Source organism: Triturus cristatus, chromosome 6 (genome assembly GCF_964204655.1).
Source record: "Triturus cristatus chromosome 6, aTriCri1.1, whole genome shotgun sequence".
Taxonomy (NCBI): domain Eukaryota; kingdom Metazoa; phylum Chordata; class Amphibia; order Caudata; family Salamandridae; genus Triturus; species Triturus cristatus.
In genome coordinates this window covers 1746498982-1746571070 of record NC_140589.1, presented here as the reverse complement: position 1 = coordinate 1746571070, position 72089 = coordinate 1746498982, and positions in this window count along the sequence as shown.

The following is a 72089-nucleotide window of genomic DNA, read 5'->3' as shown; positions in this document are numbered from 1 at the left end:
TATTTGGCTACCTACATGAGGCCCTTAGTGTCTGTGGAGAGTGTTGGAGGTGTTTGGAGTTGTGTGCTGGTGTTGTTGTGGAAGAGAGTGGTCTTGTGCCCTGTGTACTATCCCTAGTGTCTCTGTTAAGTCCTGTGTCTTAGTCTTTATGTGTTTTTGCTTGTTGTTGATTATCTTGTCGGATGTCTGCCCAAGGGGTATATTTGTGTTTCTTAGGGTTTTTGGGTAATTTTCTGGGGTTTTACGTTTCTGTAGTGGGGTCAGGTGTGTGTATGGAGATGTTGCGTGTGGGTCGGGAGGGCAGGATGTCAAAAGGAGGGGGCATTGGGGGGCTTCCTCTGGCATGTAAAGTTTTTACTTCCACTGGTGGAGAGTGGGGGATGGGTCCTGCAGGGCTATGGTGTCTGGGTCCGGAAGGTGAGGTGGGAGCACATACGCAACCACATGATGCGGATCTTCGGGGTGGACAGGGCTTTCCACCATTGGAAACACAGATGCACATAAGTTTTGTATCACATTTCAATGTGTGCTGTGCAGTGCAGCATATAAAGATAGTGGTTAAGGAAATTTGTGTGTGAGAACTCGCAATGTGCATGAAGTGCCCATGTGAGCTGCACAATGCAGCACACATGGCAAAACACACAACCTGATGGACTAACTTATCTATCCCCGTTGTGCAAGGGTCTAAGCATTTGTTAACAGTTCCCAATGTAGGCGGTGGATCACATGTATGCCACACTTTTAAATCTGCTCCATTGCAATATGACATGGGTGTTGTTGTGTAATGTCCATCACCAAACCCATTACCATTGGAACACTTGCCACAGTGTTCTGTGTGTAGGACTGCCACATTGATCAGACCCCATCAATTGTCTGAACACACCCTTGTGAAATATGCTAAGCACATTTTGACTACCCAACGTCTTGAAAATTACGTTGTGGCTGGAAACGGGGCCTTATGACTGTGTCACTCAAATAGTGTGTGCAAAATGATCACGTACACCTGCAGGATTGTCTTGTAGTCTACAGAGATGCAATGGTCATGTATTGTGTGTTAGACAGGCAAAGCAGATCCCTTCATGTATGCACCATGAACAGGGACAGAACTGTTACAGGCCATCCAATTGAATGTAGATGACTTTGATAATGAACATGACGCATGGGAAGTCATGTCTGATACAAATCCATGTTTTTTACATGACTCACAGCTGGGAGACCATTGATAACTGAGGTTGATGTAGATGCCTTCATGGACCCACATGTCTCTGGTGAGTGCCTTCCTCATATATGTTGATTATTGTGGGATGTGAAGATTTAAGGGAAATGCTCCTGTGTGTAGTTGAATACAGTCTGGGTGTGTATTACATGGACCTCACCTCTAGTGTGATGAGGCAGCCGTAAATTAAGATATATGCACATATTTATGATGTTGTGATGGAACACAGCATTTGACCTCTTGACTTCAGGTTTCACATCCCCAGTGTGTCCAGTTCATCACTGCACCATCTTAGCAAATATCCTGCTTATCCCTGGCTTTCGCCCTGTCATTGAGGAACTTTCACAGCATCCCAAACATGTTGGCACTCTGCCACAAATGTGCAAGGGGCCTGCTTTTGTGTTAGCCATAGCAAATGGACACTGTTGTGAATGCAAATTAGTGGTGGCATGTTATCATGGCACCTTGTATGGCAACATGCATTAGCAACATGCCAGATTTGAATTTCTAAAATGTTGATATGTCAATACACTACAACATCCATTTCATAGGGTGACCATCTTAAATATATTTCATCAGATGTTTGATCCTATGGTATCTATTGTGTCCAAATTTTCTTTTTCTTTGGCTGCTGTGGCTGTGAGTGCTCATGCCAAGATAAATGCTGTGTACAACTGTCACACAATGTGCCAGCAATTTGCTTAATATCGTGATATCAGGTGTGACATCATGTCCAATTCACTACGTGTAGATGCCTTTTTGATATTGCATCATGTGTACATGGCAGGTTAGGCTCATGTGCATGGCTACTGCTAAATGACATAATATTGTCAGTCTATTCTGACTAATTTAGTCATTTAAGCCTGTGAAGTTACACTAACACTTTCACTGAGGCCAGAACATTAGAAGAGGTATGTCACTCCAGCCGATGCATGTGAATTCCACAGTGTACATACAGGAGAAGAGACATGTGAGAGATGTTGGTGATGGGTATAACCAGACTTGGAATCCGTGTACACCCTGGACTGAGATAGCTGTCACTGTTGATCAGTTCATTGGAGCACCAGTTGTCAGTGACAGGTAGTAGTCAAAGAGTCAGTCTCATACACAAGATAAGAGCTGGTGTACATGAGAAATTCGGATGAGTAGCATGACCCAGAGTCAGACCTTCTTTGGATGAGTCGATATCACTGTAAGACATAGTTAGGTGCCTACATTCGATTCAAAACTATAGTCACTGTCTTGCTTCCAATCTAGTGTATCTTTGACATGTTGGTGCATATTAAGCCTGGGCGTAGTGGGGCTACATGGAGCAGCGCGTAGTGTGCCCAAATCTACGGACACACTCGTACGCTCCGCGTAGCCCCACTACGCGCCGCCCACCCTCCTTTTAAAATAATGTAAACTATGATAAAAACATTAAATATAATGCCTTACCTGCAGCGCGGCGTCTCCGGGGCTCCCTCTTCCTAGTTGACAACTTCTTTTCACAAATGCGCATGCGGGGACGCCGGCGCATGCGCATTTCTTGCGAGAAGTGCGCATGCACGGGCGTCCGCGCATGCGCATTTGTAAAAAGAAGTTGTCAACTAGGAAGAGGGAGATGCCGCGCTGCAGGTAAGGCATTATTATTTAATTTTTCTATTATAGTTTACATCATTTTAAAAGGAGGGCGGTCGGGAGGCGGGTGGCGGGCGGCAGGCAGCTCTGCTTCGCCCTGGTGTGTGCGTAGCGCTGCCTGCTACGCCTACTTCGAAAACTGCGAAGCAGACAGCTACATACACTCCGTGGGCGAAGCGGAGTTCTACGCCCGGGGTTAGTGCATATTACATGGACACCTTTGCCACCGCAACGTTACTTGGCACAACATTGTGGTACCAAGACTGGCTTAGCCTTAGTCACAAGGTGGCGTTAAGCCACCTACCTCTGATTAACACACAATTGTGCTTTAGACCCCCTTTTCACACCATATTTTGAGTGAAAGTGGTGTGCAATGTCACCCTGCAAAGCCAAAAAATGTGGCCCCTATCTACAAGCCCAGCGTGAATATATGGTGGAGTGCTTAATATGTAAGACCCTGGCAAAAATGTATTTGAACTTTTGTAAATATGAGGATGGTTTATTATCTCATCATCTCTGCCATTTCCATGTGTCCTGCGTCGTGCGGCACACATGGAAACGGCAAAAGGCCATTGATCGTTTATGAGCAGGAAAGTGTCCCTTCCTGCACATGAACAATCTTCCCCTCACTGCAGACACCCTTGCACCATGGTGCAAGGGGGCCTGTGTTGGTGCTAGGCTGCTAAATTTAGCACCAGCACAGGGGGAAACACAGGGCTGAAACGCAGGGCTGAAGCTCAGGGCTGCACCATACTGTTGTAACTATGGTGCAGACCTGCGTTTCAGAAATGGCGGAGCGTGGCGTTGAAACTAACGCCACGCTCTGACACTTCATTGTAAATATGCTCCTATGTGTTTTTATGAATGACGTGGCCGGGCTCTGCAATGGGCCTGTCAAGCTGTCTCCTTGAGGTCATTTCCCTGGTAGACTCAGTCGGAGTATGTCCGCACCATCATTTAACTCTGCAAATGTTGTGACTACTCTGCCCTTGCTCTGTTCCATGCCATACATTGACATGTCGGTATCACTATCAGGTTGAAATTGGTCCTTTCATTCACATTGCATTGTTCAAGTCATGTTGGAAGTACCAAACATTTGATGAGAGTGTAGAGTCCAGGTTTTCATGCGCTTGTCATTCTGAATTACATAGTAAACATTGTCATTTATCTTGGATCTCATTTATTGTCATATGTATTATTTTTCAGACAACATGTCGCCTGAGGAGGGTCGAGAATTTCAACTTAGAAAGGAACGGTACCTACATATCCGTCGTGTGGCCAAGGGGTACAATGACATTGCTAGGAGGTACTGAGAGGAGAGGGCAGCCGGACGTTTGAAATCACTTCCTGAATTTGCACAGAAAAGTGGAGAGAGGCATGCTGCCGTGCCTGCGTCTGCAACTAATCAACAGTACACTGAAGCAATGCCAGGCCCTTCAGGCGTCAGACATGGGTCCAAACATCATCGCCAAGCTGCTCACAGACAAACACCAGAGGTCCATCCTGCCGCGCCTGCCTCAGGTCCAGAACCAGGTGCCCCTCACAACCTGGACCCCACTGCACTGCATCGCTGCCATCTGCACCACCCACACAGGTAGTTGGGTACACCAACAGGGACCGACGATATCTGTTGAATCTCAATGTCAGAATGGCTCACGTTGAAAGATACATTTCGGAGATGAACACCAACCTCTAGGCCATAAAGGGTGCCATGGGGCTCCCCTTCAGAGCCCTAAACTTTATGATTCTTCCCCATTGTACAGTCCCCCTATTCATTTTTGCATACTCTTCATTCACTTACTGTAGGATTTTAGGTGTTCTTAAGTGTATTTTTAAAGTAGCTATAAGTGAGTGTTAGGCGTAGGTAGGGATTTAGATATTTGATTCAGTTTATATAGTGTAATGGGCTAAGTTTTCTTTTCCTTTGGGTGGGGGGTTGATGTATTTTTTATTTGTTGTGATACAAAAATATATGTATATTTGTTTAGAATTTATGTATAGTAAGTTAAGTTCATGTTTAGGTTAAGCTATCCTTGTCCCGTCTACAGATGTGCCTTAAGGGGGAAGTGGGTTAATGTCTCATATGTGTTAAGTGTGTAGTATTAGGTAAGGTAGTTCGCTTAGTGTACAATTTTATTAGGATAAGTTAGCTTGGAGTAGGTTAGGATAGGTCATTAGTAGTAGTTTCAGTTTAGGTTGAAGTTTTTGAATGAATACATTGTTATTGGTTTGTGATTTGTGGTGTCACTTATGTTTGAAGTGATTTGATGAACTGGTGATTTGGAAATTGGACACAACAGAATAATTCCCAAATAAATCTTTTGAATGTCGAAGTATGGTCATGATATCATCTTCTAGGGAAAGTTTACCCTCAAACTGCTGTTGTATTTTAATAAGAAAACGCATGATATTTAGGCTAGCAAAGTTGACTTCAGACCTTTCATAGGGATAGTCTGCTGATTTCTCTTGCATCTTATGAGGAACTGACAGAGTTGTAAAAACATTATGTTTCATCTTCTTTATGAATATGGTGAGGGATCTATCTTGAAATGTGGCATACCATGACATCCATCACAACAACCATTGTCCACACCATTGACTATGTGTATATCTGGCAAGTATGACTTGTTAGCAATGCAAGCTAAAGACACATCTTGTGGCATAACACTGACTTGAATATTGAACCAAATCCCTATCCCCATCCTGAACGTAGGGAACTGTGAACTTCTGCAAAAATGTTGTCTGTGAGATTTGAAGGATTGACTGATTCACAGATATCCTGTCATCTCACTGCTTATCAGGGACACAGACTCAGCAGAACCCCTTTTTCAAATGGCCCTTTGGATTAGTTGTGCTGCATAAACAGCTCATGCATTTTTGACACGTCAGAACTTGAATGCTCACAGGCAACACACATCATAGTAACTTTAGTGCTTCTAATACAAGTGATTATCAGGAGTTAACAGACTCTCCCAGTTCTTTGGACAACAACCCACACGTTGTGTACATGGCCGGTGGGGGGAACATGTCCTGAGGCATGTTGAGGAATAAGAAAACGTCAGTCAGGAGGCTGATTATAGTGTCATTGAGGATCAATGGCCACATTGGCAGTCCTTTAAAAGCCCAAGGTGAATTTAGCAGAGTCAATCTGAGGACTGTGACAGATGATGTTCCTAGGCATGATGGTATGCACAAGGCTAAGCAGAAACTATCCATTTGACACAGATGAATCCTACCGCTGTCTTCTTCTTATGAATCTTGTTTCATCCACATCTTCCTCCCCTGATGTGTAATGTGCCTCCCGTGAGGGTGATGGTGGATTGGCGGCAGCATTGGGAGGCAGAGACACATCCGGGGCGGAACAAGTGGACGGTGTAGGTGCAGCAGCATTTATCTGTGCCAAAAGATGAGGCATCACTGCAGTGATGGTGAGCTGCAGGGCTTGTAAGACTCCAGCACCATCTCTGTGGTAGGCAGCCATAGCAGCCAAATGGGACTCCTGCTTCTGCCCCATGTTCTCCATGATCTTGCGCATTTCCTCCAACTGTTTGGCAACATCGCTGGTGCCACTTGGACAGGACAGTTGTTGTCTCTGAGTGAGAACACCAGCAATGTCACCCATAGAAAGCTTGAGGGCCGCATGGAGCGGACTGTGGGTGCCTCTGATGGCTTGTAGGCAGTCCCTAATGGGACTGAGGTACCCATGGATCCCATCCAGTTTGAGCACCCTGCTGTCCAACCCACCCCCACCTGATCAGCCATCTCACGCTGGACTTCAATCGCATTACTTTGGAAATGTAACAGTGGGTCCTCAGACTCCCAGTTGATAACTGTGGTGCTAGATGGTGCCTGCTGTATGTTTTGCACTGCAGGTGGAGAGGCCATAGTGCTGTTTGATCTCTCCGCGTCCGTAGATGGGCTGCCTATGAAGCCGAGCAGCTCTCGGATGGTGTCTTGGTCGATGGTTGTGGGCTCTTCTTCAGCTTCATCATTGAAGAGTGGGACAGGCTCCTGTGTCAGGCGCTGAGCCTAGGCGCCTACCAGAACGTTGGGAGAAGAACTACAACTCCCAGACACCCTACCGTTGGATGGGCGGGGCCTTCTCGTCATCACCCGGCAACGTGAGTTGTCAGCGCGTGTAATTCTGGCCGTTCGGAGTTGCCGTGAGGACTCACGTCTTCCTGGTTCTTTGTTTGGTGGATTGTTTTCAAGCACCTCCGGTGGTTCGTGAGGCAGTCTCCTCGCTGATCTGCGAGTTCCTGTGACCATGCTGATGAAAGCGATCCTGCTGCTGGAAGCCCATTCCAAGGCATCGCGCTGAGGTAAGCGCTGCCGTCTCTGTGGGAACCCTGGCACCTTGACTCTTTTCGGGGAATCTGAATATCATTCCCGTGACCGTGCTGATGAAAGCACTTCTGCTGCTGGGCGCCTGTTCCGAGGTATCGCGCTGAGGTAAGTGGTGCCGTCTCTGGGGGTCTCCTGGCTCTTTGGTTCTGTTCGGGGCATTTGGATGGCGCTGACGTAAGCGCTATCTCGGCCGGTCTTCCTCGTTCCACCCCTCTATAGGAACAAGGACGTTGGTCTTTGACTAATCAGGATTGTGCTTTCCGCTCTGTTGCTTCCAGGGAATGCTGACTCCTATTTACTCGGGCTCGAGTAACTTGTACAAGGATTGGGGAGATTAGACCTCGTACTGGTTTTTTTTCCGGAACTTCATTAATTGCTTTAGTTCAGGTCCTCCAATGCATATGGAACAGTTCTTCATGTGACCTTTTCCGCAAACTTGGGAGACTCTTCTTTTGGATTACCTCGTTTTCTTTGCTCCTTTGTTCTAGACTATTTGAACAGCTGATTGGGGATGTATCAGTGGACTTCTCTATTTTTGTATATCTTCTGAGCGAGAAAGGAATAGCTTTGGGTATGTATGAGTCAGGGTGTTCGCGTTTTGGCTGCTAGCATGAATGATGGGGTTTTGACTTATCTTTGCTTTCTTGTTGTTGGTATGCAGCAATATTACTGGAGAGAAGTATCTCTATGTTGATGCACTGGAATACAGCATCATTAACTAGCAGGTCCACAGGTAATAGGCAGTTGTAGAGAGATCATATGAGTGTAGCAGAAGTATATAGGCTTTGTGTTCTTTTGTTACAGGTATCCTCATCCCCGCTGTTCCTAACCTAATTCCTTTCTCTCACCTGATTGCCTTAATTCTCTGTGTTGCATTATTCAGAGTTAGGGACGTCGGGAGGTGGACCCCTTTGTGCATCGCCCGGATCCTAAGGAGTCACAGTGAATCTTACATGCTGACCAAGAGGTGATGTTGCTTCCTCTGCAATGTAAAGGGCAGATACTGTAGTATGTGTTTGTCCACTTTGGTCAAGCATTTAAACAGTTGACAATGGGAGTGTATGACACTTTCCATTCTCTATTTTTGCATGCTACACCTATTACACACAGCTTTGTAAATCATTGTACAACGTCACTAAGGTACCATTTAGGTTGATCATAGTTTTGGACAGTTTCCTTGTATGCCAAAAGTGTGGGGCATTTTTCTAGGCCCCTGCTGCACCTGTCACATCATCTGTTCAAATCTTCATGTGGTGCTGGTTGATTCACCTTATTGACAATTCAAAATTAATCTGATGCCTGTGTTCACACTGCATTGTGAATAAGTCACCCTTACTCAATCAAGTTTGTGTATTGGTGTTAGTCACTAGGTTTTGAGGTGTAGATTAGACTGCACCTCCCCTTGATGTTGACAATGCCACCTATTTGGTAGTGTAGCATGAGGAGGACAACCATGCAATTGAGATCAGGGATACAGTGATGTACACAATGAGATGACTTGTACATGTGCTTGATTTCCCATACGCTGAGAAGTATCTATGTGTTTAAAGCTGGACAACTCATATTGACACAGGCCAATACCATTAATAGATGTTGATGTGCAGGGAGGAACACCTTCTTATTCATTGACAGGTATTCCCTCTATCCAGTCACCCTTGCACTTTGGTGCATTGGCAATGCTAATATGATGCAAGCAGGAGAACAAAGGACTGCACTGCAGACCTTTGTTGGACCTCACAGAGATGGGCACATGGATTATACATGCTGTTCGTCTCAGGGTAATTGGATGCCTTTGTTACTGGAAGGATGTTTACAGACATCAATAGCTATTTGTTCACTGCTACTGTTGACTTTACCGAAGGGCCAGTTTCCATGCATGTCAATGTGTCTTACACATCCAAAACCATGACCTTGATGACAATAACATACTGCTAACTGAACAACACAAGTAGATACTTTGATGTGGATCTCTGCATTTTGATGAATCAGGTCAAGGCAACATGTAGCAAAATGACATGCATTGGTGCCACATTGTGAATGAGGCCCATTGTCATACTTCGCTTTACCTGCACGTGACAGGGAAGGTGTGGTTCTGTTCAAGGCTGCTTCCCGACTTACTAATGAATAGGCCGTTCTGCCCACGCATACCTACCCGAGTGTGTAGTTCTGCTCCCACGTTAGGAGACACTGAGACTCAGCACGGTAACCTGTTACAGATAGCATGTACCCATCTGGCAGGTGGTAGCCCATCCTTCTGGGCCTCCTTTGTTCATGTTTCACCCAGGAAGGATATATTCCACTGTGGGCGTGGTTGGAGGCTTCTGGGAGGAATTATTATGTGTTGTGGGCTGTTGGGAGTCAGTCCCTCGGCAGACATCTGAGGGTGCAGGTCAGATTGGACTCCTCTGCAGAGTATTGCTAATAAAAGCCTGTTTGTATTCTCTACTGTCTGATCGACTCTTCATTACTTGGGAAGGCATAGCAGGTGGTTATAAGGTGGTTGTAAGGGCCACTTCCTTCTAATGTTGACCCTAATGATAGGCAATCAACACAGCTGTTGGAAGTAGTACTCAACTCTGGGGAGACTTAAAAACTCTTTTTACAGTACAAAAGGTAAAAGACACTATAAGAAGCTTAACTTTAACCCATGCAGCGGATCCTGACAACCTCCCGGGTATTAAAATAAAGTGTCAGCTAAATTGGTGGGCGCAATCCCTAGCCTAGAGGTTCCTGGCCATATTGGACACTGGCCAAATCCCCAAGAAGTGGAGGGGTGCAGTAATTAGACCAATCCACAAGAAGGGAGATAGGAAATCCCCAAAAAATTACAGATTGATCAATCAACTGGATATCGGGGAAAATGTTTTCTCCAAAATAATCCTGGGCAGTCTGAAAGATTCGGTGGAACAGCGGTCGATCGTGACGGTGGAACAAGGGGGTTTTAAGGAGGGTCTCTCTACGGTTGGCCACTGTATCGCCCTATGGGGAGTGGCGCGGAACTCTATGGATCAGCAAGAAAAGCTGTGCTGCTGCTTTGTTGACTTACGCGCGGCATTCGACCTAGTGGACAGGAGATGCCTCAGGGAGACCCTAAGGAAATATGATATTCCGAAGGGGCCCCTGGCCGTCATCCAGGAGTTACACAGTTATAACTCGGCCCAAGATATTAAGGATACGGCAGTTGCCCTGACACCGAAAAAAACTATTAACAATGGTCTAAGGCAAGTTTGTGTATTGGCCTCCCTACTCTTCGCCATATACCTGGCTGATCTGCCAACTATCCTGCTGGTGAATAGAAGTGCTAGCCTAACAATGAATGGGAAACAACTTTCTTGCCTACTGTACGCCGACAATTTGGTAATCCTTCACCAGACAGAGATGGGCCTGCAGAGGAAGTTAGTTGCTTTCAATGAATATTGTGTGGCCAGGCAAATAACTGTATATATGGACAAAACCAAAATCCTGTGTTTTGGAAAGAGAGACCAGAGGTTTCATTGGTACCAGGGCCCAACCAAATTGGAAAATGTGAATGAGTATAATTATCTCGGTGTCTGGTTCGACAAGTCTCTAAAATGGGCAACGCATTTGGAGGCTCAGAAAGCTGTATATGGGTTGAGAAAATGTAACCCCATTTATGGGGATATGTCCCACAGACCATTGTTGAAAGCGTATAATGCTATGATACACCCGCAATTACAATACGGAGCAGAAGTCTTGTGCTTAAATGAGAAAACTAGTTGGGACATTGAGGAAGGGAAATGTTTAAGACCCCTAATGTCACTACCAGGCTCCTCTATGATTCAGGTAATCAGATTGGATCTGGGTTTGACTTCATGGAATGTACAGGTACATGTAGCCCTCTTAAGATTGTGGAAAAGATTGGCTACAGGAGAAGACATGAAAGTATCACAATGGTGTAAGAATGAGTCTCAGCATAGTGACCTAAAATAGGCCAAAGAGGTCAGAAAGAAACTGTTCTCTGTTTGTGAAAATCTAAAAGGGAGAGTCAGTCAGCAGACTCTCCTATTAGAAGCAACAAAAGGTGAACTGAGAACACTGGGGAAGGAAGCATCTAGGTTAAAATATATGGGGTACCTGAGAAAGAAAGAATCTGTGAAATATATGATGAACAGTTGTGAGAAAGAAATCTGGTACGTATCAGGTACGTCACTTTGATTGACTTTCCAGTGGCAATATGTGTTTTACATTATTTACAATGCAGCGTAAATCCACTTAACGTGGCTTAATGCTGCCTTGTAAATGAGGTACCCTTTGCTGCTGTACTTAGTGGGAAGGGGAGGGCAATGAGTGTTGATGTGGGCGTTACACCACAACACCCATTGATTTTGACGGTGCCCACTATTTACGAGGGCAGCATGATTAGGTGGCAGTGCTAAAATTAAGACCAGGTGAAACCTGGTCTCTAGCATGCAAAATGATTGGAAATGTGTTATTTCGCCTTGTTTTTGCTGTTTCCATGTGTGCTGCATTGTACATTACACATATAAACAGCTAAAGTCCAATGACTGTTTTTGTGCAGGAAGGGAGACCTTCCTGCACATAAACAATCTTCTCCTTAATGCAGACACCCTTGGACTGAGGTACAAGGGTGCCTGCATTGGCAGTAGGCTGCTAATGTTTGCACCAGAGCTGGGTGAAACAAGGGGCTGGCTCATATTGTTGTCAATGTGGTGCAGCCCTGTGTTTTCCAAATTGGCAGAGCATGGGGGCTTATTTACAAGCCCCTTGGGCCGTCAGTGCATAACGTTGCAGGACGACACCTGCGGCGCAACCTGCTGCGTGATATTTACAAGCACACATAAAGCCACCGTGCGTGGCTTTAACCCGTTCGTTGCGCTCGTCGGCCAACGGCCGTCGCAAGCACTACCTTGGTAGTGCTGCGCATGTCCGTTGGCCGACGCGGCCTCGCCCACTCAATGGAACGCTCCGCACCGTGGCGGAATTGCCGCTGCGGCAAACGGGTCAAGTGTGCTTGTAAATATCACCCCTTTTCACGCAACACTTTGCGTGTTAGGGGTGTGACACGGGCTTTGCTGTAGGTGTTCCCACGCGACACCCATGTCCACTGATGCATTTCAAGATTTATGAGCAATCGTAAACCTGGAAATGCATCAGAATGCTACGCCACCCTCAGGGTTGGCGTAGCGAGGCACAACAAGGCAAAATGTTTTCATTTATCCTTGTTTTTTTCCTCTTTCAATGCATGCTGCATTCTACTGCACGCATTGGAAGAGGAAATCACCTCAATTGATTGTTTTTGTGCAGTCCTGCACAAAAACAATCTCCCCACAACGCAGGCATCCTTGCTCCATGGCGCAAGTGTGCCTGCGCCAGCGCATGACAGCAGTTTGTGTGCAAGCACGGGGGAAAGCACAGAGATGCAACATATCGTTGTAAATACGTCACATACCTGTACCTCGAAACCAATGCAGCGTGGCGCAGCAGAATGACTTGCGGCACTGCGTTGCGTTAGCTTCTTGTAAATAGCGTTCATGGTGTTAAGCTAAGAAGGCTAATGCAACGCTCCGCCACTTCTCTAGTCAATATGCCCCTTTGCTTATAAATGTAGACCAGAGTTTGGAGACACATGAGTGCTCAATTTTCTATATTTTTACATATTTATATGTGCATGTGTGCTGGATTACAATTCTCTTACACAACCATTATGTGTCTTTATAAGTATTTAACAGCTAAAGTGACATGTGAATATATCTCTTAGTATTTATGTATCTGGAATTTGATCTGCGCACATTGTGGGTGGGCACTGAGGTATATTTAGATGGACAGAAGCAACATGACTTCCCCACCCCCTTGTCCCTTGCTGTTACTTACCCTGTTGCTGATGTAGCTGGTCATATGCAGCACTATCCTGTCCCTCGACTCCAACCACCGACTCCTCACAGGTGACTTTGGACACTTGTTCCTCGAAGGTATCAAGCTCCTCCTGTGGTGCTGGACACTCACCTCTGTTCTGCAGTGCTGCCTGACGAATGTTGTCCAATTTCTGCTTAGTCCTGCTCTTGGCATCATGCCAGCGCTTCTTACAGTCGGCCACACTACTCTTGACTTCTGCTACTGCATTCACCTCGGTCACAATGGACTGCCAAATTGCATTTTTAGTCTCCAATGACACCCTGGAGCAGACGAAGAGCTGATGTTGATTCTCCGTCACCTCCGCAATTAGGATCTCATTTTCCTCCTGACTGAATCTTGCTTTCCCCTTCCTTCTCCCCTAGGACTCTGGCTGGTCATCCTGGCTGTTAGGAGAGGGTTAGGGAGTTGTTATCTCCTGCTGAACTGGGTACAGCCTGCTTCATTTTGCTTCCAGGATTTTATTTTTATTTTTTATTTCGCAGGCGTTTTTGTGTTTTATTTTTCCTGTGAATCGTGAAAAAAGTCATGTGACGCTAACTACCGTGTGTTTTCCTGGCAGCTAACTGGCTGGCCGCCACTTTTTTCACGTTAGCGGGCATAATTTTATCGCCGTGACTTAAGTGTTTGTGCCAGCATTCGCCGCTGCGAGCAGATCTTATCGCCATGTAGTGATGTATTGTAAATGCGTCAGTACCTGGCAATAGTTTTCGGCGATACACAGGGGTAAGAAAATTGCTGCTAAGCAATGCAAACTTTTCTTAGCGGCAATTCTTGTAAATATACCCCTGAGTTCTACAAACACACCTGATGACAACATTACCACTGTTGCTACTGTTCAGCGCAACTCTGTTACTTTTTAAGAAATACCACCTAACGCCACATCATTGACACTGGTGCCCTTTTGAGAGCCTTGAGAGAGCAACAAAATTGAGAATGACTCTGGATAGTTTACAGAGGACTTTTAAACACATTCTAGATATCACTCATCACCAGAGACTGCTACTCGCTTAACAATGATTTTGTAACTGAGTCCACCATAGTCCTATGCCTGGATTATTTTGGTAACTATTGTTTTCATACTTTGGTTGTCAACGATACTCATTGTTCTACTGCTACTCAATGGACATTTCGTACCTCTGGTTTGTGAACTACAGCTGCACTCTTCATCCCACAGAGCCTGAAGAGGTTTCTACTCTGCAAACATTACAGCTTATCCTGTGTCTGAGGACATAGCATGGGAGAAAGTCATATATCAGATTATGGGACCTACTGAGACATTGCAATTACCATACATGATAAACGTTTCAATGAATGACATTATCATACCTATTTCTATTTCAGATGACTAGGACACTGAGACTGGTAAAATAAATATGTCTGATCTACATACATATGCTACTTGGAATAGTGAAGATCCTTATTTGAATTCAGTTAATTACAAAGAAATATATTGTTATAATTACTATGCACATTATTGCATAGAATAGTTCTAGTTATCCTAGAGAAAATTACCGCTTCCTTCTAAAGATCCTCATTTTTTTTTTTAACTTCCCGTATTTTCAGAGTGCTGACAGATCACACCCTTTAGCTTTCTATTTTCTTAGAGAAGCAACAACAGCTTCCAAAGAATCTAATCCAGGGGACTCCATAGAGTAGCTCGGTAGCTACTGGTAGGTCGCCAGTACCTTCAAAGTAGCTCTCAGAGGTGAAGTCAATCCCAGTATCAAATTCAGAGCGTAGATGCCTATTAAAAAAGGCAGCGCTGCTCATGTTAAGACCCTTAGAGTGACAACCAGCCGAACCGTTGGCAATAATTCATACTTACACTATGACACACACTGTATCAGCCAATAGGGTTTGCCACTTGACAGTCTGTATCCAATCTCAATATACTAAGCCACACGGAGATTGACCATATAATAGTCACTGCTGCATTGTTATATTCCGTATAGGTATCATAATATAGGCCCAGGTAACTTCATATCCCTTCACCTACATTCTTCCCTACATTACACTTATAACGTTTTACAGGGACTGACCTTTCACCTAGATACGACACTGCAATATAGAACGCTGGTTTTCCCTAGTTTGAAATCTCATACATTATGCATGAGAATTCTTGGAAGGACAGCAGGACTACAATTTCCTGTATAATATCTATGTATAAAGTTCATGCCCAACATCATCCTTAGTCCGACACAGTAATAGCGAGGTAGGAACCCTGGGGAGACCTATGGGTATATATATATCACATTTTGCTAAAATAGGCAGAGGAGACCAGGACTTCCCGGCCGACACACTGACTCGAGACGCTGAGGTTCCTGCATGCAGTCACTCCAGCTCGCAGTGGTCTAAACATCCCATGCGGGGTGTCCAACCCGAGACCCCACAGTCTTCCACTTCAGGTAATGGGGTTGACTATATCATAGAGGGATTCTTGGCTTAACACCTACACACATGCTAGGGACACTTAGGTACATCTAGTTAGGAAGATATTGTAGGAGTATGCATCTTTTTATTATCATGTATTTTATGTACTTGTATGTATTCATGATTACTGCAAGATGGTAGAGCTTTACCATCCGTTTAATTTCATTTTTTTTTTGTAAATCTTTTTTATTGGCATTTATATTATAATAAAGAAAAACACTCAACGCAGTTACACATCCATAGTAAGAGCAACACATTACATATAATTCTTGTTAGTTGCGTTTCACAGTACATTATTCATGCTTTTCTGGGACAAAACAGGTGATATCATCTCAGTTTCTGTTTCGAAGCTATTTATCTCCGACGCGGCTATCCCTTCTGGTGTTGGCCGAGTGATAAAATACTCCCTCACTATGGCAAAATAGTCGCTAGGGAGTGGTTGGACTTTTTGTCAATATTGTCGTCCAGGATGTGTAAGAATGGAAAAAGCATAAATCTGCTATATAGGCAAGTCGTTCAATGATTATACAGGGGAAACTAGAAGCCATATAAAGAAATAGAGAAAACCAAAGGAACAAATTCCTTATGTTCCCTCAAAATAAAACAAAACATGTAACTACAACCATCCATTTACTTTCATAGTGCATCTAATCCTATATATCTGCTACTGTCTAACGGTTGTTGCAGCTCATCTATTTTACACCAGAATAACAACTGTTCAATAAATACTTATTGAAAACGCCCAGCCTGTTTATTCTGTATACCTCTCTAAGACAGACTAAGTAGGCACGAGTGACTCAGCGAAAAGTAGTATATTGTTTCCACCGTCCTGAGGGATCAGGGTTGTCATGTTCGATGGTTGCCAAGAACTATTCTCTCCTTGTTAAGAGGAGATTCTAGTGGCACTGTGAGCTAGCTGGTACAAAAGGCCAACATACTCGGTGGGGGTGTTCAGAATCAGTCCAACACCAATCCTACAGTGTATGCTGTCCGAACGAGCAGATCCTGTATAGGTTTTATAGGAACTACACAACAGTATCAGAAACAACATGTGTGTGAACAGTGGACCATAAAAGAAGCATGGCAGCAGTATCCTGAATAGTAATCCGTGCTGACCCACCAAAGTGTGGGACTGCAGGAGTCAGAGTGAAAATGGGTCATGATCTAGACCAGAGAAAATTAAGAGACTCATCAGCATTTATGTGCGTCCATAATAGACACTATTGCTTCCTGAAAGCTACGCCTGGTATCAAGGACTACTAAATATGTATGTTAGCCCCCATCATGAGGGTGTTATCTCTGACATAATTGTGCTCCTTCATAGCATAATAGTGCCAAAGACAGAATAATGGTCTTCCTTGACTATTTTGTATATTTTTGGTTTAGTTGTGGTATACTCGCTGCCATCATTTACATACTAGGAGCATGACTGGCCTACATTTACTAATTCCTGCCATAATAATGGTCATAACTGATAACTGTGGCCGTAGTATAATGGTGGGCATTACTGGTATAATACAGGCATCTGTGGTGCTGTGGTGAGCATCCATGGTATATGACTGTAACACCTGGGTATTCAAAGTAGTCTGTCCATATGAGGCACTTTTACATGCGAGTACTTGATGAAAATGACAAGCTGATGTTTTGGGACTGTGCATTTCCTAAAATCTGAAAACAAATATTTTAAAGGCAGTTTTTGTTTTCAAAAATGGAGTTTCTTTCGGAAAATTGAGTTTGTTCGCCCATAGTTGAAAGTGATATTTGATAGGAAAATATGCATTTTAAGAAAGTGATGAATGATAATTCAAGCTGAGCTGGGGAGACCTACTGCTGTATTTATGTCCTTTGTGCCATAGGGCATGTCAAGATTTGAATGTTACTGCATAAGTGAGGTGGAGGCATTTTATATTGATTAACTTTTTCCCGGCATTTCTGCTGTTACCCGCACTTGGGATACTTGGGTGACAACTACTGATAACCTTACTATCAGTCTAAGATTTGGAACAATGAAGAATCTATAGAAATCTTCAATACCTCAGGAGTGTTGTGTATTGCACTATTGAAGCCGCCCACCAGTATAGCCCAAGATAAGGAAGCGCCACTCCCCCATGTTCCCTGGGTAGTGTTAAGTATTTAATCGATCTTCTTGGTCTAGAATATGCCCAGACAAACTGTGTAAATATACTTTCAAATTGTTTGATGCAAATTAGAAAACATCAGAGGAATTATATTAGGAAAGAATACAATTTTGATTAAATTACTTCTCCCGATCATTGTCAAATGTAATTTGTCTACCCTTTTTAATGCTCTCTCAGTCTCCTCTGCACAGGGCCCCAAATTTTCTTGTACCACTTCATCCAAATCAGAAGTAATCATAACCCCTAAATATGTTGCTTTTCTAACTACCCTGTAGTCAGTGAAAGATACAAATTCATTAATAATTATCTGTGTTTTATCCCTAGTCAGTGCATATCCAGACACTGCCCCAAATCTCTGAGCTTCATCTTCAATAGCCTTAATAGCCTGTTCGGGGTGGGAGGTAACTAGGGCTATGTCGTCGGCATAAGCCAACACCTTACTTTCCTGCTCATGCATAATCAAGGGGGGAATGTCTACAGAAAATTCTAACTGTTTCAGAAAAGGATCAATATATATCACAAAGAGGAGCGGTGAGCAGGGCCACCCTTGCCACGTTCCTCTTGTTATTTTAAAGGCCTCTGTCAGTTCTCCATTTATATATAATTTAGCCTCTGGATCTTTATACAAGGCCTTAACAGCACCAATAAAAAATTTCCTTATCCCCTTTTCACTTATTGAAGTCCAAAGAAACTGCCAGGAGACCCTATTGAATGCCTTTTCAGCATCTAATACAATAGCAGCCATAGTGTCTCCTGACACCTGTTTAGCGTCAAACAAGGTGAAAGTCCTTCAAATGTGTTCAATGGTGCCTCTACCATGGAAGAAGCCATGCTGCCCCATGGAGACAACCCTATGAATAACCCCTGAAAGGCGAAAGGCTAAAACATTTGAATATATTTTCATGTCCCCATTTATTAGAGTTCTTGGGAGATAAAACCCTAATTTGTGTGCAGGTTTACTTTTTTGGGGGAAACATGATGTCGGGGGTAGCAGCCAATCTGTGATCCGTTAAAACAAAATTGCCATGATTTCATTAAACTGCTCTTGAAAAACCTTATAAAATTCTGTGGGGATTAAGCCGGGCCAGCCTTGTCTTCTAGGTAAACTAGACATTGCCACCAATATTTCATCCCAGCTTAATGGCAGTTGTAATTGCTCTCTCTCTTCGGATGACCTCCCCCATTTTGGTATCTAAATATCTAAATATTACCTCTTCACGCTGAGCCTCCAGCTTTCCCTGATCTTCTGTATATAAAGCTTGATAAAATTTATAAAAAGCTACTCGAATTTCATTGGCTTCAGAAACCAGCCCAATTAAAGGATCCCTCGCCATATTAATTTCACTTCTTGTAAGTTCCTGCCTAGTCCCTTACTGCCAGAAGATGGCCCACCCTTTCACTACATTAATAGATTTCCTCCCGGCGAGCTGTTATTGCCTTTTTTAATAACGTTTCCCCTATTTCCGCTTTATCGAGTGCAACTTCCATCTGGGTTTCTTCTATCCTCTTTTGCTGCTGTAGAGCAGTAATTAGCTTTTCTTCTGCATGGGCCAGTCTTTGTTGGAGAAGCCATAGACCTTCTTTTTCCTTTTACCTCTTCCCAATCGAAAATTGGATTGCTTCTCCCCTATGGCCTGCTTTTAAAGTATTCCACACTATGTCCAATTAAGTTATTTCCATATTCCTTTATAAGAAATCTGGGATCCATGACCTCATATGTTCCACATAAATGTCATCCAACAGAAGTGCTGTGTCAAAGGTCCTGCAGGAAAATCTTTCTGGAGAGCTCCCACTATCCACCTCTAATACTAATGGACTATGATCCGAGAGGAATCTTGGGAAGCATTTAATTATGCTCATCTGCCTAATTAAGGCTGATACAAAAACAAAATCAATGTTTCATGTTTCTGGTGGGGGGCCGAGTAATAGGTGAACCCATGTTCCAGAGGTCTCATTTCAGCCCATACATCACACAGTCCATGCATCTGGCGTAGATTACATATCACCACATATAACGATAGCGAGCTGCCAGTGAGACAGCACATTAGATAACGACTCTAGTAAAGAGGTGTAGGGAAAGGTGCACACTGTCTGTGTTGCGCACTGTATAAAGCAGATTTAATTCATATGTTCTCCACCTGTAAAGAACTAAGGTCACTAATCAAAGAGATTAATGAATTCTTTAGGAAGAAACTATCATTGCAGGTTGAGGTAATTCCACCGTTAATAATATTGGGAGTAACGCATTTAGAAGTAAAGGATGGTGGCGCATTTGATAGCATAGCAATGGCAGTGCTTAGACTATGTATTGCTTCCGCTTGGCTAGATCCTACCCCTCCCTCATTTCAACAATGGTCAGCTCGATTGCTAGTGACTTATAACTTAGAGAAGGCTATATATATATGCGAAAGGGGCTTAAGGCTAGAAAGAAAGGGATTAGAATCTGGAAATGTTTCTCCAACTGGGTGGAGCACCCGGATGTCAAAAAAAATAAATGTATATATGAGTGGTGCAGAACTATTTAAAGCTGGGCAGAACTTACCTTCAGTTAGCAGCGGCATCTGAGGAAGGCGTTAAGAAGCCGAAATGCATCATGCCACATCTGCTGTTTAATAAAGAAACCTTGTCAGGAATCCCTGCCTGTGACCTCTTCCTTCTGCACCGCTGGAGGTTTTGTTGCATATGTTCGTGTCAACCAGAGACACGTCAAGGGGCCCCGTTCCATCAAGTTGGCTGCCTGCGTCACTGGTTCCTGCTCAAGCAGCTTTTTCTTCGGTCAAGGTATTGACATGCGGCAGCCAACCTCCTGAGTGCGGGATAAGCAAGGGACGCTGCCAGCGGGCAGTCTGTGACTTCACAGAGGTCACTGATTCATTGCAATCAGCCCACGACCCGGCGGACTTGCGCTCATCAGGTTGGAACGTAGTGTGGGGACTCGAGAGGTTTCAAGATTTTATTCAACCTGAACATAGTGCGCCCAATGCTGCAACGCTTCAACCACATCAAGATTCAACTTTTTGTTTCCCCCACGTCTCATCCGCCCAGGTACGAAGGTTTCTGGGAGTTGTAGTACGCATTGAAGCTACAGCATGGTGGACGATCACATGGTTGGGGGAGGCGTCAACTCCTTATCAGGGGAGTGGTGCAGAACTATTTAAAGCTGAGCAGAACTTACCTTCAGTTAGCAGCGGCATCTGAGGAAGGCATTAAGAAGCCGAAATGCATCATGCCACATCTGCTGTTTAATAAAGAAACTTCGTCAGGAATCCCTGCCTGTGGCCTCTTCCTTCTGCGCCGCTGGAGTTTTTTTTGCATATGTTCGTGTCAACCAGAGACACGTCAAGGGGCCCCGTTCCATCAAGTTGGCTGCCTGCGTCACTGGTTCCTGCGCAAGCAGCTTTTTCTTCGGTCAAGGTATTGACATGCGGCAGCCCACCTCCTGAGTGCGGGATAAGCAAGTGACGTTGCCAGCCGGCAGTCTGTGACTTCACAGAGGCCACTGATTCATTGCAATCAGCCCACAACCCGGCGGACTTGCGCTCATCAGGTTGGAACGTAGTGTGGGGACTCGAGAGGTTTCAAGATTTTATTCAAACTGAACATTGTGCGCCCAACGCTGCAACGCTTTAACCACATTAAGATTCAACTTTTTGTTTCCCCACGTCTCACCCGCCCAGGTATGAAGGTTTCTGGGAGTTGTAGTACGCATTGAAGCTACAGCATGGTGGACGATCACATGGTTGGGGTAGGCGTCAACTCCTTATTAGGGGAGTGGTGCAGAACTATTTAAAGCTGGGCAGAACTTACCTTCAGTTAGCAGCGGCATCTGAGGAAGGCGTTAAGAAGCCAAAATGCATCATGCCACATCTGCTGTTTAATAAAGAAACCTCGTCAGGAATCCCTGCCTGTGGCCTCTTCCTTCTGCGCCGCTGGAGGTTTTGTTGCATATGTTCGTGTCAACCAGAGACACGTCAAGGGGCCCCGTTCCATCAAGTTGGCTGCCTGCGTCACTGGTTCCTGCGCAAGCAGCTTTTTCTTCGGTCAAGGTATTGACATGCGGCAGCCCACCTCCTGAGTGCGGGATAAGCAAGGGACGCTGCCAGCCGTCAGTCTGTGACTTCACAGAGGTCACTGATTCATTGCAATCAGCCCACGACCCGGCGGACTTGCGCTCATCAGGTTGGAACGTAGTGTGGGAACTCGAGAGGTTTCAAGATTTTATTCAAACTGAACATAGTGCGCCCAACGCTGCAATGCTTCAACCACATCAAGATTCAACTTTTTGTTTCCCCACGTCTCACCCGCCCAGGTATGAAGGTTTCTGGGAGTTGTAGTACGCATTGAAGCTACAGCATGGTGGACGATAACATGGTTGGGGGAGGCGTCAACTCCTTATCAGGGGAGTGGTGCAGAAATATTTAAAGCTGGGCAGAACTTACCTTCAGTTAGCAGCGGCATCTGAGGAAGGCGTTAAGAAGCCGAAATGCATCATGCCACATCTGCTGTTTAATAAAGAAACCTCGTCAGGAATCCCTGCCTGTGGCCTCTTCCTTCTGCGTCGCTGGAGGTTTTGTTGCATATGTTCGTGTCAACCAGAGACACGTCAAGGGGCCCCGTTCCATCAAGTTGGCTGCCTGCGTCACTGGTTCCTGCGCAAGCAGCTTTTTCTTCGGTCAAGGTATTGACATGCGGCAGCCCACCTCCTGAGTGCGGGATAAGCAAGGGACGCTGCCAGCCGTCAGTCTGTGACTTCACAGAGGTCACTGATTCATTGCAATCAGCCCACGACCCGGCGGACTTGCGCTCATCAGGTTGGAACGTAGTGTGGGAACTCGAGAGGTTTCAAGATTTTATTCAAACTGAACATAGTGCGCCCAACGCTGCAATGCTTCAACCACATCAAGATTCAACTTTTTGTTTCCCCACGTCTCACCCGCCCAGGTATGAAGGTTTCTGAGAGTTGTAGTACGCATTGAAGCTACAGCATGGTGGACGATAACATGGTTGGGGGAGGCGTCAACTCCTTATCAGGGGAGTGGTGCAGAAATATTTAAAGCTGGGCAGAACTTACCTTCAGTTAGCAGCGGCATCTGAGGAAGGCGTTAAGAAGCCGAAATGCATCATGCCACATCTGCTGTTTAATAAAGAAACCTCGTCAGGAATCCCTGCCTGTGGCCTCTTACTTCTGCGCCCCTGGAGGTTTTGTTGCATATATATATATATATATATATATATATATATATATATATATCCACGCTTCACGTCTCCCCTTCTTTTAGAAAAGACACAGCACTCGCGGGGTAGAGTCAAGGATTTATTTACGACTCACAGCGCTAAAAACCAGACGCGTTTCGGGTATGCCTTTCTCAATGGTTTACAGGCACCACGGAAGCCGCCATATTTATGTCACATTGCCACATCTCACGTGCAACAACAGCAACGAGGGACTAACATGTCCCCATAATCACTAGCGCCATATTGTAATGGTTTATACATAATGTAGCATTTGTATACCACAGGTGCTTAATGTTAACAGCGACTTGGTTTAGACGAATATAATTATAGACAAACAATATTATTATCACGCCCATGATGGGCTATCATTCAGTGTCTATAAATTTCTGTTTTACCCAATTTATCTATGGCAACATAATAAAAGGACCAATTTACAACAGTTATTATCCCATGCCATATTAGAGAGTGTCTATACAACCCCATCAGCTAGTGTATATCAACAGACATTCTAGCGGGTTTAAACACCAGTGTTGTCATATATGCTTACATATATTCTGGGAAACAATTCCAAATTAATTCCGCCCTGTATGGGCCAAGTCCTCCAAGTCATCAGCGTTCACATTAGAGATCAAAATCATACACATGATGAAAGAAGGAATTAAAGGAAAGAAACTCTAGATAATCAAATGCTAAAAATATGTTGTACAATATATTCATATTACCTCAATTCATTAAAACAATTCATTAGAACAGTGCAGTTTATGTTTATTGTAACTCGGTCAGTGGAATAAAGAGAGTAAGGAGCCCCTTACCCTAGATGTACGGTAAGTTCCTCATTAGTGTTGAGCCCACCAGGGGTCTTGGTACCCAGATCTATAATATATCTCGACTCTAGCCTCCTCAATCTTGTGATTCTGTCCCCTCCTCTTATGTTAGCCGACACTTGATCTATTGCAAAAAACGTTAGTAAGTCACTATTGCAGTTATGATATGTTTGAAAATGTCTAGCTACGGGATATGCCACATCTCGATTTTTTATTGCTCTTGTGTGTTCAAGGATGCGGATTTTCGTTTGATGGATAGTGCTGCCAATGTTTCTTAAACCGCATGGGCACACAAGGCAGTAAACTGTATATGGGGTACTGCAGGTCAAGAATTTCCTAATGTATCTGGGCTTGTGGGTTCCAATGGCCTCATATGTGAGGACCTTTTTGGAGTTTTTGCAAGATTTACATTTTCCACATGGGTAAAAGCCATGTGGTGCCTCACCAAATGGTTTGGGGACTTTACGTAGAAAATGGCTCTTGGTTAGAGTATCCCTAAATGCCCTAGCTCTTCTGAATGTAAGCATGGGTTGTCTAGGTATATCCGTCCCAATGATGGGATCATTTCTCAATAAGTTCCAATTTTTCTTCATCATGGTCCTTAACTCTCCTGACCCACTGGAGAAAGTTGTTATCATCCTGAACTGTTCTACAGTCTCTACTATGCTTTTAGGTTTTAAGAGTTCATCCCTGGATTTCAACTGCACTTTTACAAGAGATTCACGCAGTACTTCTTCGTTATATCCTCGTGCTTTGAATCTCCCTATGCTCTCTTCTGCATTTGATAAAAAGTCAACCTCATTGTTACAATTTCTTTTAATCCTGAGAAGTTCTCCATAGGGAATACTCAATATCAATCTAGAAGGATGACTACTTGTAGAGTGAAGAACTGAATTCCCAGCCGTGGACTTGCGAAACAAGCGTGTGTTGATCTTGTCTGCATCAATAAAGACTTCTAAATCAAGAAAATTTACACTGACCGGGCTTATTTCAACTGTGAATTGAAGGTTGTGCTCATTGTCATTCAGTAACTTTACGAACTGCAAAGCTGATTCCTGTGACCCTCTCCACAGTATGAAGAGGTCATCTATGTACCTGTACCAGGCTACTATTTTTTGTGTCCATTTCTCATTGGCTGACATCCAGGCCACCTGCTCCTCCCACCAGTCCACGAAGAGATTCGCGTAGCTGGATGCGAAGCAGGTGCCCATGGCTGTACCTGTTAGTTGTTTATAGTGTTGGTCCTGGTATAGGAAAATATTATTTTCTAGGCAGAAGGTAAGAAATTCTACCAGCATTAAATTATGCTTGGTGAATTTCGCCGAGCGGGTGTCCAAAAAGGACTTCACAGCTCTGATGCCATCACTATGCAAGATATTTGTGTATAAGCTGGCTATGTCCATAACCAGCATGCAATCGCCAGTACGCCAATTTATCTTTTCCACATGACTCAAAAAATCTTTCGTATCTCTAACGTAACTACGTAGGTTTTTCACAAAATCATTCAAAAAGTAATCAATATACACAGACATATGCTCAAGAAGACTACCTTGTGAGCTCACTATTGGTCTACCTGGCGGCTTGTTTTTATCTTTATGAACTTTAGGTAAATGATAAAAGCTTGGAGTTATCGGATTCAGACATCTTAAATACAAATATTCCTCCGTTTCCACCAACCCTAGTTCATACCATTTCTTCAATAATTGATGACACTTTGTGATACTTTCTAGATAGATTTTTTTATCAATTTTCTCATAGCAACAAGGGTCAGATAGTTGTCGTAGTGCCTCCTCATTATATGCCTCATAAGTTTGGAGCACTATTTTGCCCCCCTTGTCCGAAGGTTTCACAATGATGCTGGTATCTTTTTTGATGTTTTCTATTGCCAGGATTTGTTCTTTGGTCAAATTCGATTTGTTGTCCATAAGTCTCGTTCGCCGTTTCATAAGTTCCTTAGACACTATTTCTACAAACGTATCAATATTGTCATTGGGCATCTGAGGTAGGAAAGTTGATGCAGGTTTAAACGGGCTTCCACCTCCAACTTGCTCTATTCCTGATAGTGCCGAGACATCATATGTCCTCACATCCTCATTCTCCATGCCCAAGTCTTTCAGAGTCTGCAACGCTGGTAAATCCCGTCCTGTTATAATATCCGTTTGTTGTTCTACTCTGCTCGTTGGTGTTCCTTTTTTTGGTCTTAGTTTGTAGAATTTGTGTAGTTTTAACTTCCTTGCAAACTTAAACAAATCAATGCGCGTCTGTGTATACTCTAGATTTTTTCGTGGACAGAAAGATAGCCCCAACTTAAGAACTGCTTCTTCGTTATCTGTGAGCTTTTTAGGGGTCAAATTGATAATTGTGAGGTTATCAACCTTGTCATGGCTTATTTCCGTTTGTTGTACCGTTTGCTCCGAGTTGCGGGTGGTGAGAATTTGCTTTTTGCGCCACTCGCCTCCCCTCCTCGTTGGCCGCCTCTTGTGTTTTCCGGTGGCTTGCCTCTTGCCCCCTTCTGCCACGATTGTCTGATTAGTTGGAATTCCTCGTGAAAAGGAGTCTTTCTTGACATTGTTGGACCCGAGGTGTCACCTTTATCGGCATTCGTTTGTTCTGTTTCTGACACTTCCGATTCAGTAGTGTCTCCCTGTTCGCCCACAGATGGTAAGCTTTTGCTATGTTCCAATGCTTGTCTCGGTGCTTCATATTTTTTCGCGAAAGTCAGTATTCTACCCGATGAATAGTCTCGTTCATCGCGCTGAAACTTTTCTTGTTTCCGCTGTCTGATTTTGCCTTCATATGCCTTTATTCTTTTAGTCATTGCTGTTCGTAATTCCTCTTGTTTCTTCTTGTCATCATCTTTGTTAATTTCATTCTCCAATTTTTAGCGCTGTGAGTCGTAAATAAATCCTTGACTCTACCCCGCGAGTGCTGTGTCTTTTCTAAAAGAAGGGGAGACGTGAAGCGTGGATATTTGGCGGGAGCACCCCCGCCTTACAGCACCCGTTCGAGAGTGCGAGACACTGGTGCAAGTGAAGCGAAAATATATATATATATATATATACACTTTATGAATACTTTGCTGCTTTATAAGTACAAAAAGCGGGGGGAAATATAAGAAGGAATGATAACTGTACTAGCATTATGGTAGAAATTCAGATGGCGCCAGTATTTACTAAAATCGCTGCTAAAAGAATGGACGCACCTGCACTTTGAGGACCTTTTCTATGTTGCAATATAAATACTGTCAGAAAATTAAATTTAGGTATGATTGTTAAATATGATGGTACTAATTGCTGCATTTTTACCACGAGGATACTCCTTTTTGCCTAAACGCTTTAGATATGTAATTAGAGTTTACAGTTTTTTTAGACTGAGTGTTGACTGTTTATATTATTATTGAAATCTATGATATATTTATAATGCACAAATGCACTTTTTGACTTTGCTGTTAAATGAGGATTTGAAAAACTATCCAACGGTGTAAAAAAAAATCCCACAGTCCCTATGAAATTTTGCAATGTATGAATATGAATGGAAGGGTGGGGGGAGGGTAAGGATTAATGTAAAATTGGGGAGGGAAAGAAGAAACGGCTGTTTCTCTTTTTTCTTACTCAGTAAAAAATATATTTAAGAATTTTAAAAAAATGAAACTTTCAATACCAACAGTCAATTAAACTCTGTTTAATAATTGCAATTCAAACAATTTCTCAACTGAAGGCTTAGCCTTATCGCCATATGATTCTGACACCTGTATGCATCATACTGACCCATGTTTTAAGACTCAAACCTTTGTAGTAGTTACCAAATAAAGTGTAGCCAAAGATGGCTTGAACATTCCAGCCTTTTGGCTGTAAAAAAACCTTTTCCTTATTCAATGAAAACATGGTATTTTCTGAATTTCTTCTGTGACAGAGTCCTAAAAGAAATAAAACATTCCTGGCTATGGGAATATATGCCATTTATAATGAACTGAACAAATACTCAGAGAAAGAAGCTGCAGAAAGAATCATCAAGACGAACAAGCTGAAGATGATGCAAATTCCTAAGGCCCGACTCCATTTTTGAGTAGGGCTGACGCCATTGTTCGGTACTGTAAGTCACCATCTTTCCTGATTTCTGCAGAATCATTGTAATGTCTGCCATTGAAACAGATGCCATCTGACAGTATCTTTCTAAGAACCGTGAAAGTGTCAAGTCATGCTGCAAATGTCATAGATATAACACCTGATCTGCCATCAGTCTGAGATAAGTGTTTACTTACCATTATGTCCAAGGTCAAATACAGACATATAGCCAAAACAGTGCAATCTGAATTGACATCCTTTCATCTTATATGTTCATACAGAAATGTTTGGGATGCACACTTTGATGCCCAGAATATATGCCAGCCATTCCTAAACTTAATTCAGAAACTCCAATGTCTGATAAGATTTAGTATATAAGAACTGCCACTTGACCACTTGTCAGAAGAGGACCTTTGCCCACATTATTGCATGAGATTCTGCTAGAGATGGTCGCACCTACTGTCAACACACTTCAAAGATACCACATCTCACCTAAAGCTTTGTAGAGTGATAGAGTATTGGCTCGGGAACGAACAGGGGCGCGCATGTGCGTGCCTGCGTGCCTTTATCTTGTTTCCTTCTGCATTCTATTTCATTTGAACTCTCTGTTGCTGTAGTTTTACTGAATAAACACAGGAGGGCAGCAGTGCACTGTATACACTCACCCTTGTTTACCACAGCAGCCCTATTATCTGCTTAGTTGTGGAACTCCACTCACTGGGTGTCTGTTGTGGATTCTTGCTCTCCCTCATATTCCACGCTTGCGGCAGCTGCAGCACACTTCCCCGGTTCTCTTTTCATGCGCAACACTTCTCTGAAGCCCTCTTGTGAAACAAAGCACTATACACGAACCGGCGGGCTTGTTTTTTTACTCATAACCCCTTCGCTGCTAGGCCTTCCCCCCCCCTGTGCAAAGCCTTTTTGTGGCTATTTGGGGTAGTGCGTGCTTAGGCCCCTGTAACTTTTTGACCACATAAGGTATCCACGCCAAATTTGCGTCCTTATCTTCCAACATCATGGGGGATTGTAAAGGTACCCAGGGTTTGTTGATTCCCCTGGAGGGGTCCCAGAAATTAGCCAAAATACAGCTAATTTGTTTTGGGGGGGAGAAATGGGAAAAAAGGGCTGCAAATGAAAGTGTCTGGGTTTTTCCCTGCAAATGGTATCAAAATAGGGTTTGTGGGGCTGAAATCACAATTTTTCCAGCTTTTAGGGAATGACAGACCTTTGTCAGAAAACCAACATTTTTTACACAGTTTTGGCATTTTTCTGGGACATAGCCTATTTTTGCTATTTTTTATGCTTTCAACCTCCTTCCAGTTAATGGTAGAAATGGGTATGAAAGCAATAATGGATCCTGGAAAGCTATACATTTTTGAAAAGTAGACAATCTTTTGAATTCAGCAAGGGGTCATTTGTGTAGATCCATCAAGGTTTCTTTATAGAAACTAACAGTTAAATATAGGAAAAATTGAAAATTAGTTGAAAAAAACAGCCTATTGTGTCAACGTTTTCACCTGTAACTTCTTCTAATTATGACAGCTCTTTGAAAGCAATATACCGTTACATCCGCTGGACCTTACTGGTTGTGGGGATATATAGGACTTGTAGATTCACCAAGAACCCGACGAACCCAGAGTCAAAAACTGAGCAGCAATTTGCAATGGCTTTTTATTATGTTCCGGGTATATAGCAATTATTGTGGGAAAATGTATACATGGAAAAATCGGTTCGAAAGACACTTATGTATTTCTGAAATGGGAACAAAATATAGAGTTTAGAAACAGCAGATATTTACACATTTCCGAAATTGGGAATACTCATACTAGCATGAGAATTATCGGTCATTTTTTTAAAATGACTTCTTTTTTACACAATGTCTTTCATTTGGAAGGCAGAAATGTATCGAAAGTCAATAGGTAATAACAGTTGCTTTACAAATCTGAATTACCCCAAGTCTCTCGATAAGAGTGGTACCTCACTTGTGTGCGTAGGCAAAGTGACCACGACAGGAAATGGCTCAAAACCCAACGTGAACACACCACATTTTCACAATGAAAAATTACCCTTTTTTTAACAAAGTGCCTAGCTGTAGTTTTTGAACCCTAGCTCTGCCGGCACCTAGCGAAACCTAGCAAACGTATACATTTTTTTAAATTAGACACCCAGGGGAATCCAGGATGGGGTGACTTGACTGCCTCTCACCAGGTTCTGTTACCCAGAATCGCTTGCAAACCTAAAGGTTTTTCCAAAAAACACATTTTCCTCTCATTTCTGTGGTGTAAAGTTCTGGAATTTGCGTGGATCCACAAATTTCCACGTACCCCGCGTTTCCCAAAGTCTTCCGAGAAAAATGGTACCTCACTTGCGTGGGTAGGCCTAGTGTCCGCGACAGGAAACGGCGTAAAACGCAACGTGGACACACGCCAATTTCACAGTGAAAAATGACCCTTTTTTGGCAAAGTGCCTAGTTGTAGTTTTTGAACCCTAGCTTTGCCGGCACCTAGGAAAACCTAGCAAACCTATACATTTTTGGAAACTAGACACCTGGGGAATCCAGGATGGGGTGACTTGACTGCCTCCCACCAGGTTTTTTACCCAGAATCCCTTGCAAACCTAAAAACTCGTCCAAAAAACACATTTTCCCCACATTTCTGCGGTGGAAAGTTCTGGAATCTGCGTGAATCCACAAATTTCCACCCACCCCGCGTTCCCCAAAGTCTTCTGAGAAAAATGGTACCTCACTTGTGTGGGTCAGCCTAGTGCCCGCGACAGGAAACGGCGCAAAACGCAACGTGGACACACCTCAATTTCGGAGTGAAAAATTACCCTTTTTTGGCAAAGTGCCTAGCTGTAGTTTTTGAACCATAGCTCTGCCGGCACCTAGGGAAACCTAGCAAACCTACACATTTTTGAAAACTAGACAACCAGGGAAATCCAGGATGGGGTGACTTGACTGCCTCCCACCAGGTTCTGTCACCCAGAATCCCTTGCAAACCTAAAAAGGTGTCAAAAAACAACATTTCCCTCACATTTCTGTGGTGGAAAGTTCTGGAATCTGCGTGGATTCACAAATTTCTTCCCACCCAGTGTTCCTCCAGGTCTCCCGATAAAAATGGTACCTCACATGCGTGGGTGGGTCAAGGACCCGCGACAGACAAGGGCCCAAAACCTATTGAAGCGACATCAAAATTACCTATCACAAACCAACCTGGTTTTGCATGGGGGTCCCATGAGTTTTTGGCCCGGGGCTCGGCAGCCATCTAGGGAAACCTACCTAAACCACACATTTCTGGAAATTAGACACCCGGGGGAGTCCAGCCAGGTATGACTTGCGTGGGTCCCCCATCATTCTCCTACCCGGAATCCCCTGCAAACCTCAAATTTCACCAAAAAATGCACTTTTTTCTCAAATTTCTGTGTAGGAAAGTTCTGGAATCTGCGTGGATCCACACATTTCCTCCCACCCAGCATTCCCCCAGGTCTCCTGATAAAAAGTGTCCAAAGCAGAATTAGCTAAAAATGTATTTTTTTTAAAAAAATGTAGCGCTTAGAATTCTCGGTGCTATACTCTAAATCCCTATGTTTTGGGCTCTTCCTAGACACAGGCCTTTGGCCCACCCACACAAGTGAGGTATCATTTTACTCGGGAGAACAAGGGGAACGCTGGGTGGTAGGACATTTGTGCCGGCACTGTGATTCCACACAAAAATATGTGGAAAATGTGTTTTTTTCAGCTAAATTTGAGGTTTGCATGGCATTCTGGGTAGGAAAACTTTGGGGGATCCATGCAAGCCGTATTTCATTGGACTCCCCCGGGTGTCTAGTTTTCAGAAATGTTTGGGTTCGGTACTTTCCCAAGGTGGCCGCTGAGCCCGGGGCTAAAATCCCCCCAAAACCAGGTAGTTTTGCTATAGGTAATTTTGAAGTCTCCACAGTACGATTTGGGCCATTTCCTGTTGCAGCCACTATGCCTACCCACACAAGTGAGGTACCATTTTTATCGGGAGACCTGGGGGAACGCTGGGTGGGAGGAAATTTGTGGATCCACTCAGATTCCAGAACTTTCCCACCCAGAAATTTGAGAAAAAAGTACATTTTTCAGCAAAATTTGAGATTTGCAGGGGATTCTGGGTAGGAGAATGATGGGCGACCCACGCAAGCCATACCGCGCTGGATTCTCCCGGGTGTCTAGTTTCCAGAAATTTGTGGGTTAGGTAGGTTTCCCTAGATGGCCGCCGAGCCCCGGGCCAAAAACTCATGGGACCCCCCTTGCAAAACCAGGTTGGTTTGTGAAAGGTAATTTTGATGTCGCATCAATAGGTTTTGGGCCCTTCCCTGCAGCGGTTACTTGGCCCACCCATACAAGTGAGGTACCATTTCTATTGGGATACTTGGAGAAATTCTGGGGGGGTTGGAAATTTGTTGTTACTTTCTGCAGTGTGAACATTTGGGCACACTAATGCAAGGATTATGTCACAGTCACATTTTGAGGTCTGCAGGACATTGTGGTTAAGATAACTTGTTGGGATCCACAAGAGAGACATCACCATGCACTCCCATGGGTGTTTAGTTTACGACAAAACCTACAGTTGTTAGGTTACTCTTAGATGAAATGTACAGCTTGGCAGAGAGACAAAACAGACAAAGATTACTGCACAGCCATCTATTCCTCAAGCACACACACATACTGGTTGGATTTGGCACGAGGGCGAGTGATGGTTCACAAGAGATTTCACAAAAATGAAATGCAATGTCAACAATTGAAAGGACAAAAAAACTGAACCAGTGACTCGCAGCTTGTGAGCTGTAAAGCCACTTCAAAGCACCAACCGCTTTACAGGCCATTCACACACCTTTTATACATGATACACACAAGACCATTCACACCACCAGGCACAAAACCAACAACACATTACAACATTCACAAAAAAGGACAGGGTACACCCTGCTTGACAAAAACAGAAAAGACACATTTTTATGCACAACCACCTATTCCTCAAGCACACATACATACTGGTTGGATTTGGCACGAGGGTGAGTGATGGTTCAGTATATACCGTTGTATTAACCAGAGATTTCATAAAAATGAAATACACTGTTAATTGAAAGGACAAGAAACTGAACCATTGACTCACGGCTCATGAGCTGTAAAGCCACGACAAGGCACCAACCTCTTCACAGGCCATTCATACACCTTTCATACGTGTGACACATACAAAACCATTCACAATGCCTGACGCGGGCCCAGCACATTACAACACTCACACCAGCAGACAGCGCCATTCAAGGGCCCATCACTTTTACACACCCACATTCCTAAAACAGCAACCACACCAGCTCATGGATTGCGTTTAGTGGCGTTTGGCTAGCAGTGTGTGTAGTGACCAGTGCTAGTCACTACTCACACACCCCCAGCCAAGCGCCAGTCCACGTACACCGCCAGCTGAGCACCAGTCCACGCACACCGCCAGCCAAGCGCCAGTCCACACACACCGCCAGTCAAGCGCCAGTCCACACACACTGCCAGCCAAGAGCGAGTCCACGCACACCACCAGCCAAGCGCCAGTGCAAACACACCGCCAGCCAAACGCCAGTACAAACACACCGCCAGACAAGCGCCAATGAAAACAAACTGCCAGCCAAGCGCCAGTCCACGCACACCGCCAGCCAAGCGCCAGTCCACACACACCGCCAGCCAAGCGCCAGTCCAAACACACTGCTGTAGTGTAGTTCCTATATCCCTGATAGGCTCTGCTCATTGGAATAATATACACTATAGATTTGACATAGGACTAAGGTCAGTATGTCTCTATCGAGTATATTAAACTTAATTACTTGTGTGTGCCAGCTAACTCAGAGGTCACTAGAAACTTCTCGAATATACAAGAAGGGATTAGTCTCTGACAACCGCATAAACATGACAACTTTGTTTCCCTTTAGAATCGGAACAGTCTCAGAATCGTGGAAACAATAGATAACAGTTTCACTCATTCAATCGTGCATGCTTCGTTTCTACAGAGTTGCACAGAAATAGAGACGGGCGTTTCAATAAAAGGGTTTATTGAACAGTCTTATTTCTCATGCAAGAGATATGAATTGCTACAATCGTAAGACAGACTGCGAAGTACGATATGTACAAGGTCAGCAGTAAGATAAAATAATCCTGCAATAGCATGGTTTGTAGCTATGATATATATTAATCAAAATACATACATAAATAACATAATGCTAAAATGGGATACTCATCTGATGCTTCTAAATTGTTCTACCCCAGTGTATCTAACCTAAGTGCAGTACGAGGTTTGAAGTAGGTGCTATTTCTAAAGTATAGCTAGCTATAACTATAGTTTTAGTTTTGCCAAGAGTTGCCAAAAGTTTCTCTAAGTTCTAGTCAGCTCCATACCTGAGAATGAGAGAGGTTGGAATCTCTTTTCTGGACTCGATAGTCTAACCCCCCGCAAGGGAAGTCAGAGAGCACTGCAGCTGGATTCTCTGCGAGGAGGATGGCAGCGTCAGGTCAGTGCATCAGGCTGGAACTCGATCTCCTTCCGAACTTGCCGTGGCAAACCGCGTAGTCTGGGTTGGATCGAATCCTCGGGGAACCGCAATTTGCCAGGGCAAGTGCTGGTATATTTATACCTTGAAGGTGTCTAGGAATGCCAGTAATGACGTAAAAGTCGGGCAGAGGAACGTCACGAATGAACCCCTAAGGAATAGATGTTCATGCATACTTAATGAGTTCTTGGAGAAATCAATATTCAAGCTGAGGGAAATTCCTAAAGGCTCAAGGGTCTGTGTTTCCAAGAATTCGTTGTGACGTGGATGGACTGATGTAGGTGGCCATGCCTGTATTTGGTTTGTGCGGACAATGTCTAAATAAGGGCCGGATTTCTATGTTCAAATAAGGGCAATGTGAATTGTACCTATATAAGGCCGTAAATCGGGAAACCTATATACGGAATCTAAATCAGCACACAACACCGCCAGCCAAGCGCCAGTACAAACACACCGCCAGACAAGCACCACTCCACGCACACCGCCATCACATTTAGGATTTTTTTTCATATAAATGAGAAAACACAAACAAATTGCAAATAGATACAAATCTATTAACACAAAATCTGAAACTAAATACACTACATAAATGCCAACCTTGAAACTGAACAAAAAATATTAAACAATAGAGGCCAGCTAGTTCACTTTACCACTCATGGATGCTCCCAAAAATTATTTTGCGTGTGGTACATTCTGTTAAAACGGAGAATGATGCGCAGGCATGTCTTGTAAGTAAAGGTAGTAGATTTATTCTTTAAGTTACATCACAGGTTCTAAGATACAGGAAGATGTTCTGATCCATAAAAGTGCCCCACCAGGAGCAACCTCCTCGCTGCTCAGCCCTTCCACACCAACTGATTCTCCCTTCAATCCAAACCACTGAACATTCTATATGACCTCATCATAGGCTGAGCAGCAAGGCAGAGAACCACTGTAGGGAGAGTGCATTGGGTTATTAGTACATCACAACACATCTCCCCCCCTTATAATGATCGAAAACATTCAAAATGTGTTAAGGTGATAAAACACACATGTCAGCAAAGGAGGATGCATTAACAACAACATATAACACATCCTTCCCCCTGATAATGATGATAGACAAGAAAGAATGCAAGATAAAGAGATGCATTCCTAAAAGAACAAGTTACTTACCTTCGGTAACGATGTATCTGTAAGAAACATTAGTTAGTTAGATTCCTCACCTTAGAATATCCCCAGGCGTCAGACTGGATCCGGAAGATTTTTCGTCAGCAATACCCCTTGCGCGTCGCTAGGCGTCGTCTGCGGCTCCGCGTCCGTCGTCGTGCGCCGGAATGACGTCGTCGGAGTACTTAGACGCCGCCCTCGCGCGCTGACGTCAGTTCTTGTACATAGCTTTCCGCGCCAGGAATGCAGAGCCATGCAAAAGACCGACACTGGTGCCAAAAATAAAATCTAGGGGCCTGAAAAGGATAACCTTAACCCTAGATGTCAGTTCGCAGAACGGGGAGTATGGGTGGGTCGGTGAGGAATCTAACTAACTAATGTTTCTTACAGATACATCGTTACCGAAGGTAAGTAACTTGTTCATCTGAAAGAAACAGGTTAGTTAGATTCCTCACCTTAGAATAGATACCCAAGCAATACCATCCCTGGTGGTGGGTCTGCGAACCAAGATCACACCAGAAAGTCCTGGAGGACAGAACGGCCAAAGAAGCCATCCCTCCGGACTTGGCTGTCAAGGCAATAATGCCTGGCAAACGTGTGTAGCGAAGCCCACGTTGCCGCCTGACAGATGTCCTGCAAAGGGACACCCCGTCCCAAAGCAGTAGTAGCCGCCGTGGCCCGAGTAGAATGGGCGCGCAGCCCAACAGGAGGGTCCTTTTTTGCCAAGGAATAACAAATTTTGATGCACAAAACGACCCACCGAGAGATGGTCCGTTTGTGCACAGCTTTCCCCTTCTTAGCACCCACGTATCCAACGAAAAGTTGGTCGTCCACCCGGAACTGCTTCGTGCGGTCCAGATAAAAGGAGAGCGCACGTTTTGGGTCCAGACGGTGGAGCCTCTCTTCCTCTTTGGAAGGATGCGGAGGCGGAAAGAAGGTGGCAAGGTGACAGACTGCCCAAGATGAAAGGGGATCACCACTTTCGGAAGAAAGGAGGGACGAGGCCGGAGGACAACCTTGTCCGGATGAACAGAGAGAAAAGGAGGCTTTGATGATAAAGCCTGGAGCTCACTCACCCGTCTAGCCGAGGTGATGGCTACCAGAAAAGCAGTCTTAAGCGTCAGCAGACGAAGAGGACAATTATGAAGAGGCTCAAAGGGAGCGCACATTAGAAATGTGAGAACAAGATTCAAGTCCCACTGAGGCATTACAAAAGGGACAGGAGGGAACGTGTGAGTAATGCCTTTTAGAAAGCGTGTAACGACAGGGGACTTGAAAAGAGAAGGCTGATCAGGAAGCCGCAAGAAGGCAGAGATGGCAGCAAGATAACCTTTCAAGGTGCCCAGGGCAGAGCCCTGCCGGGCCAAAGAAAGAAGAAAGAGGAGGACCTCAGAAAGAGGGGCGGAAAGGGGATCCACAGCCTTTGCTGTGCACCATGCCACAAATTTGTTCCACCGGCAGGCGTATACCGTCTTTGTGGAGGGACGCCTGGCTGCCAGAATGATATCACAGACTTCAGGAGGCAAGTCAAATGGCATCAACTGCCGCCGCTCAATCTCCACGCATGGAGGTGGAGGCTGGACAGGTTCGGGTGGAGGACCGTCCCCTGCTGCTGCGACAGAAGATCCTCCCGAAGGGGCAGACGTATCGGAGGATCGGTCAACATACTGAGTAGCTCGGGATACCAGTACCTTCGTGCCCAATCCGGAGCCACCAAGATGACTTGGGCCCGGTCGTGCCTGATCTTCTTCAGCACTCTGGGCAGAAGTGGTATAGGCGGAAAGGCGTACAACAGACCGCAACTCCACTCGCGACGAAAAGCGTCTCCGAGCGAGTGCTGCCTTGGAAATTCCAACGCGCAGAACTGCTGACATTGCGCGTTCTCTCCCCACTGTTGAAAGAGACCTTGCGCCACTTCGGAGTTCAGACGCCATTCGTGATCCATCATGCACCGGCGGCTGAGTTTGTCTGCTCTGGAGTTCAGAGAGCCCGCCAGATGTTGAACCACTAGGGTGACGCCCTGGTGTTCCAGCCACGTCCAGAGGCGCAGAGCCTCCTGACAAAGGGTCCACGACCCCACCCCGCCCTGTTTGTTGCAATACCACATGGCGGTGGTGTTGTCCGTGAACACCTGCACGACACTTCCCCTGACAGAGGGAAGGAAGGCTTTCAGTGCAAGTCGGATCGCTCTCAACTCCAACAGGTTGATGTGGAGGCGAGACTCCGCCGGAGACCAGAGGCCTCTGATCTCCGCCTCTCCCATATGGCCACCCCATCCCAGGAGGGACGCATCCGTCACTACGACATGCTCCAGTTGGGGAAGGGAGAGGCTCTTGCCCGTGACCCAATCGCGGTCCGTGAGCCACCACTGCAACTGCTGTGCAGTGCCCTCCGAGATCAAGACATGGTCGGACAGGTTGCCGTGATGCTGGGCCCACTGAAACTTCAGGTCCCACTGCAGAGCCCGCATGCGCCGCCTGGCGTGATGCACTAGTAGGATGCAGGAGGCCATCAGCCCCAGAAGCCGCAACACTAGCCTGACCGAAACCCAGGATAGAGGCCGAAAGATGGGAATCAGGGCCTGAATATCCCGGACCCGCTGTTCCGGCGGATAGAACCGGAACTGCGCCGAATCGAGAACCGCTCCGATGAAGAGGAGCTTCTGAGAGGGACTCAGGTGTGACTTCGGCACGTTGATGGAAAACCCCAGCAAATGCAGGAGATCCGCCGTAGTCTAGAGGTGGGAGACGACTGACTGGGGCGAGCCCGCCTTCAACAACCAGTCGTCGAGATAGGGGAAGACTGGAACCCCTGATCTGCGCAGATGAGCTGCGACCACCGCCATCACTTTCGTGAACACCCGAGGGGCACTGGTAAGGCCGAAGGGGAGCACAGTAAACTGAAAGTGCTCTTGACCCACCGTGAACCGCAGGTAACGCCGGTGGGCCGACAGGACGGGGATGTGGAAATATGCGTCCTGCAAGTCCAACGCTACCATCCAGTCTCCAGGGTCTAGGGCAGCTAGAACCTGAGCCAAAGTTAACATCTTGAACCTCTCCTTCCGGAGGAAGGCATTGACGTTCCGGAGGTCCAAGATAGGGCGTAGGCCCCCTTTGCCCTTCTTGGGAACCAGAAAGTAGTGGGAATAACAACCACGACCTACTTCTGGGCTCGGAACGCGCTCGACGGCCCCCTTGGCCAAGAGGGCCGAAACTTCCTCGTGGAGAAGATTCAAATGATCCCCCGAGATACGGTGGTGCTGCGGTGGCATGGCTGGAGGGGTCGTCTCGAAGGGGAGGGAGTAGCCCCTTCGGACGATTTGCAGCACCCACCTGTCCGATGTGATGGACCGCCAGTGGAGCAGATGATGGCGAACTCTGCCGCCCACTGGCGTGGAATAGGCCTGAAAGCTCGGACTAGGAAGGCTTTGAGGCGGATGCTGCCGGGGTGGATGTGGGCTGACCGCGTCGTCCTCCAGAACCGCCTCGGCGGAAACCACGTCAGCGACCGCGCGCAGGTCGGTTCTGCGGCTGGTGGCTAGGCGGACGTGAGGAGGCACCCCTTCCTTGGCCACGAAAGAGGCGAAAGGCGGAAGTTTGCGACCGCGGGGCCGAGAGGTCCAAGGACTTGGCCGTAGCCCGGGAGTCCTTAAAGCGATTCAGCGCACTGTCCGCTTTCTCACCAAAAAGGCGAGTGCCATCAAAGGGCATGTCCATGAGAGTGCTCTGGACATCACCCGAAAAGGACGTGGACCGCAGCCAGGCGTGACGTCTAAGCGCCACCGTGGTAGAAATCGCCCTACCCAGCGAGTCCGTAGTGTCAAGCCCACATCTGATAGCATGTCGTGCTGCATCCCTCCCATCGGCCAGAGCCTGGGTAAGTCGTGTCTGGACCTCCTCCGGACACAGGGGCAGCACGTCCTCCACCGTATCCCACAGAGAGTGGGAATAACGGTCCAAAAGACAGGCGGTGTTCAAGGACCGCAGGCCCAAACTAAGGGAGGAGAACAGCTTTTTGCCAAACTGTTCCAGTCTCTTGGAATCCCGGTCCGGCGGAGCGGTCGGGAAGGAGGATTGGGAGGTAGAAGCCTGGATAACAAGGCTCTCGGGGGTAGGGTGTTGGGACAGAAAACTGGGGTCGCCTGGAGCAGGGCGTTGGCGCCTGGCGACGTTCCTGTCCACAGGAGGGACTGTGGAGGGCTTGGACCAGGTGCCCTGCAGAACGTCAATGAGGGCCTCATTGAATTGCAGCAGAGGCTCAGTGGAGCTTGCTGCAGACTGAAGCACCTCAGTGAGGACGTTAGTTCTCACAGCCACGGCAGGTAGCTCGAGCCCAAGGGCTGCGGCCGCCTTGCGCAGCACCACAGAGAAAGCAGCACCCTCCTCCGAAGCCACAGTCGGAGGAGAGATGAATCCAGTGTCTGGAGAGGTATCCAGACCACTGGCCTCCTCCAGTTCATCTGCCCAGTCCTGTGACAGCTGAGCCTGAACGGCCATAGGATCCTCGGACCCCTCCCATTCGCCCCTGTCATCCGATTCCTGGTAAACAGGAGGAAGGATCGGAGCCGGACGATAGACATAATGTGTCTCCAGCGGTGCCGAACGCGGCGTCCATCGACGCCGTAACGGCGCCGGGTCCGGAGCGGGGCTGAACTGGGGCACGACGCCGAGCGGAGCCGGCGTCGGAGGTGGAACCGGTGTCGACGCCGGCGGAGGAGGCATGACGAGGTCGACCGGCGTCGGCGGGGACTCGGGGACGGGTCCCTCGGGCACTTGTGGCATTGAGGCCGGAGCCAGAGCCGCCGGCATGCAAGGTTGCCCAGTCGGGTCCGCGGGGCCCGAAGGCGCACCAGCGGGCGTCGACGGCGGAGCCAGGTTCCTCATGGCCGAGAGGAAGGCACTGACTTCCGCCGGCGTCGCGTCAGTCCCAGGGACCGGCGGGTATGGGGACTTGCGCGGCGCCTGCGGCTCCGCTGGAGCCGCGGGGGTGGAACCACCCTGACCCTCGGCCGAGTCGCGCGGGTGGAACCACCCTGACCCTCGGCCGAGTCGAGCGACCGGCGAGGGGAGTCCGAAGAGCGGTGTCGCCTCTTGGACTTCTTGGAGTGCTTCGACTTACCCGAAGACTTGGAGCCAGACGATCGAAGATGACGTCGGCTGCGGCTCCGCGACCGATCCTTGGACCTCCTCCTGGACCGGGATCGAGAGGGGCGCGGAGCCGAGTGGCGAAGCTCGAGAAGCTTACGGGACCGCTCCGCCTTCGAGGTCAGGGCCTTGCAGTCCGAACACGACTCTGCGTCGTGGTCGAGGCCCAAACAGTAAAGGCACCGGCGGTGATGATCCGTAACCGACATCAAGCGATTGCAGTCAGCACAGGCTTTAAAACCAGGCATCCTACCGGCACCGGAGTCGAGACAAGATCAAAAAGGATAAAAAAAAAAACTTAGTCAAAAAAGACTAAAAGGGGTAGCTCTCCCGGATCTGCGCTTACTGGCGCGGAAAAAAGAAGAACTGACGTCAGCGCGCGAGTGCGGCGTCTAAGTACTCCGACGACGTCATTCCGGCGCACGACGCCGACGACGGACGCGGAGCCGCAGACGACGCCTAGCGACGCGCAAGGGGTATTGCTGACGAAAAATCTTCCGGATCCAGTCTGACGCCTGGGGATATTCTAAGGTGAGGAATCTAACTAACGTGTTTCTTTCAGATACAGAGGATGCTATCCTCCATAACTCACACAACAAACAACGGGTACAATACCACCACACAGAGTACCCATTGCGCCACAAACTAAAGCACAAGACTGCAGCAGAACAAGGACCTACAACCTTCAACTGCACAAACCAACGGAAGGACAGGTCTACCTCAAAGAAGAGGAATAAGACACCACCCATTCCAAAACAGGGAAATTGTGATCCCAAAACACTCTAAAAACAAATATAGGTATCTATAAACCCAAAGTAAATCCAGGGTATCTATAAACCCAAAGTAAATCCAGGGTATCTATAAACCCAAAGTAAATCGGTATCTTTAACCCAAACAAATCCAGGGTTTCTTTTAAACCCAAGCAAATCCAGAGTTTCTTAAACCCAAAGCAAATCCAGGGTTTCTTTTAAACCAAAGCAAATCCAGAGTTTCTTAAACCCAAACAAATCCAGGGTATTCTTAACCCAAAAACACTCTCGAACACTCTATGGGTATTTTTAAACCCAAAACAATGCAAAATCCAGGGTAACCCCAAAAAACTTTTTACAGCCAACATGCATAGGCCACAGCCTCCACACAACAAAGAACACACCTCCTAACAACCCCAATACTGGGGCACTCACCGCCCCACACCCTGCACTCACCACCCCACACCCACATTGAAAGGACACAAGAACTCCCTAAAAACAAAAGTCAGTGTTAAAACGAAGAATGATGCGCAGGCATGTCTTGTAGGAAAGGTAGTAGATTTATTCTTTAAGTTACATCACAGGTTCTAGGTTACAGGAAGATGTTCTGATCCATAAAAGTGCCCCACCAGGAGCAGCCTCCTCGCTGCTCAGCCCTTCCACAACAACTGATTCTCCCTTCAATCCAAACCCACTGAACATTCTATATGACCTCATCATAGGCTGAGCAGCAAGGCAGAGAACCACTGCAGGGAGAGTGCATTGGGTAATTAGTACATCACAACACATCTCCCCCCTCATAATGATCGAAAACATTCAAGAGGACTGAAGGTGATAAGATACACATGTCAGCAAAGGAGGATGCATTAGCAACAAAATATTATAACACATCCGTCCCCCTGATAACGATCATATACATTCATAAGGGCTGAAAGTGATACAACACACGTCAGGAAAGGAGGATGCATTAACAACAAAACATTATAACACATCCTTCCCCCTGATAATGATCATAGACAACAAAGAATGTAAGATAAAGAGATACATTCTTAAAAACAGTGGATGCTATCCACCATGCTATCTAATGGCAGGATGGTCTACCTCAAAGAAGAGGAAAAAGACACCACCCATACCAATACAGGGTAACTATAATCCCAAAACGCTCTAAAAACTAATATGGGTATCTATAAACCCAAAGTAAATCCAGGGTATCCTTTAACCCAAAGCAAATCCAGGGTAACCTTAAACCCAAAACACACTCAAAAATATTTTATGGGTAACTATAAACTCAAGGCAATTCAGGGTATGATTGAACCAAGGCATACTGGCCAAAACATGGAATTCAGAAAAACTAGCACAGATGCGCACAGTCATGACCCTCACACAACATACTATGGGTATCCTTAAACCCATGACAATCTATGGTATCCTTGAACTCAAAACAAACTGGGCAAAACATGGAATACAGAAACTCTAGCGTACAGTCATGACACTCACGCAACATACTATGGGTATCCTTAAACCCAAGGCAAACATATTCTGGGTATCTTTAAACCCAAGGAAAACATATTATGGGTATCTCTAAACCCAAGGAAAACATATTATGGGTATCTCTAAACCCAAGGAAAACATATTATGGGTATCTCTAAACCCAAGCAAAACATATTGTAGGTAACTCTGAATCCAAGGCAAACATATTGAAACTCCGCACAAGTATGCATTAATAAAATCAAATACTATGAAAAATTCATCATGCAACCAAGTGTAAGTAGTAGCGTAAATCGCACACTGAATGACTTGATTGAAATGCAACACAAAAGTTCCAAACATAACAAATTAAAATAATAAAAGTAGTCACCGTAGTCCAATCATAGGAGGCAGCTTTCTCCCTGACGTGCAGAATAAAGCGTAATCAGGTAGGCAGTCAACAACCCTAGCACGGCGGTGCCAAAATCCAAATCCAGTAAGGCTGCGAAACCACAACATATCTGATAACATTACTGGAACTGACAAGGTGATGCGTGGTTGGCAATGGCAAAGCGAGAAAAACGTGGTTGGCAGCAAACAAACAGGAACCACAGAGAGAAGGAAGATGCGGCCGCCCACCACAAGATGGCGGCACGCAGCGCACGTCGTGCCGGAGGGTTCACGGCATGTCAGTGCATGCGGCATTCAAAGGCAGGCATAGACTGAAAAAATCCATGACGACAAAGAGGGTCCCATGAAGTAACTTCAAGTAAGGTTGCGCGCGCTCAGTTTGTGACTCGCGACTCCGTGTTTTGAACCATAACACGGCAGTTGACCATCGCCATAGTATGGATGTACAGGTCCTTAGTACATAATACACGCCTAGATTGGCACCAGGATACAACTGTTGATCGTTATCTCATTAAAGACACTACTGCACTCCAACTGTTACTGCTGTGAAAACTTTGCCAAACACTCCTCGGGGCTCGATTTATGCCCCCGACTGTTGAATGCCTCCCAGATAAGCTCACGTACTGTTAACACCACAGTAAAAGTTCTCAACGTTCATGCATGGCTAGCTTTGAAACCACACACTGCCAGTTCACTGCATCTCCAAGGTTGTAGATTGATTTTAAAATCAATATTGATCAAACATTTACTTGCTTCCAGCTACTGACACACTAACATTGCTGGTTTACTCCATGTGATATGCAAGCTGCAACACGATCAATAACGTGCCTCCCTTCAATATTTCCAGATGACTTCAGATAGTTGTTAGATAGGTTAAACACGCAAAGCTCAATACTTTGTTGGTAGGCAGATTTCAAACATCAGGTGAAACTATAAATCTTCTGCTGTTCAAGCATGTGGGCTCACCTTAGTCAAGCAGATTACAAACTTCCTTAAGTCCAACGGAAACTGACAGGTCCAGGTTAGGGCTGACCGTTCACAGGACACCATCAAGCAGTCGTAGGCATGTCAGGAACTTCTGTTAGTCTAGTTACTCATCTGGGGAACACTCACCCAAGTTCAGTAGACACTGGCACGTCCACGATGGGGCCGACCGGTCTTTTGTTCACTGGTGGGGCTTCTGGACTGCCAGCTTGCTTCTTTTAAATGCGCTTCTTCAGTTTCTTAGGTATACAAGTCACGTAGGTTCTTTCAAATCGTCGCCAGTGTTAAAACGAGGAAAGATGCGCACGCATGTCTTGTAGGAAAGGTAGTAGATTTATTCTTTAAGTTACATCACAGGTTCTAGGTTACAGGAAGATGTTCTGATCCATAAAAGTGCCCCACCAGGAGCAGCCTCCTCACTGCTCAGCCGTTCCACACCAACTGATTCTCCCTTCAATCCAAACCCACTGAACATTCTATATGACCTCATCATAGGCTGAGCAACAAGGCATAGAACCACTGTAGGGAGAGGGCATTGGGTAATTAGTACATCACAACACAGTGGGTCTTTTGGACTGCCACCTTGCTTCTTTTAACTGTGCTTCTTCAGTTTCTTAGGTATACAAGTCCATTAAAGTTAGCTCACGTAGGTTTTTTAAAATCGTCGCCAGTGTCAAAACGGAGAATGATGCGCAGGCATGTCTTGTAAGTAAAGGTAGTAGATGTATTCTTTAAGTTACATCACAGGTTCTAAGATACAGGAAGATGTTCTGATCCATAAAAGTGCCCCACCAGGAGCATCCTCCTCGCTGCTCAGCCCTTCCACACCAACTGATTCTCCCTTCAATCCAAACCCACTGAACATTCTTTATGACCGCAGCATGAAGGTGATAAGATACACATGTCAGCAAAGGAGGATGCATTAGCAACAAAATATTATAACACATCCGTCCCCCTGATAACGATCATATACATTCAAAAGGGCTGAAAGTGATACAACACACGTCAGGAAATGAGGATGCATTAACAACAAAACATTATAACACATCCTTCCCCCTGATAATGATCATAGACAACAAAGAATGTAAGATAAAGAGATACATTCTTAAAAACAGTGGATGCTATCCACCATGCTATCTAATGGCAGGATGGTCTACCTCAAAGAAGAGGAAAAAGACACCACCCATACCAATACAGGGTAACTATAATCCCAAAACGCTCTAAAAACTAAAATGGGTATCTATAAACCCAAAGTAAATCCAGGGTATCCTTTAACCCAAAGCAAATCCAGGGTAACCTTAAACCCAAAACACACTCAAAAATATTTTATGGGTAACTATAAACTCAAGGCAATTCAGGGTATGATTGAACCAAGACATACTGGCCAAAACATGGAATTCAGAAAAACTAGCACAGATGCGCACAGTCATGACACTCACACAACATACTATGGGTATCCTTAAACCCATGACAATCTATGGTATCCTTGAACTCAAAACAAACTGGGCAAAACATGGAATACAGAAACTCTAGCGTACAGTCATGATGACACCCACGCAACATACTATGGGTATCCTTAAACCCAAGGCAAACATATTTTGGGTATCTTTAAACCCAAGGAAAACATATTATGGGTATCTCTAAACCCAAGGAAAACATATTATGGGTATCTCTAAACCCAAGGAAAACATATTATCTGTATCTCTAAACCCAAGGAAAACATATTGTAGGTAACTCTGAATCCAAGGCAAACATATTGAAACTCCGCACAAGTATGCATTAATATAATCAAATACTATGAAAAATTCATCATGCAACCAAGTGTAAGTAGTAGCGTAAATCGCACACTGAATGACTTGATTGAAATGCAACACAAAAGTTCCAAACATAACAAATTAAAATAATAAAAGTAGTCACCGTAGTCCAATCATAGGAGGCAGCTTTCTCCCTGACGTGCAGAATAAAGCGTAATCAGGTAGGCAGTCAACAACCCTAGCACGGCGGTGCCAAAATCCAAATCCAGTAAGGCTGCGAAACCACAACATATCTGATAACATTACTGGAACTGACAAGGTGATGCGTGGTTGGCAATGGCAAAGCGAGAAAAACGTGGTTGGCAGCAAACAAACAGGAACCACAGAGAGAAGGAAGATGCGGCCGCCCACCACAAGATGGTGGCATGCAGCGCACGTCGTGCCGGAAGGTTCACGGCATGTCAGTGCATGCGGCATTCAAAGGCAGGCATAGACTGAAAAAATCCATGACGACAAAGAGGGTCCCATAAAGTAACTTCAAGTAAGGTTGCGCGCGCTCAGTTTGTGACTCGCGACTCCGTGTTTTGAACCATAACACGGCAGTTGACCATCGCCATAGTATGGATGTACAGGTCCTTAGTACATAATACACGCCTAGATTGGCACCAGGATACAACTGTTGATCGTTATCTCATTAAAGACACTACTGCACTCCAACTGTTACTGCTGAGAAAACTTTGCCAAACACTCCTCGGGGCTCGACTTATGCCCCCGACTGTTGAATGCCTCCCAGATAAGCTCACGTACTGTTAACACCACAGTAAAAGTTCTCAACGTTCATGCATGGCTAGCTTTGAAAACACACACTGCCAGTTCACTGCATCTCCAAGGTTGTAGATTGATTTTAAAATCAATATTAATCAAACATTTACTTGCTTCCAGCTACTGACACACTAACATTGCTGGTTTACTCCATGTGATATGCAAGCTGCAACATGATCAATAACGTGCCTCCCTTCAATATTTCCAGATGACTTCAGATAGTTGTTAGATAGGTTAAACACGCAAAGCGCAATACTTTGTTGGTAGGCAGATTTCAAACATCAGGTGAAACTATAAATCTTCTGCTGTTCAAGCATGTGGGCTCACCTTAGTCAAGCAGATTACAAACTTCCTTAAGTCCAACGGAAACTGACAGGCCCAGGTTAGGGCTGACCGTTCACAAGACACCATCAAGCAGTCGTAGGCATGTCAGGAACTTCTGTTAGTCTAGTTACTCATCTGGGGAACACTCACCCAAGTTCAGTAGACACTGGCACGTCCACGATGGGGCCGACCGGTCTTTTGTTCACTGGTGGGGCTTCTGGACTGCCAGCTTGCTTCTTTTAAATGCGCTTCTTCAGTTTCTTAGGTATACAAGTCACGTAGGTTCTTTCAAATCGTCTCCAGTGTTAAAACGAGGAAAGATGCGCACGCATGTCTTGTAGGAAAGGTAGTAGATTTATTCTTTAAGTTACATCACAGGTTCTAGGTCACAGGAAGATGTTCTGATCCATAAAAGTGCCCCACCAGGAGCAGCCTCCTCACTGCTCAGCCGTTCCACACCAACTGATTCTCCCTTCAATCCAAACCCACTGAACATTCTATATGACCTCATCATAGGCTGAGCAACAAGGCATAGAACCACTGTAGGGAGAGGGCATTGGGTAATTAGTACATCACAACACAGTGGGTCTTCTGGACTGCCAGCTTGCTTCTTTTAACTGTGCTTCTTCAGTTTCTTAGGTATACAAGTCCATTAAAGTTAGCTCACGTAGGTTTTTTAAAATCGTCGCCAGTGTTAAAACGGAGAATGATGCGCAGGCATGTCTTGTAAGTAAAGGTAGTAGATGTATTCTTTAAGTTACATCACAGGTTCTAAGATACAGGAAGATGTTCTGATCCATAAAAGTGCCCCACCAGGAGCATCCTCCTCGCTGCTCAGCCCTTCCACACCAACTGATTCTCCCTTCAATCCAAACCCACTGAACATTCTTTATGACCGCATCATAGGCTGAGCAGCAAGGCAGAGAACCACTGTAGGGAGAGTGCATTGGGTAATTAGTACATCACAACACATTCTAAAACAAGCAGGCACACACAGCCCAGGGTTAGAAGGACACTCGGGGCAGTACATACGAGTCTCCTTCCGCATACCTCTTCGCCAACAGACTCTACATCTCCTACTGGGTCAGTCTTATGAGGGTGCGAGAGGAATGTGATCAGGAAAGTGGCGATCTTTCAATCTAGCAACATCCTCCACCACTCCAACTCTAGGAACACTTGCCTGTTCCACTAAAACAAGGCTGCCTATTATAGACTCCTGAAACTTAGCAAAAGTCATCTTTGACTCAGGACAAGAATCCTGGAACACAACAAAAGCATTAAAGGTTGCCAAGTGGAAAAGATGGCTAGCCAACTTCTTATACCAAATGTAAGCTTTACGAAGAGCAGCGTAAGCTTCCAACCTCTGATCTACTCTGTCAACACCACCCATGTGCCTATTATAGTCTAAAATGCACACAGGTTTGCACGCTTCAGCAACCTGACCCCAAACAGTCACAGGTGCAGTGCTTTCATCATGGATGGAAGTCAGCATGTAGACATCTCTCCAGTCTGAAACTTCACGGCTAGAAGCTCCTCGCAACGTAAAGCACTGCACTGTCCCAGCACAAGCTTTTGACAAACAAGTTCTTTTGGGAAACCTTTACGGTTAGAGTGGATTGTGCCACAAGCAACAGTGTCCACTTTGGCCAATTCCCTGAACAACCCCACACCAGTGTAGAAGTTATCTACATATAAATGGTGGCCTTTGTTAAAAAATCCTCTACCAAGTTCCCACACAATTTTCTCAGTCACTCCAAAAGTGGACGGACAACCAGGGAGGTTAATCCTGGATTCCTTAACGGTGTACACCCTGAAATTAGAGACATATCCAGTCCTACTGTCACACAGCATATACAGCTTAATTCCATAGTGTGCCCTCTTACTAGGAATGTATTGCCTAAAAACCAAGCGGCCCTTGAACAACACCAGACTCATCCTCTGCAATTTCTTTCCCTGGAGCATAGATCTCAGAAAATCGATCAACAAAGTGATCAATGACAAGCCAAATCTTAAAAAGACGGTCACAATCAGGGTGATCTTGTGGCAACGCTAAACCATTATCGACAAAATGCATCATCCGAAGCAGAAGCAAATACCTATCACGACTCATGACTGCCGGAAATATAACCGTTGCAATCAAGGGACTAGTCGACCAATATGAAGACAGTGATGGCTTCCTTAGCAAGCCCATCAAAAAAGTTAAACACAAGAACTTCTTCATCTCTTCCAGATTTGTGGGAGTCCACGGGTAGCTCTAGAGTGGGGCTTAAGGCTGGCACTTTTGTCCCTCAAAAACTGTTCGGCATACAAATTAGTCTGCTCAACAATCTCTGCCAAAAACACATCGTCCATAAACTGAAAAAAAATTATTGGCAAAAAGTTTTCAGTATTCACTCTACACCCTGGAACACCAGTAAAGCCTTGCAGCCCCAGGCTGCAACCCAGATGCCTCTTGCCGCACTATACCAACGTGAAGCCTTGCAGCCCCAGATGCCTCTTGCCTCACTACACCAACGGGAAGCCTTGCAGCCCCAGGCTGCAGCCCAGATGCCTCTTGCCGCACTATGAGGCAGATCAATGTCCTCCTCTAACACAGGCACTTCATCCGCACTAAGAGTAGCTTCATCCGCACTGAGAGTAGCTTGATCATCCGATAATTCCATGTGGAGAGAAAACTCACTGCCTGAGTCACTCTCTGAACCATGGTCATAGGAAGACTCATAAAACATACCAACAACCTGCTGAGCAGTAATCCTGTGGCTAGCATTATCCTTACTAAGAAAGGAGACTGCACAAACAAGTCAACAACAACTAACACTGTGCAAAACAAGTAAGTAAAAAAATGTGTGCCTTTATCACAAAGATCTATATACTCAAAAACTATATGATTCACTTGCAAGAGACAGCTACACTACCATCACCTACTCTGCAGAGACACAGCAAAAGCCAACGATATCCCACTAGAAAGAAAAAAACAAAACCAATTACTCACAAGACAACAAAATACACATCGAGAACAAATTCAAAAAGCTTTTGACACTCAAAAAACAGAAGCCAAATATACTGCTATTATTACACCATTTGCAAAAAACCCATTCATGCAGAAAAATAAAACTCATTTACATTGTACAAAAAAAGTCTCTTACCAAACATATGCAACTAACGAAACCACAACCTGGAACAGTCTAAAGAGCAAAAGCCTTGAACTAGAACAAAAAGGGAGAAATAAAGCATTACAATTGCAATTCACAAGAAATAAAACAATTAACATTATAACACGCCATGTCACTACCCAAATAGGGGCAGAACGCCAAATAAACGGGCAGATCTGCCCCCAGGGGGGCCAGAATACACGTACAAAAATATATGTCCCCTGGAAGCGACCAATTTATTTATTTTTAAATCCCTGGCTCTAGTGGGCTTTTCTGCCCCCCCCCTCCCCCCCACCGGGCCAGAAACGCCAAAACATGCAGGTGATCTGTCTCCGGGGGGGGGGGGGGGGCAGAAAAGTCTTACAAATTATTAAGGCCCATAAGGCAGAAAGGCCAAATAAACAAACCGATCTTCCACCGGGTGGCAGAATATACATTGTTTTAAAATATGGCCCCTGGAAGCGACCCTTGCCCAAGGGGTCGCTTCCAATTTAAAAATACAAATTCCCTGGCTCTAGTGGGCTTTTCTGCCCCCCCCACCCGGGGCCAGAAACGACAAACAAATCAGCCTATCTGTCCCCAGGGGGGGCAGAATATAATTTTAAAATAAATTTAGCCCCTGGAAGCGACCCTTGCCCAAGGGGTTGCTTCCAATAAAAAAAAAACAAATTCCCTGGCTCTAGTGGGCTTTTCTGCTCCCCTTGGGTCCTCAAATGGCCAAAAATCGGCCGATCTGTCCCCATGGGGGGCAGAAAAGTCTAAAATTACTTGTCCCCCTTAGGAAGCAACCCTTGCCCAAGGGGTCGCTTCCTTTTAACACAAAAAACGAATCCCTGGTGTCTAATGGGGCATTCCTGGTGCACGATCGCGACGCTGTGCGCGATCGTGCACGAGGAATGCCCTGCATTGAGACATCAGGGGTGAGCAAACACGGTTTCCTCTCCCCCGATGCCTGAAGGCATCCAGATTTGGCCCCACTGGAGCAACTAAAACTTACCCTCCCTCTGGACGCGCTGGAAAGAAATGATTTCCACTGCGTCCAGCGCTTCCTGATGACGTTGGCGCGCGCTGTGTGCGCTGACATCATGGGAAAGCGTCGGGGGTGGCAGCGGAAACTCTTCCACTGCTATCCCCCCTCTGTGGGGGCAATATCGATGCCACGGGGGGGAGCGCCAGCGCTTCCCCCAGGGGTTGTGCTCATGACTAAGCGGTTCCGTCATAAGCACAGCCTAACCGATGTGCCTCGAGGATCGAAGTGGATAAAGAGGCAATTTAGTCCGTGTTACAGAAGCAGAAAAAGTGGATTGAGCAGGGTTCTTTTCTAGGGTGACCAACTGGCATGGGTGCAAATTCAGGACAGTGAGTGTAAAAATTCAGGACAAAGGGTCAACATTCAAGACAAAAATTCAGGACAGAAGGTCAGAATCAGAACAAACATTTGGGACAAAAGGTTCATTTTACAGACACATCAGAGGAGGTCGAGCAATATTACACAAGTAACCAGACAACCAACACAAGCACAAGTCAAAATAAGTTTATATTAGGTTGAGAGAACCTTGCACTGCATCTGTTGTGCCGGAGTGAAACGTTAGCATATTGGATGCACCTGGGTAACATTAGCCAAAATGAAACCTCCACCCCCCTAGAGCTTGGCCCCTGGTGAGGTGACAGGAGCCCATAAACAAAAACAGTTTGACATGTCCTAGTCTCCGCAGGAGCAGTGGCCGCTGGTGACATTTGAAAGTGGTGGGCGTAAAAGTTTGTGATGAGTGCCCAGTGGCGAGCGCAGTGAGCGAGCCTGAAAGTCATTAGGAGAGGTGGTCGTGGTGGTGGTGGTGGGAAGGGGGGGGGGGGTAGTTCTTCCCTGAGAAAAGTTTGAAAAAAGAGTTGGTAAATGGTACCTACCTTTCCAAGAATATTTGAGAGAGCAAGAAGGTTAATAAAGCAATTGTGAAAGTGTAATTGTTACATCAATAAGGAGATTTCATATGATAACGACGTAGGGAACCGCTTATTCAGTATAACCACATAGCTGTTAGTTTGTCTGACATGGCTGCATCTCTCTCTGCCCTGGCTCCTCTCGAGCCCCAGCCTCTATCTTCCCTCCTGCCAGGCCCTACTGTTTTTGTGCTCTCCCTTATCTCCACCTAGTTCCTAGACAGTCAACCCCTTGTGCTGCCTGTGTTCCCTCGGTTCCAGCACATTGTTTGTGTGCTAGAAGTCTCCTGTGCTATCGTTTGACACCTTTACATTGCTTGTATGCTTCCTCTCCTCCTGATGCTCTTTCTGGGCCATCAGTCTCCTGTGGTATCCTTCGACTCCAGTGCTTTAGTCCTGCAATCCCTCCTCCCTGTGCTCTCTCCTTCACTGCACCCCCAGCCTCCTGCAATCTCAAATCTCAGATCCAGAACATTACGGTAAGTGAATTCTCCAGATCATTCTAAAGTACTCTGTTCACAACAAACGCACACTAACTCTTGTACATGCAAAGAACTATTTAGAGAACTGTCAATCCGTTAAACCTACAGAACCATTCCTACAGTGACATCATTGATCCACATTAACCCTTAAAATTCTCTGTCTACAACTCCCTTACTCCACACACGCGTTCAATGTTGTGATTCTCAGGGTTTGCGATCGCAAAAATGCCTCGTACGTGAGGCCTTTACACACCTTTTGCTAGTGGGATACGCTAGATGCACTGTGGGATAGACTACCTTAAATCATTCCTTATGTTAGTCTGTCTTCTTTATGTAGCCGCACAAAATAAGGTAACAGAATGGTAGGCAACAACAACATCAAAATATAAAGAAGAGTAAAATAAGTAAAAGCAACATAACTAAGGAAACAAGACAGTGAGTACTCTAGCTTCCCATTACGCATGCCAGATGACACATTAACCCGCTATGCTACTTTGATTCCAATCTGGGACTTCACAAAAGAAATTCTCTCCAACAAACGTGTTCACCTCCAGAGTTCTCTTACTATTCCCTGAGATTTACCGGGCACCTTTACAGCAGATGCCTTAACCCATAAAATATTTAAAAATGCAGACTTTGCAACCAATTAAGCAGAACAGATCTACTGTCATGCTTCTGCTTGTTGCCAATTTCTTTGAGATAGTGTTTAAAATAATGAATATATTAGTTGAGGCCCAGATTTTACATTGGGTTGCACAACCCCGACACCAAATCTCATTTGTTAAATCTCATAATGTGCTGAAATGTACCCGTTATATACCTGATAAACATGTATGAGGTCTTAATATCTGATGTCACGTGCAATGTCACGCATCGTGACATCATGTGCTATGATGCACGCGTCATGATTTCACTTGGATACTGCCTAATCTGGTTAGTCCCCCCACTTCTGTTTTTTAGGACTTGTGCCCTGTATAATACCATATCAGAAATCCGGTAACCAAAGCAAATTTTGTTGAACCTGTTTGTTTAAGGCTACCACTTTCAAATGTCACCTGCTGCCACTTACTTTGTCTTGGCTATTAGTGATGTCCCAGACTAAGATGATGGTACTATGCATTGTATGGAAAGCACTGCATGGTGTGACGCCTAATTTCCTTTCTGAATATTTTATTCTAACAATACCACAGAGATAGTTACATCTGCAGCAGATTAAAAACTTGATTTCCATAAGTGGCACTTTTATAAGATGGTAGTGAGATGGCAAGCACTTGTGTGTAGCTGGGGTCATGTTATTGATCCAGTTGTTGGTATCACTTTGATCTGTCTCAGGTTTTCTTGGTTTTCAGCATGAGCTTTAAAGATTATCTGAGCCAGTAATATTTTTTTTACCTTTTTAGAGTTTATTTATTCTTTTTCGCAATGTGTTCCTCCATGGATTCTTATAAATCGCACTTACTTCAGAGACTGATCTCGTGAATTCTTGGCCAGCGATATTAAACAGGTGCAGTGTATTACAAGAATTTTGTAAGGTGAAATGCTTGTTCAAAGAGCTGGGTTTTGAGCCTTCCTTTCAACACAGTTAGAACTCCAAGATCCCTAATAGGCAGCAGAAATGCATTCCATTTCAGGCCACAGAAAATGAAAATGTATGTCCACTCTGCCTAGTTGGTCTGAATCTTGACACACAGAGCAACATGTTTTTTTGCGGTCTGCAGTGCTTTCTGAGGTTTATACATTTTAAAATGTGGAAAAAAGGAAACAATTGAGCCCAGATGGTAATGTGTACCATACATAATCAAGTCAAGTCAAAGATCTTTATTCGGATATAAAAAAACATCCATAAAAGTACATATAAATCACAACAATCATCCATAAAAACATTTTAAAAAGTTAAAAAATGATTTAGTTTATCTCGAAATGTAGATATTTCATACAATACAAATATCATAACAAAGACAATAATCTACAATAGAAGTACAATATGATTAAGACTAGAATGGGCCACAGTAAAAACAAACCTTGGCAAGTTAGCCATGGCCTGTACAAGGGAACAGACACTGGTGCAAAAAATGCAAAAAAAATAGTGCAGACTTATCAGGCCACATTCATTGTTGCTCGGGATCGAACAGCAGAGTGAAAGAAACAACTGACTCTAAAGATTACATCATCACAGCTTAGCATCAATAAGTCACTAAATGCTAAATTAAAATCCGTCAGACAATTCTTTTTAAAATAAGGTATTAAGTAATGTTTAGTGTATTTTACATAGAAACCACAAAAGAATGTAAAATGTAACAGGCTTTGTTTGCCGCCTAGGTTACAGGGACAGTTTATATATTCCGAGTTTTTAATAAAGCCTAAAGGGAAGCAAAGAAGATTTTTAATGCTCCCGTCCCTGAACCAAAACAACAAGCTCCTATTCCATTTGCCCAGTTTCTTTCGCAGGTAACCCTGGGGCATATTTAGGGGCCTGCCACGTGATTCCAAAAGAGAGGTGTACCTTATGATAGCTGGTTTGACAAACTCAATCTTTTCTCTATTTTTTAGGTAGAGATCATACAACGCCCATTTTACTAAGTTCTTATGTGTGCAGTCAATGGTTTGAGGTGTTAAGAATAGATGCCCCATCTCCACACTTACTAAACTTTTCTCGACTGCCCTGAGCCAAGGTATATAAGTGGCACGCTCACATTTTAGGCAGTCCGAGATGATATCACGGGTCAAGGAGGCAGCGGGGTTCCGCCATATTTTCAACCAAAACAGGGCGGGTCTAGATCTTATAAAATCTTCTATATAGGGGAGATTCAGTTCTCTATGACACACATAAGATGGTGCCGAAATGACCCCACCCAAGACCCTCCTGCAGAATCTATTCTCTTCGGTCTGTATATTGATACAGTTCGAATACCCCCACACCTCAGCGCCATAAGTCCCTGTCGGTAAACACTGGGTTTTATAAATTTGTAGCAATGGTGAAACGACTTCAGCATGTATGGGTTGACGGAGGGTGATTATAGAGTTGATAGCTTTTCCCAGTTTATTTCTCCCCTGGCGACATGAGGTTGCCAGGATCCAAAATCGGAGAACAACAGGCCTAAATAAGGAAAAGTGCAGGTGCTGTTTAAAATATTGTTCCCTGACATGACATGGCGAATTCTGTGTTTCTTTGGGCCACAAGACATTATGTAAGATTTTTTAAAATTAGTACATAAGCCAAGGTCAGCCATATATGAGACAAAACCTGATAATAAAGTGCGTAATGCATTGGGTGTGCGCCCCATGAGGACCGCATCGTCCGCATAGAGGAGTGCGGGGAATGGTTTACCGTTGATGTATGGAACGTCACTGGTTAATTTGCATAAGGAATTACTTAGTTCGTTTATGTACAAAATAAAAAGCAGGGGGGCCAACCCTGTCTGACCCTCCTGCCAATTAAAATGGCGCCCGAAACCTCGCCATCATTGTTTATTCGAACGCGGGCTTTCAAATCACTATGTAGGTGGGCCAGAAAATAAACCAGAGATTCATCTAAACCATAGTTCAACAGGACTGACCATAAACGGGAACGATTAACAAAATCAAAAGCAGAACTTAAATCCATAAAACCTAAATACAATGGGGATTTTTTAGCAATGGTGTATTTGGCCAGTATTAAATTTAAATTTAAACATTGCTCCACAGTCCCTACATTGCTTCTAAAGCCTAATTGGCATGGGTGCAGGATCATATTTTCTTCAGCCCAGGTTCTGATCTTGTTAAAAATAACTCTACCTAAAATCTTTAGGGTATTATCTATTAGGGATATTGGGCGATAACAACCAGGGTCAAGTCTGACGCCTTTTTTAAAAATGGGCACGATAATGCTGTTGGACCAGGAACTTGGGGGTGGAGTATGGGATAAATTGTTAAAGATGTTACACAATAAGGGTGACCAAAAGTCAGGCACTGATTTTATTAAATCGATGGATAGTCCATCAGGGCCAGGAGCTTTGTTCCCCGCGCTTTGTAGGATAGCATCTTCCACCTCTGTTATAGAAATATTAAGTGTGTTGAAGGGCTGAGAAAATTCCGTGGAAGAATACGGCGCAGTGTATATATTGGAAAAGTGCTCCACCCACAAGTCCCCAGGTATATTACAATTTATGGGAGTGATATTAGATCCGATTGATCTCAGATTCTTAACCTCACTCCAGAATCCAGCGGCATCTTTCAATGCCGATGAGCGCACAAGGGTTTCCCAATGGTCTATTAGAAGCTCTTCCGATCTTGTTTTTAAAGTACGCTTATAACTTAATCTTAGTATCCTCACCAGGGACAGGTCCCGTGGTTCAGCTCTAAGGGCAGCCCTTAATTCCCGGTTAGCTTTGGAGCATGAGGTGTCGAACCACCTAGGGTATTTGACATTGTTGGCTGAGGCTGGTTTAGAGATCTCCTTTTTTATAGCCTTACATAGCCCTGTAAAAGCCTCAACAATGTCATGTCCAGAGCTATCAGAGGATAAACAGACAGACACTAGTATAGGATGTTCCTTGATAATACGAGCTAAAACCCCCTTATTGTCTATCCCCTTCCAGACCACCCTCAGTTTATCTGTCGATGCTACTAAATTTTTTGCCCCGATTTCACTGCTGTTCCCTTGTTTTTTAATAGATTTAAAACTAAATGAGATTGGGTGATGGTCACTATATATGGTGCTGACGACTGCCGCCTCTAATAACAGGTCCACAAACAGGGAGGATATGAAAACATAGTCTATTGTGGTTGAACACCCGCGCCCGACATATGTGGCCACGGGTCCATTGTTTACAGCAATGTTGGCCTTCTCCATAACATTGACCAAGTCCTGTGTGGCTAAATGGTTAAGCAGTTCTTCACCTCTTTTGCAAGGAGTTCTAAAGTGAATGTGTGCATTAAAATCACCTCCCAGACAAATGCCATCGAGTTTGCCATACTTTTGGCCATCAACGATTCCATCAATAAAATCAAACAATCTTATAAAATTTTTGTTTGGATGAGTTGTGAAATCGTTATTATAAAAGTTAATTAAACATAATTTGATCCTACCAATATAGAGCAAAGCCTGGAAATTCATATCATTAGTTTGCAAGGGTTCAACTTTATTTCCTGCCCTAATCTTGACCCAAATAGATAGTTCCCCACTAGGTCTGCCCATAACCGGAATGGGTACGATCTGGTTGTAGCAGCTATAACCCTCAAAAAGCAGAGAGCTAGTGCACCAAGTTTCTTGAAACATTAAAATATCAAAGTTGATAACCCAATCTGCCCAGTCCGTGATTTTCGTTTTCGCTTTAAGACCGGCAATATTCCAGCTCAAAAATGTCAAATTATCGGACGGTATAGGAATAGCAGGGGCATGGGCAATTATTTAAAACGGGATGGCGACACTAACGCTCTAATGCCATTAAACACAGATGAGGTAGAGCAGGTTGACAATTCGTCCAGCGGGCCAGGTATGTTAATATTATCCCCAGCTGTTGAGCTTGGGAAAACAGCTGGCGGTCAATCCAAAGTGCCCGGCTCAGATAATACACTAAATCTATCATACAGTGGGTATGGTACTGGGGCTGGGCTAAATGATCTCTGGGTGGGCCTATAAAAGTAACCCAAAGGCAATAGGGTTATAGCAGTAGAGGGGCTGAAATAGGTGTTATTGCTACTATGAATGAATTTCACGGTTCTGGGGTGTCTAAAGTTAATTACGATACAGTCACCGGGGATATTCTTAGATGAGGGACCAACCCAGCTCACCCGACGGACTGACAAAATTTCATTCGAGATGTTAGGCCCTACCCCTTTATGTTTAGTCAACCAGTCAATACACTTGTTGTTCAGCTGGGCCCAGGACTCACCTTGATCCTCCCTGAGCGATGGTACACCCGCCAAAATTAAGACATATGGGCAGGCAGCAGGGGGTAAGTGAAGAGCAGGCCCCAGATGTTTTAAGGGCCTAGTAACAGCGGCTTGGCGCTTGTCTGGGTCAGAGGTGGGTCCACCCTTAGAGGTAACGACGGCCACACTAATGGGGCAAGGTGGTTAAGCTGCTACAGCCTGGGTGTGCTGTGGTGACACGAGGGATTGAATGTTCCTAACAATGTCACCCCTGGGTACAATATTAGATGTAGGTGTGCAACTGATAGTGTTAGGCCTATCACCCGAAAAAAGCCCTTACTGACGACTTCCAGATCTGTCAGTAAACGTTCTCCCCTCATTAGGTCAAGACTGATGACCCCTTTCCTTTGTGCATCCTCATTTTTTACCAGGTTTTCCAGTCTATCTAACCTTTTAAAAATAAGATTAAACTGTTTGATCATTTGACTTTCCATTTGTTTAAAAATAGTATCAACTATAGTCTCAATAAAATTCTCATTTGGCTTTTTTTGAGTAGAGTTTTCAATTGTGGGCTCAGTCTGTGTGCAAGCCGAGTTGTGTCCTTCTTTAGGGGAAGTTGTATCTAGAGACCCCACAACAGATTGCATAGGCTCATTAATGGTGCTGGCACCCCCTGGCGGTTGTTTCCCTCTAGTCCACATGCTCAGGGGGGTCGGTTGGCTCATGTTACGAGAGGGTTGTCTCTTCTTATTGACTCTTGGTTTCGTGGGACCTCTTTTCCTTTTCTCTCCAATTGTCTTGTTACTCAGGGACAGAGGAGGGATAGACTTGTGTGCAGCGGGATCAGGTTGTGAGTCAATAATAAATGGACAACAGATGCTCCCTGGTAACGTAGTCACCGAATTGACCAAGTTAGGTTTGATGACTGTGACCACAGGGAAAAGCGGCAAACAGTTGCTAGCACTTGTTTGCTGGGGTTCAGAGTGTGAACGAATAAGCTCCATGGACATTCTCCTCTCAGTATTAGCAATTTCGTTGGAGACCATATTAAAGTTATTATCCAGCATGCTTTCCAATGACAGTGGAGGAACCGGGGGGCCCACCGATGCCTGTGTAAGTGAACTAGCATTTCTTTTCCCCATGATTGTTAATTCAGAGCTCACCTTTGTAGCAGGTTAGAGGGGTGGCCCGCCCGACCACTGATGACCTCTGAGGGCCACAGAGGGGCCGCTCTTTGCCCGGGCTTAGCCCGGCGCGGACCCGCGAGGCGGTGGCTCAGCTGTAATTTATGCGCCTCCAGGCGCAAGACTGCGGGAGGCGGCTTCCTGTTCCACCGCTGGGAATGCTGGGAAACATAGTCCCCCTCCACACGGCGGCCGCGTTAGAATGGCGGCGGCGGGAGGGAGACAGGTAGCAGCCCTGGAAGTGGACCCAGGGAAATGCGAGTAGGGTGTCGCCTCGATCAGTGTCAGCTTCAAATGGAAATAACTCGCCCGCTCTACCAGTGGCTCAGCTGTAATTTATGCGCCTCCAGGCGCGAGACTGCGGGAGGCGGCTTCCTATTCCACCGCTGGGAATGCTGGGAAACATAGTCCCCCTCCACACGGCGGCTGCGTTAGAATGGCGGCGGCGGGAGGAAGACAGGCAGCAGCCGTGGAAGTGGACCCAGGGAAATGCGGGTAGGGTGTCGCCTCGAACAGTGTCAGCTTCAAATGGAAATAACTAATAAGTTTATATTAGGTTGAGAGAACCTTGCACTGCACCTGTTGTGCCGGAGTGAAACGTTAGCATATTGGATGCACCTGGGTAACATTAGCCAAAATGAAACCTCCACCCCCCCAGAGCTTGGCCCCTGGTGAGGTGACAGGAGCCCATAAACAAAAACAGTTTGACACGTCCTAGGCTCCGCAGGAGCAGTGGCCGCTGGTGACATTTGAAGGTGGTGGGCGTAAAAGTTTGTGATGAGTGCCCAGCGGCGAGCGCAGTGAGCGAGCATGAAAGTCATTAGGAGAGGTGGTGGTGGTGGTGGGAAGGGGGGGGGGGTTCTTCCCTGAGAAAAGTTTGAAAAAAGAGTTGGCAAATGGTACCTACCTTTCCAAGAATATTTGAGAGAGCAAGAAGGTTAATAAAGCAATTGTGAAAGTGTAGTTGTTACATCAATAAGGAGATTTCATATGATAACGACGTAGGGAAACGCTTATTCAGTATAACCACATAGCTGTTAGTTTGTCTGACCTGGCTGCCCATCTCTCTCTGCCCTGGCTCCTCTCTAGCCCCAGCCTCTATCTTCCCTCCTGCCAGGCCCTACTGTTTTTGTGCTCTCCCTTATCTCCACCTAGACAGTCAACCCCTTGTGCTGCCTGTGTTCCCTCGGTTCCAGCACATTGTTTGTGTGCTAGAAGTCTCCTGTGCTATCGTTTGACACCTTTACATTGCTTGTATGCTCCCTCTCCTCCTGATGCTCTTTCTGGGCCATCAGTCTCCTGTGGTATCCTTCGACTCCAGTGCTTTAGTCCTGCAATCCCTCCTCCCTGTGCTCTCTCCTTCACTGCACCCCCAGCCTCCTGCAATCTCAAATCTCAGATCCAGAACATTACGGTAAGTGAATTCTCCAGATCATTCTAAAGTACTCTGTTCACAACAAACGCACACTAACTCTTGTACATGCAAAGAACTATTTAGAGAACTGTCAATCCGTTAAACCTACAGAACCATTCCTACAGTGACATCATTGATCCACATTAACCCTTAAAATTCTCTGTCTACAACTCCCTTACTCCACACACGCGTTCAATGTTGTGATTCTCAGGGTTTGCGATCGCAAAAATGCCTCGTACGTGAGACCTTTACACACCTTTTGCTAGTGGGATACGCTAGATGCACTGTGGGATAGACTACCTTAAATCATTCCTTATGTTAGTCTGTCTTCTTTATGTAGCCGCACAAAATAAGGTAACAGAATGGTAGGCAACAACAACATCAAAATATAAAGAAGAGTAAAATAAGTAAAAGCAACATAACTAAGGAAACAAGACAGTGAGTACTCTAGCTTCCCATTACGCATGCCAGATGACACATTAACCCGCTATGCTACTTTGATTCCAATCTGGGACTTCACAAAAGAAATTCTCTCCAACAAACGTGTTCACCTCCAGAGTTCTCTTACTATTCCCTGAGATTTACCGGGCACCTTTACAGCAGATGCCTTAACCCATAAAATATTTAAAAATGCAGACTTTGCAACCAATTAAGCAGAACAGATCTACTGTCATGCTTCTGCTTGTTGCCAATTTCTTTGAGATAGTGTTTAAAATAATGAATATATTAGTTGAGGCCCAGATTTTACATTGGGTTGCACAACCCCGACACCAAATCTCATTTGTTAAATCTCATAATGTGCTGAAATGTACCCGTTATATACCTGATAAACATGTATGAGGTCTTAATATCTGATGTCACGTGCAATGTCACGCATCGTGACATCATGTGCTATGATGCACGCGTCATGATTTCACTTGGATACTGCCTAATCTGGTTAGTCCCCCCACTTCTGTTTTTTAGGACTTGTGCCCTGTATAATACCATATCAGAAATCCGGTAACCAAAGCAAATTTTGTTGAACCTGTTTGTTTAAGGCTACCACTTTCAAATGTCACCTGCTGCCACTTACTTTGTCTTGGCTATTAGTGATGTCCCAGACTAAGATGATGGTACTATGCATTGTATGGAAAGCACTGCATGGTGTGACGCCTAATTTCCTTTCTGAATATTTTATTCTAACAATACCACAGAGATAGTTACATCTGCAGCAGATTAAAAACTTGATTTCCATAAGTGGCACTTTTATAAGATGGTAGTGAGATGGCAAGCACTTGTGTGTAGCTGGGGTCATGTTATTGATCCAGTTGTTGGTATCACTTTGATCTGTCTCAGGTTTTCTTGGTTTTCAGCATGAGCTTTAAAGATTATCTGAGCCAGTAATATTTTTTTTACCTTTTTAGAGTTTATTTATTCTTTTTCGCAATGTGTTCCTCCATGGATTCTTATAAATCGCACTTACTTCAGAGACTGATCTCGTGAATTCTTGGCCAGCGATATTAAACAGGTGCAGTGTATTACAAGAATTTTGTAAGGTGAAATGCTTGTTCAAAGAGCTGGGTTTTGAGCCTTCCTTTCAACACAGTTAGAACTCCAAGATCCCTAATAGGCAGCAGAAATGCATTCCATTTCAGGCCACAGAAAATGAAAATGTATGTCCACTCTGCCTAGTTGGTCTGAATCTTGACACACAGAGCAACATGTTTTTTTGCGGTCTGCAGTGCTTTCTGAGGTTTATACATTTTAAAATGTGGAAAAAAGGAAACAATTGAGCCCAGATGGTAATGTGTACCATACATAATCAAGTCAAGTCAAAGATCTTTATTCGGATATAAAAAAACATCCATAAAAGTACATATAAATCACAACAATCATCCATAAAAACATTTTAAAAAGTTAAAAAATGATTTAGTTTATCTCGAAATGTAGATATTTCATACAATACAAATATCATAACAAAGACAATAATCTACAATAGAAGTACAATATGATTAAGACTAGAATGGGCCACAGTAAAAACAAACCTTGGCAAGTTAGCCATGGCCTGTACAAGGGAACAGACACTGGTGCAAAAAATGCAAAAAAAATAGTGCAGACTTATCAGGCCACATTCATTGTTGCTCGGGATCGAACAGCAGAGTGAAAGAAACAACTGACTCTAAAGATTACATCATCACAGCTTAGCATCAATAAGTCACTAAATGCTAAATTAAAATCCGTCAGACAATTCTTTTTAAAATAAGGTATTAAGTAATGTTTAGTGTATTTTACATAGAAACCACAAAAGAATGTAAAATGTAACAGGCTTTGTTTGCCGCCTAGGTTACAGGGACAGTTTATATATTCCGAGTTTTTAATAAAGCCTAAAGGGAAGCAAAGAAGATTTTTAATGCTCCCGTCCCTGAACCAAAACAACAAGCTCCTATTCCATTTGCCCAGTTTCTTTCGCAGGTAACCCTGGGGCATATTTAGGGGCCTGCCACGTGATTCCAAAAGAGAGGTGTACCTTATGATAGCTGGTTTGACAAACTCAATCTTTTCTCTATTTTTTAGGTAGAGATCATACAACGCCCATTTTACTAAGTTCTTATGTGTGCAGTCAATGGTTTGAGGTGTTAAGAATAGATGCCCCATCTCCACACTTACTAAACTTTTCTCGACTGCCCTGAGCCAAGGTATATAAGTGGCACGCTCACATTTTAGGCAGTCCGAGATGATATCACGGGTCAAGGAGGCAGCGGGGTTCCGCCATATTTTCAACCAAAACAGGGCGGGTCTAGATCTTATAAAATCTTCTATATAGGGGAGATTCAGTTCTCTATGACACACATAAGATGGTGCCGAAATGACCCCACCCAAGACCCTCCTGCAGAATCTATTCTCTTCGGTCTGTATATTGATACAGTTCGAATACCCCCACACCTCAGCGCCATAAGTCCCTGTCGGTAAACACTGGGTTTTATAAATTTGTAGCAATGGTGAAACGACTTCAGCATGTATGGGTTGACGGAGGGTGATTATAGAGTTGATAGCTTTTCCCAGTTTATTTCTCCCCTGGCGACATGAGGTTGCCAGGATCCAAAATCGGAGAACAACAGGCCTAAATAAGGAAAAGTGCAGGTGCTGTTTAAAATATTGTTCCCTGACATGACATGGCGAATTCTGTGTTTCTTTGGGCCACAAGACATTATGTAAGATTTTTTAAAATTAGTACATAAGCCAAGGTCAGCCATATATGAGACAAAACCTGATAATAAAGTGCGTAATGCATTGGGTGTGCGCCCCATGAGGACCGCATCGTCCGCATAGAGGAGTGCGGGGAATGGTTTACCGTTGATGTATGGAACGTCACTGGTTAATTTGCATAAGGAATTACTTAGTTCGTTTATGTACAAAATAAAAAGCAGGGGGGCCAACCCTGTCTGACCCTCCTGCCAATTAAAATGGCGCCCGAAACCTCGCCATCATTGTTTATTCGAACGCGGGCTTTCAAATCACTATGTAGGTGGGCCAGAAAATAAACCAGAGATTCATCTAAACCATAGTTCAACAGGACTGACCATAAACGGGAACGATTAACAAAATCAAAAGCAGAACTTAAATCCATAAAACCTAAATACAATGGGGATTTTTTAGCAATGGTGTATTTGGCCAGTATTAAATTTAAATTTAAACATTGCTCCACAGTCCCTACATTGCTTCTAAAGCCTAATTGGCATGGGTGCAGGATCATATTTTCTTCAGCCCAGGTTCTGATCTTGTTAAAAATAACTCTACCTAAAATCTTTAGGGTATTATCTATTAGGGATATTGGGCGATAACAACCAGGGTCAAGTCTGACGCCTTTTTTAAAAATGGGCACGATAATGCTGTTGGACCAGGAACTTGGGGGTGGAGTATGGGATAAATTGTTAAAGATGTTACACAATAAGGGTGACCAAAAGTCAGGCACTGATTTTATTAAATCGATGGATAGTCCATCAGGGCCAGGAGCTTTGTTCCCCGCGCTTTGTAGGATAGCATCTTCAACCTCTGTTATAGAAATATTAAGTGTGTTGAAGGGCTGAGAAAATTCCGTGGAAGAATACGGCGCAGTGTATATATTGGAAAAGTGCTCCACCCACAAGTCCCCAGGTATATTACAATTTATGGGAGTGATATTAGATCCGATTGATCTCAGATTCTTAACCTCACTCCAGAATCCAGCGGCATCTTTCAATGCCGATGAGCGCACAAGGGTTTCCCAATGGTCTATTAGAAGCTCTTCCGATCTTGTTTTTAAAGTACGCTTATAACTTAATCTTAGTATCCTCACCAGGGACAGGTCCCGTGGTTCAGCTCTAAGGGCAGCCCTTAATTCCCGGTTAGCTTTGGAGCATGAGGTGTCGAACCACCTAGGGTATTTGACATTGTTGGCTGAGGCTGGTTTAGAGATCTCCTTTTTTATAGCCTTACATAGCCCTGTAAAAGCCTCAACAATGTCATGTCCAGAGCTATCAGAGGATAAACAGACAGACACTAGTATAGGATGTTCCTTGATAATACGAGCTAAAACCCCCTTATTGTCTATCCCCTTCCAGACCACCCTCAGTTTATCTGTCGATGCTACTAAATTTTTTGCCCCGATTTCACTGCTGTTCCCTTGTTTTTTAATAGATTTAAAACTAAATGAGATTGGGTGATGGTCACTATATATGGTGCTGACGACTGCCGCCTCTAATAACAGGTCCACAAACAGGGAGGATATGAAAACATAGTCTATTGTGGTTGAACACCCGCGCCCGACATATGTGGCCACGGGTCCATTGTTTACAGCAATGTTGGCCTTCTCCATAACATTGACCAAGTCCTGTGTGGCTAAATGGTTAAGCAGTTCTTCACCTCTTTTGCAAGGAGTTCTAAAGTGAATGTGTGCATTAAAATCACCTCCCAGACAAATGCCATCGAGTTTGCCATACTTTTGGCCATCAACGATTCCATCAATAAAATCAAACAATCTTATAAAATTTTTGTTTGGATGAGTTGTGAAATCGTTATTATAAAAGTTAATTAAACATAATTTGATCCTACCAATATAGAGCAAAGCCTGGAAATTCATATCATTAGTTTGCAAGGGTTCAACTTTATTTCCTGCCCTAATCTTGACCCAAATAGATAGTTCCCCACTAGGTCTGCCCATAACCGGAATGGGTACGATCTGGTTGTAGCAGCTATAACCCTCAAAAAGCAGAGAGCTAGTGCACCAAGTTTCTTGAAACATTAAAATATCAAAGTTGATAACCCAATCTGCCCAGTCCGTGATTTTCGTTTTCGCTTTAAGACCGGCAATATTCCAGCTCAAAAATGTCAAATTATCGGACGGTATAGGAATAGCAGGGGCATGGGCAATTATTTAAAACGGGATGGCGACACTAACGCTCTAATGCCATTAAACACAGATGAGGTAGAGCAGGTTGACAATTCGTCCAGCGGGCCAGGTATGTTAATATTATCCCCAGCTGTTGAGCTTGGGAAAACAGCTGGCGGTCAATCCAAAGTGCCCGGCTCAGATAATACACTAAATCTATCATACAGTGGGTATGGTACTGGGGCTGGGCTAAATGATCTCTGGGTGGGCCTATAAAAGTAACCCAAAGGCAATAGGGTTATAGCAGTAGAGGGGCTGAAATAGGTGTTATTGCTACTATGAATGAATTTCACGGTTCTGGGGTGTCTAAAGTTAATTACGATACAGTCACCGGGGATATTCTTAGATGAGGGACCAACCCAGCTCACCCGACGGACTGACAAAATTTCATTCGAGATGTTAGGCCCTACCCCTTTATGTTTAGTCAACCAGTCAATACACTTGTTGTTCAGCTGGGCCCAGGACTCACCTTGATCCTCCCTGAGCGATGGTACACCCGCCAAAATTAAGACATATGGGCAGGCAGCAGGGGGTAAGTGAAGAGCAGGCCCCAGATGTTTTAAGGGCCTAGTAACAGCGGCTTGGCGCTTGTCTGGGTCAGAGGTGGGTCCACCCTTAGAGGTAACGACGGCCACACTAATGGGGCAAGGTGGTTAAGCTGCTACAGCCTGGGTGTGCTGTGGTGACACGAGGGATTGAATGTTCCTAACAATGTCACCCCTGGGTACAATATTAGATGTAGGTGTGCAACTGATAGTGTTAGGCCTATCACCCGAAAAAAGCCCTTACTGACGACTTCCAGATCTGTCAGTAAACGTTCTCCCCTCATTAGGTCAAGACTGATGACCCCTTTCCTTTGTGCATCCTCATTTTTTACCAGGTTTTCCAGTCTATCTAACCTTTTAAAAATAAGATTAAACTGTTTGATCATTTGACTTTCCATTTGTTTAAAAATAGTATCAACTATAGTCTCAATAAAATTCTCATTTGGCTTTTTTTGAGTAGAGTTTTCAATTGTGGGCTCAGTCTGTGTGCAAGCCGAGTTGTGTCCTTCTTTAGGGGAAGTTGTATCTAGAGACCCCACAACAGATTGCATAGGCTCATTAATGGTGCTGGCACCCCCTGGCGGTTGTTTCCCTCTAGTCCACATGCTCAGGGGGGTCGGTTGGCTCATGTTACGAGAGGGTTGTCTCTTCTTATTGACTCTTGGTTTCGTGGGACCTCTTTTCCTTTTCTCTCCAATTGTCTTGTTACTCAGGGACAGAGGAGGGATAGACTTGTGTGCAGCGGGATCAGGTTGTGAGTCAATAATAAATGGACAACAGATGCTCCCTGGTAACGTAGTCACCGAATTGACCAAGTTAGGTTTGATGACTGTGACCACAGGGAAAAGCGGCAAACAGTTGCTAGCACTTGTTTGCTGGGGTTCAGAGTGTGAACGAATAAGCTCCATGGACATTCTCCTCTCAGTATTAGCAATTTCGTTGGAGACCATATTAAAGTTATTATCCAGCATGCTTTCCAATGACAGTGGAGGAACCGGGGGGCCCACCGATGCCTGTGTAAGTGAACTAGCATTTCTTTTCCCCATGATTGTTAATTCAGAGCTCACCTTTGTAGCAGGTTAGAGGGGTGGCCCGCCCGACCACTGATGACCTCTGAGGGCCACAGAGGGGCCGCTCTTTGCCCGGGCTTAGCCCGGCGCGGACCCGCGAGGCGGTGGCTCAGCTGTAATTTATGCGCCTCCAGGCGCAAGACTGCGGGAGGCGGCTTCCTGTTCCACCGCTGGGAATGCTGGGAAACATAGTCCCCCTCCACACGGCGGCCGCGTTAGAATGGCGGCGGCGGGAGGGAGACAGGTAGCAGCCCTGGAAGTGGACCCAGGGAAATGCGAGTAGGGTGTCGCCTCGATCAGTGTCAGCTTCAAATGGAAATAACTCGCCCGCTCTACCAGTGGCTCAGCTGTAATTTATGCGCCTCCAGGCGCGAGACTGCGGGAGGCGGCTTCCTATTCCACCGCTGGGAATGCTGGGAAACATAGTCCCCCTCCACACGGCGGCTGCGTTAGAATGGCGGCGGCGGGAGGAAGACAGGCAGCAGCCGTGGAAGTGGACCCAGGGAAATGCGGGTAGGGTGTCGCCTCGGACAGTGTCAGCTTCAAATGGAAATAACTAATAAGTTTATATTAGGTTGAGAGAACCTTGCACTGCACCTGTTGTGCCGGAGTGAAACGTTAGCATATTGGATGCACCTGGGTAACATTAGCCAAAATGAAACCTCCACCCCCCCAGAGCTTGGCCCCTGGTGAGGTGACAGGAGCCCATAAACAAAAACAGTTTGACACGTCCTAGGCTCCGCAGGAGCAGTGGCCGCTGGTGACATTTGAAGGTGGTGGGCGTAAAAGTTTGTGATGAGTGCCCAGCGGCGAGCGCAGTGAGCGAGCATGAAAGTCATTAGGAGAGGTGGTGGTGGTGGTGGGAAGGGGGGGGGGGTTCTTCCCTGAGAAAAGTTTGAAAAAAGAGTTGGCAAATGGTACCTACCTTTCCAAGAATATTTGAGAGAGCAAGAAGGTTAATAAAGCAATTGTGAAAGTGTAGTTGTTACATCAATAAGGAGATTTCATATGATAACGACGTAGGGAACCGCTTATTCAGTATAACCACATAGCTGTTAGTTTGTCTGACCTGGCTGCCCATCTCTCTCTGCCCTGGCTCCTCTCTAGCCCCAGCCTCTATCTTCCCTCCTGCCAGGCCCTACTGTTTTTGTGCTCTCCCTTATCTCCACCTAGACAGTCAACCCCTTGTGCTGCCTGTGTTCCCTCGGTTCCAGCACATTGTTTGTGTGCTAGAAGTCTCCTGTGCTATCGTTTGACACCTTTACATTGCTTGTATGCTCCCTCTCCTCCTGATGCTCTTTCTGGGCCATCAGTCTCCTGTGGTATCCTTCGACTCCAGTGCTTTAGTCCTGCAATCCCTCCTCCCTGTGCTCTCTCCTTCACTGCACCCCCAGCCTCCTGCAATCTCAAATCTCAGATCCAGAACATTACGGTAAGTGAATTCTCCAGATCATTCTAAAGTACTCTGTTCACAACAAACGCACACTAACTCTTGTACATGCAAAGAACTATCCAGAGAACTGTCAATCCGTCAAACCTACAGAACCATTCCTACAGTGACATAATTGATCCACATTAACCCTTAAAATTCTCTGTCTACAACTCCCTTACTCCACACACGCGTTCAATGTTGTGATTCTCAGGGTTTGCGATCGCAAAAATGCCTCGTACGTGAGGCCTTTACACACCTTTTGCTAGTGGGATACGCTAGATGCACTGTGGGATAGACTACCTTAAATCATTCCTTATGTTAGTCTGTCTTCTTTATGTAGCCGCACAAAAGAAGGTAACAGAATGGTAGGCAACAACAACATCAAAATATAAAGAAGAGTAAAATAAGTAAAAGCAACATATCTAAGGAAACAAGACAGTGAGTACTCTAGCTTCCCATTACGCATGCCAGATGAGACATTAACCCGCTATGCTACTTTGATTCCAATCTGGGACTTCACAAAAGAAATTCTTTCCACAGAAAATGAAAATGTATGTCCACTCTGCCTAGTTGGTCTGAATCTTGACACACAGAGCAACATGTTTTTTTGCGGTCTGCAGTGCTTTCTGAGGTTTATACATTTTAAAATGTGGAAAAAAGGAAACAATTGAGCCAAGATGGTAATGTGTACCATACATAATGATTTAATTGTGTGCGTTCCTTTAATGATAGCTGTTGCTAACTGGAATAAATTATGTGAGTCACGGCATTTTGGAGTTGTTGCAACTTATCAAGCAAATAGCTGCGTACATTAGTTAAGAATTAACAGGAGAGTGTATAGTAGATAACTAACATTGTGTGTTTCTGCCGAAAAATGAGAACTGTGAAACTCTTACTTAACAAATGATTAGATGAAAAAACCACTTGCAAATGATAAATATCCATTCACATAGAATAGTTGAGAGGGTTAATTCTGCCATCACAGCCACCTGATAGTTATCATTGTCTTTTATATATTGTTAACACATTATTACCTTTATTTGAGTTCTGCGCGCCCACCCTCGAGGCTGCCTCTTGGTGTTCTTGACAAATAACAGTTATTTATTGTTGTGGAACGCAATGTCATTCTTGTTATCCACTTATAAGGACTGTGCTCCTACCTAGTTTCAAATCTGTGCAAAAGTCAATGTGTGTGGCCTCAGGAGTCCTGTTTCTGCAGCCCAAAGCTGTTCCCTAAGGCAAGCAGTAGTGTCCAACAACACAGCGGATATGAAAGCAGGACGTTTAATAACAAACAGGAAAGCCCTGTATAAACCTGAAAGAGCATGTGTACGCTTTTGTGGCAAAATCCAAGGGAACACTTTCAGTTTTTAGGTTTCGCCTTGGCAGCGCATGCGCTGTCTCAGTACGACATAAAGTAATCTGTATGTTGGCTGAAAGTCTGTGTAATTTCTCCTGCCCCTTGCGATTTGTTTAACTCTGCATTGCTGTTCTTAGCTTGCTTTCTGTTGGCTGTTGATCGGATGCATCACTTCCGTTTTTATCGGAAGGAGCACCGACCGACTACAGTTTTATTGCGAAGTATGTCTTTGTTAGTGTCGTTGTGGGACTACTTGTTTTACTTTCAACCAGAGCATTGCGCTATAAATTTTAAATACGCTCCATTCCCCCTCTCCCTCCCCTGCCCTACGAAAGCCCGCGAGGCAGGCGCTGTCTTAATTTTAAAAATCTGGTGTCATATTTTCATACGGGCGGCTCACCGAACTCGCATTTGCCGCTTGCCTGATGCCGCTCTTGTTTTGGATATCTATGATCTGCTCCGAGCGCAACTCTTAGCCCTGTTGCCTTTGCTCTAGTCCCCTCCCGTTGTCCTTGTACCCTTTGTGTTAGTGCACTTTTTGCCCAGGTTGTCTTTGCTCAGCGCGTTGCGCTCTTCTCCCCGTGCACCATGTTGATGAATAAAAAAGCTGCGCTGCCACTTACTCGCACGCGTCATTTTTCACCCCTCTCCACATCCATACCCTTCGTGTTGCGTGCCCTTGTTATTTTGCTTAATTTTCTGCTGTTTCACTTTATTAGCATGGTGCCACTTTACAGATGCCGCTCTCCAGCTATAAGCAAGCTTCCGGAGTATACGCCTCTTTAATAATTTATGCAGGGCATTTCTGCCATGGCTCAGGCGCAAACTATGAGCAGCTTTGGACAGCACCCTTTCCAAATGGGGACTACTTCGGTACAGCAGATATACCGCCCACCTCCTTCATTAAATAACCCTACACAGGCTTCCTTCCTGCCCCAAACGGCAGGGGAACACAATGCTACCCCTTTTGCCCTCACCAAACTAATAAGGGCCACTCAGCAATCTCCCCGCAACCCAATGCTGCCCTTAGATGGCAATGAACACCCAGTGGCCGGAAAGTATGCATTGCCGGCGCGGGAGGAACATGATGAAAAACAGCATTAAGCCCCGCTTGGGGTGTCACA